This window comes from Coloeus monedula (genome assembly GCF_965178545.1).
Source record: "Coloeus monedula genome assembly, chromosome: 13".
Taxonomy (NCBI): Eukaryota; Metazoa; Chordata; class Aves; order Passeriformes; family Corvidae; genus Coloeus; species Coloeus monedula.
Genome location: NC_138793.1, coordinates 6484755 through 6555980, shown reverse-complemented (window position 1 = coordinate 6555980; position 71226 = coordinate 6484755). Strand labels below are relative to the sequence as shown.

The window sequence follows — 71226 nt, the reverse complement described above, 5'->3', positions numbered from 1 at the left end:
ACATAACACTTTGTGTTGCTTTCTATTTTGAAATCAGAAAGCTTAAAAAAACCCACATAAAAAAAAAAGAATTTTTAACTAATAATACACCATCTGCCAGTGAAAACCTAGCTTGATTCTGTCACATCTACAACCAAACCAGGTTAATAACCAGCAACACAGATGGTTTCTTTATACAAATATGTACATCTCCCCATAGTGACTCTTTCAGCTGCTTCCCAAACTGCTGGCACTGCCTTACCTCGTTTCCTAGGCAATGGCTGAGCCTCACACTCAGCCTGGACATTATGCAGCTGGAATGGATTTCAGAAGATGCCATCCCCCGCCTTTGGCTGTTTCCAACACCAACAAGGGATGCAGTGGTGGACAGCCATGTCTCTACCAAAGAATAGCAACAGATGGATATTAAAATATTCTCGTGCAGCTGCTCTTTTCCCCTCAGATGATCAAATCTGCTGAAGGGTGCTTTTAACTTGCCCAAATCTCCACATAAGGCTACAGACCAAATATCATGGTGACCTCGATATGACAGCATAGGGCTGCACTCAGAGCACTAAAGGTACAATTTGCTCTTTCTGCAGCATTCAGCAATATAAACCGTTATAAACCACTGAAACACACACAACAAAATCTTTGTGGGTGCTATGCTCATTCTCCCTCAGTAGTTAAGTATCAGGGTGTCCACCATCAGGAGTGGTCATTTCCTAACTCTCTTATGTCCAAACTCACGAGTTGAGCACTTGAGCTCATTTCTGTTCTTCCATTGCCAGCAGTGAAATGTGTTTCAGACCAGCCTGCAAACCTATTGCTACCACTTGGAAACAGGTACCTGCCACCTTCCAAGGAGCTCCAAGAGCATCAAACCTGTTAAATAAAGATACAAACAGAATTCAATTCATTTCTTCTGGTTCTACTTCAGTCATCTGAAAATCTCTAGGAGTTAAATTTATTGTAATGACTAAGGGCATGCTCCTCTGTGGCATAAAGCTTCCCAGGAGCTCAGCAGCAGTGGGGTTTGACATAAGCTAGGACTGGTGTGTACAGAATTCTGAACTACTTGGACTCAAGTTCTGTTGGCATCCATATGACAGATGCCTCTTTTATACCACAGTGAAGGCTAAAAGAGTGTAGTTCTAATTGGTTTATAATTTCTAAGGGTATAATAAAAAGCATTTCAAAGATTATCACGGGAGAGCAGAGGATGAGAATAATATGATCTAAACTCCATCCACATCTATTACACCGATACAAGTGATAAAAATCAATTCACTATCTACGTTTGGGCCCAAGTTTATGAATACCTGTAAAATGGGGGTCATGCTATTGATGTCAGAAACCACTGAAACATGTAACAGTCTGTTTAAATACTAAATACTATTAGAAATGAACTGGAACCCCCATTTTTCCTATGGCCTGCTTTACAATTGTCAGCTCTGTTCATTCTGGGTTTGAACAGCTGAGCATAGGATGCCAACTCCATCCCACTGGATCATTCAATCATCTGCCACTGCTAGCAGCGTGTTGTTTTGGAAAGACTGATTTTAATTAGTGAAATAACCAGAAAATTGCAAATAAAAGTAACTGGATTCATAAAAATAGTACTTCTAAAGGGATATAGTTTTTAAAATCTTTTAAAAGTTGCACTGTGTGTAATCTGCCAATGAATCTGAAACCTCACTGATTTCAGGCTTGGCATTATGAAACTCTGACAAGGTTAGGAGTGCCCACTTACCATTCATTTCCACCTCAATTTCACATCACTGAAAAAGTGTTATCAAATGCTGAGAACAGTGCCCTGCACTGCACTGAATTTATCAAAGGAAAACGGTACCTGCAGCAGTAAATTAATCAAATGCATACAACAGCAACTTCTGAGTTTAAAGCTTTACCATTTAAACCTTAACTTCTAGAAACCTCACCACACACACACAGATAGATCTTTGTTTTTATAGGCAAAAAAAAGAACTTGTCAGAGCAGTTTCACTGGTCTTTACATAAAAAGAAGGCACACCTGCACATTTTTCTACCTACAAACTTGTCTTCTGAGTGCCTTGAAACCAAATGTGAACAACTGGCTGGGACATTCAGCACCATGGCATTTGGTGCTTACAGCAATAATGCAGCTGACACATCACCCCACCCCTGCACCCCAGCACTGCTGCTGCCAACTGCTGGGTGCCCAGTACAGGCCTGGCTGAGTTCTTAAAGAGTTCATTTAATTTAAAGCAACACACAGACCACTATGATGCTTCTTATGAATATTTTAATGAAAACTGAGGACCAGCTGTTCAGACTCAGTCAAGAAACCAATGCTGAAATGACAACCATAATCCTGGGGCTAATATAAAACTGGCAGATTCAGCTCCTCATTTTTCAAAAGAGTATTCTTGCCACACCCTCCCATTCTAGGGCACAGGAACTTGGTGAAATCTGAATTGAAATTGTTCACAGTTTGTTTTCCTTTTACTTGAAATCTTGTTTAGGTATTTGCTTCACTTCTTACATAAAAAGACAACTCAAGAATTACAATAAAAATGTGATAAACAATAAAGTAAGGACTGAGTCCTTTGAGTTCACAGTAGAGCAATGTACTTTCTTATAAAACTTTCCTTCGCAGAGCTGAAACAGACAATAGGTAAAATTCTTCAAAGTGCCACAGCTACTTTGGCACCTTACATGTAATTCATAGGGAAAAAAAATTAAAGCACTTAAACAAACAGAATTAAGTCTCCCACATAAAACAAAATGACTTTGAAAATATTCACAAGTGACATAATTCCCTTCAACGATTTGAATTAGTGCCAGTGCAGAGCAATCCAAAATTACATAGCAAGTGAGTATCAGGATAATGCAGTAATCTAATACTATCCTTACAAATCCACACAAAGCAAAAATAATAAAAATTTTTAAAATCCCAAACACCAAAACCCAAAAAATACTTAGATCAGCCTATATTTATGATAAGTACTGATAACTAGTAATTGTTGCGTTGAAGATTAACAACTATCGGAGTAAAATTCATTCCAGCGTAAAAAGCCTGCTCTGTAGAGGATTATTCTCCATACTTTACTTGTGCTTTTAGCTCCCTGGAAAGGTAATTGGTCAGCACTCCTACCACCATCTCCTTGAGAGCAGGATTTGCCATTACAAGAGCAATCAGCTGAGCAGCATCAGTCCAGTGTAAGTTCTTGATAACAGCCATGGCTTCATCATAGAGTTTCTGCCGCTCAGAAGCAGGCAATTCCATTAAAATCTGAGGGACTGGCTTGAAGTCTCCAGACGTTATCCATCCAAGAAGTCCACCCACTACTCCTCCTAGGAAAGACAGTGAGTCATTAGTCTTTACCAGTTAATGTTAAAAGCCTGAAATTCTATCCACAGCCTTCATCAACACCTTGATTATAAATCAACATAGAGTTGTATATGTGTCTACTTTAACTAGATTTATACACAATATTCAAAGCACAAAAAAGGAATTTTAAAGCTTTTTACATCCACAGCAATCATAAAGAAACCCTTTATACAATCAACACAGCTTCAAGTTAGAAACCAGAAACAAAACCCTCCCAGGGATACTCTCTTAGGATAATCTCTAGTAATAAATAAAACCTTGCCCAAGGGAAACCCCAGACCAACAACCGCCTTATCAGTGTTGTTAACACATAATCTCTTACTATATACTCCCAGACTGATCAAAGCTTTCTGCTTCTTTAAGAGTCACAGATTGCAGCCTCCTACACACATGAAGCCCACCCCATGCTCTCATCTACCAAATCCAGCCCCCACCCACTGCAGGTGGACAAAACATGCTCAGGTAAGTAGAAGGTCCCAGGTTATCAGGATAACAGCAGAGGGATGGATCATCTAGAGTTGATGTGACTGTGGCTGCTGAGAAACCAGCCCAGCAGCCCTACAAGGGCTCCATCAGCAGTCTGACTGCACCACAGCAGTTCACAGGACTGACACCACTGTCCAGAGCACACACATCCTGCTGCAAGGAAGGAAGAACCCTCACAGTGGAAAGGTGACAGAACTGACCCTGCCACCAAAACTGCCACCCCCAGTGACTGTTCCTAAAAAGCCATTTATGCGCTCACAAGGATGCAGTTTTTCATTAGACAAAAATTCTTTATTTGCAGCTTTTACTCAGTTAGCAATTTTTCCCATGATGCCACAGAAATACTTGAAAGCCTACAATGGCTGAATTCATCTTCAAGGGACTTTTATGAGAACATCAATAACTGATTTAGGGGCACTTAATGCAAAAGCCACTAGAAGTATTGAGCTCCTCATCCATTGAGACAAGATTTGTTATAGGATCACACTTTTTCCCCCAAGCAACAAACCCACAGCCCACTCTTCTCAGAGCAGGCAGTCCTCAGGAAGCATGATGACTGCAAGCTTCTACAGCAATGCTGCACATGGAGGGTAACACATCCTCGTTCCTGATACAAAGCAGCAAGAGGGACAATCCCTGCCACCCAGTACCACACCTATCCAGGCTGTGTGTGCAAGTGCACTTGATTGTAAATGTCTCCCTAACTGTCCTAAACTTATTTGGCTTATTTACAATTCCAATTTTAAAAGTTAAATGAGGGGGTTATGATTTAGTTGCACTGTAATTGAGTCATGGCTTTTAGTTTAGTTAGTACTTATTACTCTTATTATATATGCTTATTATTGTATACTTTCAGTATAAAGTAATAGGTATACTTGTTCCAGTGCCTTCCTCACTGGCTGAAGAACATCAAGCTTGACTGGAAGACCCTATGAAAGCTTAAACAAACACTTAAAAAAGAAAATACATCCAGGAATAACTTCAGTATTTCTCCTAATCTTAGTCAAGAATGAGGCCAGTTACATTATTACCTTTACTTCAGATTTTAAGCTTACAAATTTCTTACAACAGCTTAGTTTCCCTTCTTTGTTCCTGGTAACTTCAGTCATATGTTTGTCAAAATAGTATTCTGGCTATTAATTAAGCTTTGTACCTCTAATAGGAGTAAATACACAGCTTCACTTTGCATTTTCTGTTATCACTCCTCACAAATTGTTTGCTCGTTTTTGTAACTCAACCTGATGGAGGCATGCTGCAATTCACTCCAGAATCAGTGAGCCTGTTGAAATTCCTGCAACTGCTCACAGGACATGCAACTGCTCAACATTCAAGGGCCAGGACCCCCATGACTTCTGTGACAAGGCAGCATGCAAACTAGACAACTCTTAATTCCAGAGTTACAGAGCAGAGACAATTCTTTACTATTAGACTTTGGCTTTCCTGTAACCTTCTGTAACAAGAAGAAAAGCTAAGTGACAAGGAATAATGAATCCTAGAGGAAAAAAAGTAAGTTTGTCAAGACACAGAACATTTAAAATACAGAAATAAGCATCATTTTTAGTAAGACCATTTGGAAAATGATCCTGCCCTATGCTGAGGCTGACTAAGAATACTTATTCACCCTCACCCCCAATGCAGCAGGCAATCTCAACACTGAATGTCCCTTTCCTTCAACCCCCACCTCCTACACAGACTCCCTCATTTTTTCACTCAGGGATTTAACCACCCTCTTGTTCCTAAAGCAAAGCACACTCACCTGCAGCGATTCCAGGTGGGCCTGCCAGGAGCCCCCCCAAAAAGGCTGATGCGCCCGTCAGCAGTGCTCCCCGACCAGAATGTGTGACAGCAGCTTTCATGCCCTTCGCACTGGCGATACGGACGAGCAGCTTCATCACATCATCAACACGGATGGGCATCTCGGCGAGTCCAAACCCTGGAAAAGATGCCTTATATTATTTTTTGATCACTGCACCACAGACTAAACCTAGCTGGTAAATGAACTTTAAGGGAAAGAAATGCCTAGTGCTCAAGGACAAACACAGCAAACAGTATCTACTTTCTGTTTCAATTCTTGGAAAACTACCCCTATTAGCCAACTGCCAAAGGTTACTGAAACTGCCAGTGAGATCTCAGAGTAGACCAGAAAAAAAAAGTGTTTATGACAAATTCAGAGGTTCTACAGTATCTAATTCTTCAGTACATTGCTTTTGGCCTGTGCAATTCCCATGTGTGTTCAGCATCACACATAGCTCCGGGAAAAAGACAGGGCTTCACCCTACCACAACTAGCAGATTATAATTGACAAATCTGTCAAGTATCTTCTCATTCTCCTAATTTTTACCACAAATCAATTATTTTTGCATATCGGTTCATCTCCCTGTTTTGTTACATGCTTAAATGCTTCCATGCTGATTTCTGAAGGCAGGAGGCTGGCTGTAGCAATCAAGAACTGCCTGAGCAAGTGCTGGAGGAGAGAGCTGGTACAGGGACTAAATGGGGTGCTCTGCAGTCAGGCCATCAGAAATGCAGCGGTGGATGTATAAGGCAGTCGGGACTCAGAGCAGAGATATCAGATGAATCTCATGTAGGAGGAAGCAGAGACACAGGACCCCAGCTTGTAAAATGCTGTCACATGTCCTCAGCAAGGGATAGAGACCTGTCCCTGAGAACAATCCCTCTGAGACCAAAACTTCTCCACCTCATTCCCTTGCTGCTGCTGCTCATTAAGTAAATACTTCCAACTATGCACACCAACTGAGAAAAGGGCTTCCAGGGATAAGTAAAGAAAAAAAAAGTATTCAATAGGATTAAAAATAAAATCACATATACACAAATTTCAAATTTCTTGTTGTACATGTAATGCCAGCACTACAGAACAGATGAACATTTGGTTTTCAGCCCCTAGAAAACCTCTTATCCCAGTGTGTGTGCAATACTTTCTCAGCCCAAGCCAACCTGTCTTCAAGTCCTTCCTGAACAGATCTCCTCAGTGCAAAGTGAAAGTGGAGTGGTATCACACCATTTTTCATATTAAAAATTAACTACTGCAACAGGGAAACTTTTCTTTTGCATTAAAATGGCTGACTGCAAATCATCCATGTCACTGCAGGAGCCAAGCACTGCTGACACTGAACAAAAGTCTGGGGTTTGGGAAGGGACCACATATGCTCCATAGCTGCAAAGAGGCACAGTAGGAAATTCATCAAACAGTTGATTTCTCTCACTACTTCATTCATCTTTGTGCCAGTCTAAAGAAAACATCCAAGTTCATCATTTTACCACCGTTGCTTTCGGGTTTTTGGCAGGCTGATGACACAGCAGTGGCTCAGAATGGCAGCGCGTGCTGGTTAGCGACAGCAGGAGCGACACACTCCGCTTCCAGAGTTACGTTTTATCTCATTCAACAGGACTCAAGCTCCAAGTAATGAACAAATGGCTGCTCTGTCTGTCCTAGAGCAGTAGGGAACCCCCCCCTCCCAAAATATACAACTAGTACAGCTCCCGCTGCCAGGCCTGGCAATGATGGAAAATGAGACACTTGTTTGTTTTTACCTTTCTAACAAAACGTGAGCAGCTTTCCACTCAGAGTGACAGTCCTGAGCAGTCTGAAGTGCTGCAGGATTCACTCCCTCCTCTCAGACACTGATTTGTGTTTGTCCTTCACCCCCTTGGCATGTCCTCGGACGAACCCAATGTGCTGAAATCGATTTACATCTCCTCTCTGGGCTAAATTCAGTGAATGTCTCACACGAAGCTCTCCAGTATGAAGGCTCTGCAGCATGGGTGGGACAACACAAGTTGGAGAGCTGACAACACATGGCTCTCACTGTCCTCGTGGTGACCTGGTACTGCAAACAGTGCAAAAGTGACGAGATACCACGGGTTTCTCTGGATAAATAAAATCCTCTTTTGTAACTAGCTTCAAACTGCAGTTGACTTAAATTTGAAAGATAACCAGGGCATAATGAAAGTAGTAATCACAGTGTGGTCTGGTGGCATACAAATTTGTGGCACACAAATTTTTAACTGCTTATAAACCAGCCTCAAGGTAAAGCAGAAACATACTGGAACTCAAGAAACTGTAACTAGTTTTTCCAAACTAAATTATTGACCATTTCACTCCCCTCACAACTTCCCCAAAGGAAATTTCCACTCTCGAAATTAACATTTATTTGGGCATTTTTGGCTTTTCTGAACAAGGTTCTTGGCATAGCAAAGCGGTTCCTGCTTAGTTCTGGATGCGAGCATCACACTCGAAATTCTCAAAGACTTTACAAGGAGCACTCATTTTCTCTAAACTGTTAAAAGTTTTTTATGATCTCTTGTCATATTCACCGTATTTTAAGACCTGCAGAGAACATTAGTGAACACAGTACCTGAGGCACAGCACATACAAGGGGTTTTTTTAAACTGCACATACAGAGCACTAGCGAGAGCCACTGAAACATAAACCATGTCCTAATATGTAATGTCCTACATGTAAAGTAATCCCAGATTCCTACATTCAGCACATAGAATTAGGCATTCCTTGAAAAAATTGATGTTCCAATGAAGAATCAAGATGATCAATCACGCAATTTTCAGTGAGCAGGTATTTATTGAACCACACACCACAGGCCATTAAAGGATATTGTGACAATACACCAACAAGTTACAGCACAGACACCACTAAAGTGTTTAACCTGCTACTAGGATAAGCAGCCCCCACCAAAAAAACAACTAAATAACAGTCAGCAGCCAGCCAGCTCGCTCAGGAAATCAAACAAAAGGCTTATAAAGCTCTGCAGCTGCAAACCTCTAATACCCCACAGACTGGTAAGGTCTGGAAGAAGTCAACTGCAAGAATGTGGTGCACAAAGTTGCATCTGACACCAACCTACAGATCAGAATCACAAGCAAGCGTAGTAGGAAATAGGCATGCTGCAAAATGCCAGTGGTGCTACAAATGAGCAAGGATCCTACCCCAGAATAACAGAGAAGGAACTGTAAACTTTGTGTGTTAGAAGTACAATCACATGATAGCCAAAAGCATTTATAAACTCTGATAGTGTAACTGACAAGTAACTTAAAGTGCAATTTGATTCTAGCACCAAATTGTTCCCTACTGAATTCACCCAGACATTAGGAAACACCAGGATTGTAAAATACTGGATTTGGTCTAATGAAGGGATAGAAATGTCAGCATCCATAAAACTGTGTGCAGCTTTCAGAGCTGCTGAGTCCCCACACCTCCTACTGACTTCACATGGTACCAAGAATCTTCAGCACTGCAAGAAAAAAACCAAAACCAAGAGTTCCAGAACATGAAGTCACTGAGAAACCAACCTTTGCTGTGTAACTTTTTTGTTCTATTGCAGTTCAGTGGCTGCTTTCCTTGTGTCTTTGTGGTCTCCCCAAATACTCATCCGAAGTCTTAGATTCTGTACTTCAGTTGATGCTCCCTCTCTCACCCCAAGGACAGGGGAATAAAGTGAGCAATGCTCCTGCTCTCCCTATCCAAAGGGAATGGTAACATCATGTTACAACATCTCAACTTTGAACCTAAAACCAGCAGGTTTTCTTAAGAAGAAAAATGCCATAGAAAGAATTAAAACAACAACATCGTACCCAACTCACTGAAAGTCCTGCTAATATAAATAACTGAAGAGAGTCCCCAGATAACTCTATGGCATGAACCTCGTTTCAGCTCTTTCCAGTTTAATATTCCCATCTCATCGCCCTACTTCCCCCTTCACCAAATGATGGCTTCAGACAAGCAAAAGCCATTCTATCTCTGGGCTCACTATCCCACTTATAGAAAAATGAGCCTCTCCCCAAATAGTCACACAGGACATTCTCACCAGCACACAGCCTGGCCCACTGCTCCTTACAGCTTCTCACTGAGGTAAATGAGTGAACCTCTCTGCCATGTGCATGTACATAGCACGAAAAACCACCAACACCACACATTCCAAACCCCCCAGGCAGTGAAGATATAGAGCTAAGTCCTCTTACCTGGAGCTGTCTGTATCATGGTGGACACCATAGGGTGATGAACAAGAATGTGAGGTGACAATTTCTTCTGTCCCAACTGTACAGCAACAGCTCTGTACGTACTGCAACCTTTTATAAGAAATATGAGAACACCACTGGAGCAAACCCAAGCACAAGGTACTGAGCAACTGAGACAGACTAAAGAACATGACTTTACAAACAAAGTGTGCAAAAAGATGTCACCTGATTGATTACACAGGCCAGAACTCCATCAATTATTTCAATAACAGCTGGACAGACAGGGACTCAAGATATTCCCATCTGCAAAGAAGGACTATCTCATCACCGGTCCATACACATCCTCTAAGCACAAGCAGCATCTGGCTCCTAAATAATCCCTTTCTGAAAATCCTACCTTTAGAGCCTGGTCTAGTACTTGAAACCTGCAAAGCAGGTGGTCTGTCTGATATAAATCATGACTGGCATCAGCAGCCAGTAAATGTACCAGTTTTGAACCTGCTCTGCACTTGTAATTTTCATTTACTTTCCTAACAAAGGGTTTACTCCTGCTTGGTGGCATAAAGGTTAAAATACGCTTACTGCCATTATCACCTCAGCATTTGGCACTCTTCTTTCCTAACCATGAGGATTCACTGTACCTACAAGTATTTACTGTAATAATATGTTACTGACTACATATTTACTCAGATTTCTTTTAGTTTCAATTATATCAGGAGATGGTAAGAAACTCTTGTATTTGCTACACAATCTGAGTTCAATTGAAATGCAGAAAACAGCACTTTAATATTGTTTTGTAAGAACTGAGACTGTAATAGCATTGCTCTTCTGTGTATTTATCAAAGCATGTAATATAATCAAAGCACTTAATTCATTTATTTAACACAAGAGGTAACAAATTTACTCATTAGATGAGCAAACTCCTTCTAGGAACCTAGAAACTGATTTTACAAGGCTCTTGGATGCCTAAAAATGCAGGTAAATATTCAGTGGGAGTGATTAATTCCACTGAGATAAAAGGAAATTTGGCACCTAACGTGTCTAGGCACTTAGGATACCCAGCTTACCTGGTCTGCTAAATTACAAAGTATCTCTGAAAGAATGGCTGTAACTCCTTCTACCCTTGAATTTTTATAGGCCTACTCATTGTCCTTCTAATTATAAAACAGGAGTGATTTTTTTTTTCCCCATTTCCTAGCCAGTTTCTCCCTCTTGAAGGCTGTACTCAAAAAAGTTACAGGTCACTTTCATCAGCCAGCTGATACTGAAGCCAATAACCAGACATTCATTTAAGAAAAAGAGCTGACACTCGGAAACACAAATAGCAGAGCTGTTCCCCTGTAGAGGTACTTAGTGCAGCACACTGCAGTGGTATCTCCAAAATCTGAACTAAGCCTGAAAATTAAAGATGTTTTCCCTGACTCATTGCAAAAACATAAGACTTCATCTCATTAAAATTAATCAACATGTTCTGAATGTTTTAAAATTTATTAAAAATGTTATGACTAAAATAGGCTGAGCATAAAATGTAATTATAAATCCTTTCAAATAGCCCAAATTTAATTACACTATAGCTATTTCTTTATTTATTTCCCTGCCAATTTCAGGTTTACTATTGCGGAAGCATCGCTCCAGCAACAATGTGACTTGCAGAAATGAGGAATGAGACGTTCATTCAAAACCCACCCAGACGCGTTCCTGTGTCACCTGCTCGCGGTGACCCTGCCTGGGCAGGAGGGTTGGGCTGGATGATCTCCAGAGCTCCCTTCCCACCCTAATGCCTCTGGGATTCCGTGCAGCTAGAGGGGGGTTCAGTGGGGCCTGAAGGCCTTCAGGGCCATTAGCGCCGCACCCGAACGATGGCCCCAGGTCCGGGGCCGGCCGCAGGCGCTGGGGCGGCTCCCGGCGCTCCCTCCCCGCGGCAGCGCGGCCCTCATAGACAGAGCCAGCGCCGCGCTCCGCAGCGCCCTTCCTTCCCTCCTTCCTTCCCTCCTTCCTTCCCCTCTTCCCCCGCCTACCTCCTCCACGAGAGCCCGGCTCGCCGCCGGCCGGGCAGGAAAGAGCTGTGGCGCCGGAGGAGGGGCGGCCCGTGGAGCGCCCGGCCCGCCCTCAGCTCTGCCGGCCGCGGAGCGGTGGGCCTGGGCAGCCGCGCCCGCACTCTCCGCTGCGGCCTCGGGCCCTCCGCGCCTGCTCCGCCGCCTGCTGCCGCCACCGCCTCCGCCCGGCCCCGCGCCCGGCCCGCTCCTGGCGCCCGGAGCGTGGCTGGGAACGGCCTCTGTGGCGGGCCCAGAGCAGGCACCGAGGTGGTCGGAACGATGGAGCGCCTCTCCTGTGAGGAAAGGCTGGGAGAATTGAGATTGTTCAGCCTGAAGAAGAGAAGCTTTGGGGTGACCTAGCTGTGGCTTTCCTGCACATGAAGGGAACTTAAGAGGAAAGACTGTTTACCGGAGCATGTAGTGACAGGACAAGGGGGAATGGTTCACACTTGAGAGAGAGTACGTTTAGATTAAGTATTAGTGTCAGTAAAATTAATTCACGATGTCAGAGGTTTACGTCCAAAAAGGAAACAGAGGAATTCTGTAACTTAATTCTAATAAAGAGAGAGGCCATGGGGCATGTCACTTGGGGTCTCTCAAATTGCTAAAGGATGCAGCCTCCTTTTTATCCTAATTTCCTGGCCGCATTTCCCTCTCTTTCCCCACTGGCTGAGGTACTTAAGAGGTACAGACTTCCCAAATTACTTAATACAGACTCTCTTCTAATGTGTACCCCTGTTCTTTTTCTCTAAGTCCAGGAATTTAGCATGGCCTTGGGTGAGCAATAGTCTGTGTCAGTTAGTGGAATTTCTCTGGAATTGATGGTTCCTCCCGTTGCTTCTTTGACCTATCAGTATCTGGCTTTATCTACCAGCAGGCCCACAGTTTGTAAAGACACCTCCTCGTTCCTTTCATTAGGAAAAAGTTTTTTGATTGTGGTGAGGCATTGGAATAGGGAAGGACAGGCATCGTGGCTGCCCTATCCCTGGAAGTGTTCAAGGCCAGGTTGGACAGGGCTTGGAGCAACCTGGGATAGTGGAAGGTGTCCCTGCCTGTTGCAGGGGGTTGGAACAAGAGGTTCCTCAAGGTCTCCTTCTAAGCCAAACCATTCTATGATGCTATGGTTTTAGGAACGTGGTTGTGGAACAGCACATCCCAATCCCATCTGAGCTAGGATAAAGGAGGAGGAAAGGGGCCGCCTGCCACAGAACCATGTTAGGACATGCCTCGGCCTACTCTGAGAATTTAATCTCAGAATATTTTTGCATTCTTGTCATCCAGGTTTGTTTCAGTCACCAGCTCAGTAAAATGCAGTGTGCTAGTCTGATAGAGCACCAGGAGCAATCAAACGAGCATTAAAACAGCTGTGTCACATATGGCTCCTGAAATATCACACTGCTTCATAATACCAGTACAGTCTTGGAAAAGTTACTGCCACATGTTAAAAACGCTACCATTTCCTCAAGAATGGTTTAATAACAGAGGGTTTTGGCTTTGTAAACTAAGCCTTTATTATGATTTCATTTCTGATTTAAGATAAGCCATCTCCCCTCAGTCCCTTGTTCAGAAGATGAAAATGCAGGATAAGAAACTGAAGGAGAAATATAACTCACAATTTTTGTCCCTTTCCTGTGGCTGCACTGGGGACTTCTTAACCTCCCCATGCTTTATATGATCACATAAAATAACTCTCTGTGTAACAACTCAAAATGTTACAGGTCTACTGATGCTCTTGATTTTTATGACTTGAATGTAAAACACAAATGTAATTCCTAAAATGAGCAAAGAACCTAAATGCCATGTACATTTTAAAAAGTAACACCCCAAATTCCAGCTGCAAGCAGCTTTCCAAGGGGCAAAATTAAATGCAATGAAGTCTGCCAACCATCAAAAGAGGGAATTTTTATCACTATGCCAAACTGAATCATTACTTCACTACTCCAGTTAAAAATACACATGGGTTACTAGGGCTACATCAATAGGTATTCATCAGGTCTGCTTTTTAGTATGGTAGAAATTACTAAAATCAAAATGTAAGAAAACTGTGCAGGGTGTATCCTTTAATGCTGTACCTGCTCTTGCAGTCGCACTACACTCTTTAACTCAGCTGCAGTCAACAGGAATCTGGTTCTTGCATCAGCTGGGTAAAAGATTCGATTGTGTCCGTGGTTCCCAGCCAGTATCCGGCGGAATACGCCTGTTCCTCTCCCGGGTGAGCACTCACCGATGCTCGCGTATCAGCACAGCTCTCACTCGGTGGGTTTGGGCAGGATCCCGACGCTGTTTCGGGACCCCCGCGATGGGTTTTTCTCGCACCCAGGTCCCGCTGCCCGGCGGCTCCATCTGGCGGCAGCCGCGCCTCGGCAGAGCCCGCACCTCCTCTCATGGATGTGAGGAAAACCCGCACCTCCGCACCTGCACCTCGGGAAAAGCCTCCTGAACACAAGCAGGGACAGCTTTGCTCCGGGTACAGACATTCATGTGTTTTTTCATTCTAGGAGCTGGTGGACTGAGAGCAGTTCAAGGCAGTCTGCAAATCCGATCCTGTCAATAATCTCACTGTATTCTCTCTATATTTAGGGACTGGAGCATCTGAGGAAAGGCTGAGGGAGCTGGGCTTGCTCAGCCTCAAGAAGAGATGACTGAGAGGGGACCTCATCCTTGTCTGTCAGTGTCCAAAGGGAGGTGTCAGAGCGGGGACCAGGCTCTGCTCCGTGGAGCCCAGCAGTGGGACAAGAGGCCATAGGCAGGAACTGATGCCCAGGAAGTTCCACCTGAACAACAGGAAGGATTTATTTGCTGTGCAGTGACCAAGCACTGAACAGGCTGTCCAGAGAGGGTGTGGAGTCTCCCTGACTGTGGATATTCCAGAACTTCTGGACACAATCCTGTGCCATGAGCTCTGGGATGACCCTGCTTAAGCAGGGAGGTGGGGCCAGAAGACCCACTGTGTTCCCTTCCAACCTGACCCATTCTGTGATTCCATATTCACTGCAGTGAGCTGGGCTCTTAATAAATACTAGATGTCATTGCTCTTCCCCCATCCCCTTTTATCAGCATTGATTCACTATTTCATTTCCTGTATCAGGATGTTTTACATATTTTTCCTCTTCAGGTTATGAGGAACTCCATGCTTTTAAAAATCAAGATAAAAACTACATTCTCTTTTAGCCCCCCCAAAACCTCATTATCTGTCAAAAGCAGGCATCAGAAATCAACCACAGCAGTGGTGCACTCGCATTCTGGTCTTGATGAGCCACTTGGCAGATTTCTGTCAAGTGCTTCCCTAACATGCAGCAGAACCCAAAATGACTGCAAGCCCCTTCAGTCTGTCCTCAGCCCCATGTTTTCACAGCTTTTGACATACTAAGAGATAGGCCAAGGGGGCACCATGAATGATTTCAGCTGCAGATGGGCTGTTGCTACCAAAACAATGATTCATTCTGGCTTTCAGCCTGTCCTTTACTGCATCTTGAGAGAATGCTCATCAGAAGTGAGCTCATTCTAGAGAAACTGTTCAGAAACACCTGATCCAATTATCTGAAATACCTATTACCTTCACAGGAAACCATGACAGATTTTTCTTTTTTTTTAAGATTAGACACTTAATCTTGTTGCACAGAAAAAAAGTTGTTTCTCTACATTTTATTCTGTGCTAGAGATTCCTGGAGAAAACACGAGAATTAGGCAACTGTATGTGACAGAATTAGTTTCATGATGTCATTTAGCTGCATCTTTTTTTTTTTCCTTAAAAATCTTTAAATTTATCATCACAATGGCAGGACAAAAATCCATTCCAAACCTGAGGCATGCTTGAAGTAATATTGACCTATTTGTTTAACTTTGCAAAGCACCTAAAAATATTCTCAAGGTTTCTCTTTTGTGCCACTGCACTGCTTGGATATGGGTGAGGATGGTTTAATTTACAGTGTTAGATCAAAGCAAAGAGAAAAGAGGAAAGATGAAGAAATCTCATGTGTTCTCCAGAACATGTGGTGGGAGTGGTCCACAAAGAAAGGGGATGGAAGATGTAACAAAGCAAGTTTCTAATCACATCCCAGTTTAGGAGGGTATAAGATTCCTGTTGTTTTCCCCTGAAGTCTGGAAAATCCTGTGCTGCAGGGATGAAAAGCTGCTTTGCTTATCTCTGTCTAATATCTCAGGCTCCACACAACTTCCGTCTCTCCCTTGGTACTGTAATACCCCGGGTATGTGTGCTCTTACAGGGTCACAGCAATCACAGCAGCTGTTCTGGAAGAGTCTGCCACTTCTGCTTCATAATACAGTGATCATTTGAACCTTCCATTCTTGACAACACAACAGTTTTGTAACTTCTGAGCTCCTCATATTATATCAGGTTGCCAGGAGAATGGGGAGCCTTCACAAGATCAAACAAGGCACAACTATACCAAAAAAGAAAATGAATATGAAAGTAATGCTACAGCATTTAAATCCTTAAACAGAGCTACTCAGTAAGGGAAATCTTGCAACTGCAAAATGGCTTTTTAAAAGGAACAAGAAAAGGCAACATTTCTAAAAGCAGGAGCGTTACTCCAGTTGTCATCTATTAACACTCTTTACCTCTGAGCTGGAAGGTGTAAATAATACAGTAGGAATGACCAAATGACTGCAGGAAGATGCAATAGCAGGTTACTGAGATCCACTACAAGCAAAGCATATGCTTGATGGCAAATCTTTTCCCCATTTCCTACATTAGATATTCATCGGGGTCTGACTTCTAATTGAATGCAAATAAAGAATAACAGGTTTTTGCATATGAAGTGAAGCTATAGAACATCTGCCTCTTCACAGCCTTCCAATGTACCTTATGTGATATTAAGCAAAGAAGAGGTTTTCCTCATCAGCTTGTAAGAAACAGTGAATTTGAAGAACAGTGTGGCAGAATTAAATCATTCTACTGCTGCTGTAAAAGGTGTCTCTTTGATCTCCCCTTGTACTCCTAGGTGATAAAATGCCAAGTTGGGCAAAATCAGTTTCAATGCCAAAAAGATGGACTACTAGTGCAGAAGGTCACAAAACACTATTAATTGCCTTTTATCATCTCAGTCTTGAAAGATGATCCAAAAATACAGGCTGGTGCTTTGGAACAGAGCTAGCTAGCACTATCCAAGCAAGCTGCTAAAGGTACTTTAGGCACGATCATACCTGCAAATGGAATAACCTATCTCCTGCTCTTTTAGCCTCTTTTACAGTAGTCATTTATGCTTGTTTTTTACTTCCTCAGCAATCTAATTCACTAATTGTGTTTACTGGTACAGAGTAGTCATTTTGTGACCTTTTCAGAAAAAACCCACAGCAATCTGAATGTAAAAGTCAGTGTCCTGAAATTAGCTAACATGTTTATATGTTATAGCATGGACGAACACTGATGTGGAAATAAAAACCTGGGTAAAAAATAGCTACACAAAATACCTGCAGGATTCCCAGAGAGGAGCAAAAACCCCCCCCATTTCCTACAGCCACTCTTTTGCAGAATGCATCTAAAATAGTGCATCTGAGGTTTTGTCAAAACTCCAATTAAAGGGCATACATAAAGTAGACAAATGTCAAAATCAGATCTAAAATGCATATTGCAAATTCAGTTAAGGAACAAAACATTTGAGTATTTGAAGGTGCCTAGAACAACATCAGTGATAAATTTCCATACTTGGTACTATTCAGTGGTGTGCAAGATGTGTCCTGGTGCTTCTGGAGTCTGAGAATACTAAGGGTTCAGCTGTGTGTAATTCTGGCCCCCAACACACATTACTTTTGGAGACACACAGTAAATGCAAAGAAGCTGATTTCAGTCCCATGAGAGCCAAGGGCCCTTGGCTGACTGCACTTCCAACCTTACACCCAACTCCACAGGTGCTGAATGAGAGCCCCAGTTTCACAAAGGAACACAGAATAATTCTCTCCAGCATTCCTGGAGATGAGTTCTGATAATGTGGCAGGCAGGAGGGGAACTTGCAGTCAGCTGGGTAGTAGAGTGGAAGAGGCCAGCTTGTACAGATTACATTACCTGATTTTCTTTTCTCATGTGCTAAGTTGGAGGCAAAAAGATGAAAAGGCGAGTTTGAATCATTCTCTACAATGATGGACCAGATTTGAAGCTTCAGAAGTAACTGCAAATACTCAAACAAGTTAAAATGGGATTTTCAAACTTACACAGTTAAGCACATTTTAATACTGTCTCTTGGGTCACCTCTCAGTATCACTTGCAACCACAAAGGTGTCACCCTTTGGGATCACATAATGCCTATGTAGCTGCCACAGGGTTCTCTGAAGAACTAAGCTAAATGAAGAGTAGGGCAGTGTTTAGGTAACATTTATATTGTCCTTTAACACGAGCTAGACTTTGGAAATAAAATGAACTGGAAACTCTTTGCAAACTACAAAGGGACCTTTTGCTGGCTGTCTGCAGCCCTCATCTTGGGAACCACTGCCTTAAAGATGTCACAAATGACTGTGTCAGGAGTAAAATGATGTGCATGCAAAACCAGTAATGGGCATGAACAGCTAATGCTGAATGGCTGTACCGACCACAGTGTGCATACACACAATCACAGGAGGCAAGTGCCGCTGGAGGAGAGGGCACTGTCCAGGCAGATGACTGAATGTTACAAAGGGAAAGAACTGGGCAGCCCTTTCTCTGAGGTAAGTTACAGAAGATTCTTTATTCTTCCCTAAGCAGACAAGCATTAAGTTCTCAAAGTCTGTTGGAAAGACTCACAGCAGGATGTGCCAATTCAGTCAATACCATGGAACAATAAAAGGCCAAGACTTTGCTGCAGTTAGAATGAACAACTGTCCAAAATTTCTGTCAAACAGTAGCTGTGTCTCTTTGCTAGCATTTGAGATGTGTGTAAAATGTTAAGGATACATCCACAGCCATCATCATTACTCTCTTTTTTCAGCCAATATTCCCATCATACCTCAGAGGTGACGAAAGGAAATACTGAGTCCAAACCTGAGACCAGAGTGTCATGAAAGCAAGAAATTACGCAATCTATTGAAGAGATTTTCTTCAGAAAGATCACAGGTCTTATGCTTTAGTCATGGCCCGTTCCTTTGCCAGCAGGTTCACTGTGAGCTGAGTGATTTCTTTCACGTAAGCTGCTCACGATGACTACAAAAACCTCCAGGATTACAGTGCACAAACAATGGGAGAAAAGCTGCTTCAAATAATACACCCAGACAATGGAGTTGCCATTATGGTAGCAATGCAAAATATAGACAGGGATTTAAATGAAACAGGTGATATCTGTATACTTTGGAGGGCTCACATGTGCCAAATTTGGCAGCATGAGTGTTCATACTGCTTGTTGCTCCACCTATTGAACAATGAGGCTAAACCCCATATGTGCAGGAGTTGGTAGAGCACAAGCAATTTTGCTAATCATGCTGCATGCAAAAGCAAAAAGACAAAGGAAACTAGTAATGCTTAGACTAGCATTGGGGAAATAATTAAGCATGAATGAAATATTGTATGTGGATTTGAAATGAATGTTCTTGGAAACAATTGTGCTGTTTCAGTTGTGCTGCTTTCCCCCCTAAGTTTCACAAAGTAATTTGCATGTCATTTAAATAAATACCATAAATTATTGCAAACTTTTTGTTTTTATTTACATAAAACAAAATACTCATTTCCATTATTGTTTGGATTACCTGACAAGAGTGAAATGCAGAGGTCTGAGAGGAAACTTGTCTCTCCCTTAAGTATTACAGATTTCTCATGCATGAGAGAACCAGAAAGCAAGATCCTATCTTCAGCTTTGCCTTACATAGGCAAGGAATGCTCTGTATATGACACAGATACGGGATCAGATCTTCCAGTTGAGCCAAGCTGCAGTTCACTGGTTTCACTTTCTTTCAGTGTTATCCACACATCACCAATTTGATTTCACCTCTGATAAATATTTGCCTTCCTTCTTGACTATTTAATTACACTTCTTTGTCAGATTCCTTCTCAAACCTGCTTTCTCCTCTCACCCCATCATGGGGTCAACACCAGCCAGTTCAGAACTCTTGACAGTCTGTGTGCTTAGACAAATCAAATGACTGAAATATGGAAATCCAGGAAAAACTGAGTAGACGATAGCCTAAAAAGTTAGGAAGGTGCACACAGCTCTGCAGGATCATATGGAGCCTGATGGCAGTCAAAACTAAATACAGCTACCACCACCTGAAAAACCACAAGGCCTAACATTCTGCAAAAGGAGGAATTTAATACATAGCATAAATTTGAATATTCTGGCTATAAGAGAGTAAATGATGATTCGTGCTTCTGACCTATGAAATCTGCCTGCAGGTTTCTTCCACAATGCTTGTATTTATATCTTGTTGCTCTTTCCAGTCTAAATGGGAACACAACAGATATTCCTCACTCTTCTTACATAACCTTGGGCTGCTTTTCCCCATGTTGTTAAATATGTCAAACATTATAGATTGCAAGCCAGATGAACTCATTATACAGATGTTCTTTTCACAGAGGAGTAGCCTGTAGTCTCAATTTCTAAGGCTCTTTTTTGCTTTATAAACCCACTTCCCATCTTGGATACAAAGGCATTTAGGCATTTACTTTCCTGGACTTTGCTTATTGGAGTCCTAAGATGTGTTTCACCACAAAGGAAATAAAATTGAGTGGGTGTAACTTCATGATTTCCAGATATCACTAGGGTGTGCTGTAGATCATGAAATTTCAGTAAAGCACCATTAACAGGGAAAAATCTAGCTGCTATAATAAATATTTTAAATTAATTACAAACAGAGAAGCAGCTCTACACTGACTTGAATTCCTCTTAAATCAACATGCACACTCAAGAGACAATGTAACAACGATTTAAAATATTTTTGTACACAGGCTTGGTCAGCACTCCAGCAGAAAACTAGAGTCAGGCAGATAATCACACCCTGAACTGCACATAGGTAACTAGAATTCAATCATGCAGTCTTGTGGGAATTCAAAATATGGGACTAGAACCAATATCCATAACAAACCAGGTAACAAGCAATAACATTGTGGAAAACTTGCTCTGGAAAAAAGAAAAAAGAAAAAAGAGTCTATATAAGTCACCAAAACTCACAAAGGTTAAGGCCTGGGGGTGCAGAGTGAGGGGATTAATTGCATTTATACAAATTAATTAATATAAACAATGGTACTGAAATTTCCAATGAGGGTAACAGTAGGACTGAACCAAATTCATCACAGGAGACTGCACCTCTCAGGCATCAGCTCTTAGGGGGGGCTCAAGGGGGCCCAGACACCAAAAGGGGGTCGCAGCCTTGGGAGGAAGGAAAGCATCAGCTCCCAGCTCTGGGCTTCTACCCACTTCCAGCCCCTACAGCAGCTGGGAATCCTTGCTACAAACTACACCCAGCAGCTGCTCAGCACCTGGGAGGAAGCACCTTCCCACTCTTGCATGTCTAAACCTCAGCCTAGGAAAGAAACACCCTGGCTCCCCATCCTTCAGCACCCACCAGCTCCCAGTATAGTAATGGAGTGGTGGTGGGATCATGAACCCAGCACAGTGAGGATGCTGAATCAGAAGAGTTTTTAAGCACAGTTAACTTCAAGCATATATTTATGCTTGAAACCCCAGAGACTCAGATGCAAATTTAAAAAGAAGCACCTATTGAAACACAAACAAAAGCTTTACTGCTGAGGCCTCAACTGTCAAGACATATCCAGAATGCCACAGGCAGTGGTAACAGCAAACAGAATTATCAAGTGATGCTTCCAAGCTCCATGAACTGAGCTTGGTAGTCTTACACCATGAACCACATATTCATTATTATAACAAATTGTATTACTATTTGTAGCATCTAGGGAACCCCAATCAGGGCTCTATTGTGTGACAGACTGTACAAGCACAGAAAAATAGGATGGCTTTTATAATGAGTACATCACAAGCCCCACTACCATAATTAACATTGATTAGCATCGATGCAAACAGCATGGGAAGACAAAGATTGAGCCAGTTTGGAAGCTGAGGTACTCTCTCATCCTTTAAGGTGGCTCCTTTGGTTCCCAACTGCAGAACAGAGGGGAGGCTGTTTCAGTGGGGAAGGCTGCAGTCCCCAGCGCTCCCAGGAGCACATTCTAGGACATGGGATTCAAAGAGGCATCTCTGTCACTTACGAATCCAGTTTCTATCACAGGCAACCACACGGCAACACCACCACCAATTCTGATAAACAAGGACAGTTGCCAGCCTCTTATTTATTCCATGGAGCAGAAAAGAGCCCAAAAAGCCAAATCCACTTAAAACAAAATCTCAAAAGAGTGACCTTAGTGGACATGGGATGTGTAGCTGCATGTAATAAACTTCCTGCAAAAAACCAGCCCTTACTAGATCCGTAACTAACATATGCATCTTCTCATCCCAGGTCCATGGCATTTTTCCAGATTTGCCTTAGGTACTAATGCAGTTTTTCTTTTCTAACTGTAGGAAAGAGTCAACAGCTCTGTAATGCCAGCAAAAAATGGATGGTGTGAAATTATAGGGTTGAATAGGTTGTGTTAATGAAATTATCTTCACTAACCAAACAAGATTCCAGACCCAAAACCTTCCTATGAACCCTCCTCTCCCCAAAAATGTTTCTGCACTTCTTTTACTGCATAAACTAATAAAATCCAGACACCTGGAATTTTACTCTCGCATTCAGCACCATGGAAAATACATCCACAGGAAATATATTCACACTAGAAATTTTGTTCAGTTCCCCATGCCATAACCTAACTTGTAGTCTGCTGTCTCTTCAGACTTACTGCTTGTTTCAAGAATCCTCATATGCATTAAACTGAACATGTATGTAAATATTTGCAGGACTAAACTGTAGCCACAATTTCAAATGCAATCAGGATATGTTTTGCTCAGTTGTAGTTAGGGTCCAGTGTTTTGCTATTTTTTTTCTGTTCTAGTGAAGTTTCTTAATTTGTTTTTCTTCTAAGTTACTTCCTACAATTTCACTCACAGGGAAATGAAACATAATTCTATAAAGCCTAAAAATAAACTCAGATCTGCTAAAAAATTCATCATTTCACTCCCAGGCTTCCACCAGCTGGGCTTGTCTGCTTTAGGTTTGACACCCCTGAGAGCTACAAGCATGACTTACAAAGATGAGCAAGTTTACATGAGAATGATGAAAAGATCAATTTTTTTTAATCTTTGCTTTGCCAAAATACCATCCGGGGCACTTATTACTTGAAGACATTTATTTTTGGCAATTTCTCACTCCCTTTTAATACCGTACTTATGTTATTTGCAAATTTGGAGAGGTAATATCCAAGTCCATATTCTGCTTTACGTGTACTTCTTTCAGGTTTGCTCATTACATTCGTTAAACTATTTAATTCTCAAGGATCTACTGGAGATACAGTGAAGACCCCCTGAACACCAGTTAAGAATAAACCTGTAATGAGAATAAATTACACACGCATATCAATTGCTACAAGTCCTGTAAGGAGTGAGACCTTTCTCCATAAACATCTGCTGCAAAATTAAATCTGATACATTAATAAAAGCCCTCCCCACCCAAACTCAACAATGGATGTGTAACAGTTACCCTATCAGTTAAAAGAATAAACCTTTTAAATAAATAAATTTGCACTTCACCAATTTATGTCACTGTGGTACTTAAGGCGAAACCTTTTAAAGGAATAGATTTACTGTGCACACAGATCTCCACTGGGTATGTGTAATTATGCAAAGGAAAGGCATTACTTTTAAAGTGGATGAATGGCTGATACTTTTTGATTTACTGCTAGAAACAGAAAAATGGTAATGGCATGAAATAAGCATTTGCAAAACCGTTTTGGCAGACGGAAAATGTTTGATTTACCTAGGGCATCTATCAGGTTCTATATTTTAGATCAAAGTAGATAAATGGAAAGGCAAATGGATATTTGGAAAAAAAATCTACTGCTTTTCTGTCAGCCCTGCAAGTAAGTTAAATGTTTGAATGAGGAAAAAGCCCAAGGCTCTTTGGATGGAAGGAAATCATGATTCATCACTGCTCTGGCAACTACAGCTTTCTGTATTTACCTGAAAAGGTGACATGGAAGTCATTGTCACTTCCTCATTCTCTGCTTGATTCTGAGAGGTGATTTTAAAAGCAGCTGGCAGAACTCAGCATTTTCACCCGACACTTGAAGTAGACAATACATACCCTGGGTCCTATTTTCATCTCAACCCCAAATGGTTTGCTCTCCTTTTCTCTCCTTTTCTGGTTTGAATTCCCATTGGTGAAGAAATTATGTTCTAGTTAAGACACACAGATGCAAAATCAAAACTTGCTGCCTTCCCAGATCCTTTTGAAATCTATGCCATAGGAAAGCACCCTGAAGGTAGGGTAAGGCTTACCACACAATTACCTCTAACAAGTCAGGAAGCTGAAGAACCTGAAAAATCAGCTTCTTCCTATAGCAGAATTCTCCCTAGAGATTGCCAGTAAAAAGCATGATTTCTGATTGTGTTATGATCCTGTTCTGAACTCTTCCTACACTGAAATGTGTCCCCAGGAGCTGTGCAGCAGAAGTGCTGTGTCCAACCCTCAAAGCACCAGCAGCCCAGTGGTACGTGCACTGCACAGATGGTCTGAACATGCAGAGTTAATCCAAAATGTTTGGGTCACATCCAATTTGTAGTGCTTGTGGAAATCCACAGGAGGGCACATGCACAGGGCTCCCAACCACATCAGGTTCAGTGTGAGTGTGCACACCACGTGCAGGGGCATTTCCAGGGAGGGTCAGGTTTGCTCTGCAGCACACAGTAGGAGCTTGTGTGCTGAGAAAGGGATGGGATTACTTGATACCTGGAAATCCTAACAAACACATAATCCGTGCACATAACCTCTTGACAAAATATCTGGTGTGGGAAGGACACGTCTGGAGAAATTCAGCATGTGTCCCTCTGCCTGATCCATCAGGAAATGATGGAGAGTAGGGTATGGCCTGCCTCTCCAGCTCTCTCCACAGCATTATGAACATGTGCAGCAAATCCATCAGCTACTTCTGCATGCATTTATTCTGTGAAAGGGCTGACCAGCTCTTGAAAGGCCAAAGAACAATCAAAACTCACATCTTTTACCTAGACAGGTAAAAAGCCAGCAGGGCTTATAATTACACAGGGAGTTGGCTGCTCTCTAGGATGCAAAACAAGCAGGTATCTGGTCCTGCTGACTTATACAGCCTCCATTTTTAACTTGGTAGCTTATCTTTGATCACGGAAATACTGGAACAGGTTACCCAGAGAGGCTCTGGAAACACCATCCTTACATTCAAAACCGGTCTGGACAAGATCTTGAGCAACCTGTTCTTGCTTACCATGCTTTGAGCTGGTGGGTCAGACTAGATGCTCCTTCCAATGTCTACTGGTCTCTAATTCTGTGGTGAAGAACTTTCCCTTCAGTTTCATAGATGCACATCCCTTCTAAAAAAGCAACTGATTGATCCCACCTCTGCCATAAGCCATGGTTATCACTGTCTATAGAGTTCAAAGACACTGTATTTGTGGAGCAGGCCAAATCTTCTGCAGTGATCAACCAAAAATGACCAAAAAATATGAAGTTTCACCAACAGGAGACCAAGATGGATGATGCTGGCCCTCTGCTGCATTCCAATACCTGTGACTGCTAAACAACCCTTATACAAAAGGCTTTACATGCACAGCTCCACAGATGAGCAGGAAGCCAACACATCTTCACACCAGGCTCAGCAGGCAGCACCCAGACCTTTTGTGCCCATATGCCCTTCAATCTCCCCTCCTCTCTCCCCAAGCTTATCTTTAGTTATGTCTCTCTGAAATAACAACCCCACCGTACAGACTTTCACATACATAAACTCCTAAAATCATGACTCATGACTGTAAGGCCACCAAAGGCAGGATGCTTGGACACCTCTAAGTCAAGGTACCCTGGTGAGCAGAAGATTTGTGCATATCCAGGGCTGGCTGAAAATTTTACACTTTGTCTGTAGAAAAAGCTCCCATGCAAGGAATAAAATAAGTGTTAAAATATTGAGCCAGAAGTAAGGCCAGACCATATTTCTCCTCCTGTAATAAATCAGCACTATATGTATATATTAAATCCAATCCCTTGATGTGTCCAGTTTCAGTAATAAAAACTTAGTGAGCAGGGCAAAAGTTATTGGGTGGAGATCAATATTCTTGCTTGTTGTCCTTGATTTGCAATAATGTGATGCCTTCTCCTTGACTGTAAGAGGTGCTTTTGTGATTTGGGAGCATAAAGAAATTCTGTACTTGACAGATTTATACAGTAGGAATACGCTAATGTCCTTTGACCCGCTTAAGAATAAATACGACCTACCAAATTGTCATTTTTATGGGTATTTACAACTGAGGCACTTTGTAAACCTTAGAACTAATATTTCCCAAAGGAAATCTGTGCTCTCGAATCTTGATAAATTATTGAAAAATACAAGCCACTACCAGCCCTACAAATTTTCTCTTCTATTTCTCCTATATTTGGTTACATAGGAGTTGTCAAAGGAGACTGGACCACTGATCTATTTCACCAGGTACGCTGCTGCAGCCATGGTTAATGATTCAGAGGAATCCTATAATATTTTTGGCTATTTGATCAAGGTAGTGAAAAAAAAAAAATTCCTAAAACTTGAAGGTGTTCAGTGCATGACCGAAATATTAGTTATAGGATTCTTTAAACCCTCAGTTACTGTTAGAAGAGTACTACAAACTGTAATTTCCACAGCCCAAATGCCACCAGCTGCATTGGCTCTCATAAATGCTTCAGCTGATAAACAAATAACACAAGGAGTAGAATAAGCCAGCCCATTCACCCAGATGCCAGTGCTCACAGCCTTGCGGGTGTAGTGCAGATATTCCTTAAATTCAGTAATTGTTGCTAACCAACATCCCTAGCTCCTTAACTCTGCAGGCCAAGGGACCAAAAGCCTTCATTTGATTGCTGCATTTCAGCTCCACTTCACCTCACCTCCCCACCCACTTGCCATACAAATTTTTTCCAACATATTTATACTGTCCCTTCCCACAAAGGCTTTCAGGAAAGACAAACTAACTTCCCACAAAGATGGGAACTAGTGAACTGAGGACCTCTGCCCTTCAGAATCCTCCTCTGAAGAGGAAGATGATAGCACATGACCATGTATCTATAGCTTAGGTCTTAAGGAAAGAGAAGTTTTTGACACAAAACTGATTATTAACAGTGTCATCCATACCAGAGTAGTTGAAAGCTATTTCCTTTTATCCTTATTTGCCATCTGAAAATTGGCAAAGAGTCAGCACTGCTCAGGACAGTATCTAAGATGAGACTTATTACCACAGGCCTGGTTCCTATGGTATATCACCGTGTCCTGCAGCCATAGGGAGGAGGAGGAGGAGGAGAAGATCCAGCAGGCAGGAATTGTGCAGCAATATTGATTTATTTAATTATTTTACTAACCTGTTATAGACTTTTTCTTCACAGTCTAATTGGACAAAGGACCAGCCACCCCTTGGGGGTGATTGGCCAAAATCCTAAAACATCCATTATCAAAATATTTTCTACTATACCATAAACAAGACTTTCCAAGGTTGCAGGTGCTTGGTTGTTTACATAACTCTGCTACCTCTTCTGTGAGAGAGAAAAGTCTCTCACGGACTTAGAAAAATAACAAGAAAATCCTCGCTAGCAGCATTTTTGTACCTACAGAGACTTACAGAAGCTTCTTGTTTCACCTCTTGGTTACATCCCTGCACAACAGTACAGAAGCTTTCAAAGACTTTGAACACATCAGATTTTGACTAAAGCATCATGACGTGGCACTCAGCTCTACTGTTACTCCATTTCTAAGGGCAGCTGCTTTTCTATTTTTCTTTGCGCATCTGTGGACAACAAAATCTTTTCTCTCTCACAAGAATGTCTTCATTAAGTCAGTTTCTGCCTTCAGCTTATTCTTGTGCATACTATAATCTGTGTATATGCACAAGAAAGGCTTGAGAAGCAGACTGAAAAAACAGGAAGCTGGAATAAACAATGAGGCAGGAACTGTGGGAAACTTAAGCATCTTTTCTTGCCCTTATTGTGCTGCCTTCCTTTTCATCTTTGTTTACTGCTGAATTTGGGATTCCTCCTACATTTGTATGAAACATGGTTTCAATCTTCTCTGGTTTGTGACCCCTTTCTGACAGCAGTATGACACAGCACACCTAACACAGTGACCAGGCACAAAATCAAACAATTCTGAGTTCAACTACTGTCCTGAACACTGGATTTCATATCATATTTGCCAAATCTAGATACGTAACTTTTTTATACACTTAACTTACATTTTTACACTTAATGTTGTTCACTAAGCAATAAAGAAGTCCTAAATACCCGCCAAGTCAGCAGCTCCTACTCCCTACACTAGATATTCCCTTTTCCTTTGCACAGGTAGTAGGACAGAGGGAGAAACTGCATTTTAATATACTAAAAACCCCAAGTAACCCACGCCCCAAACAGCATCTCTGTCCCATTCATCACTCATTTTTAAAGGAGGGACATCTTTTTAAAAAGAAATTATGAAACACTAACATTTGCTAGCTGACATTGAATTTACTTCATGAAACAATGGAAATTCTAGTGACAGGAAAGAGAGGAGTTAAACGTAGATACAGAGTAGTAGCTTCAGCCCAAATCAGCAAAATCCCTTTTTAACACCTTTAAAAATACCTATTTAAGATGATCAAATTTTTTAATCAAGATAATTACCCTCACACATCTTTTCCTACCCTTGAGTGTTTAACAAGAAACATCTTAGGCTCTCCTTAGCTCTACTACTTCTAAAGCTTCTAACTGTAAGCAAAGAAACATTATGTTGTGAATTACAATCCTTTTGCCTCATGTGAAAGGCTTTCTGTTTGCACTGCAGAAAGACCTTTTTCTACCTTAAATTATCTGTGCTTTTAAATATTAGGGTGAAAAGGCCTCTACTACTCTTGAGATTTCACTAGAAACCATCTGGCCTTTTAGTTTGGCTGCACCAGGAGAGGTTTAGGTTGGATATTAAGAAAAACATCTTCACTGCAAGGTGGTCAATTCTACTGCACACCATGGCATTTCAGCCCACAAAAACAGTATTTCAGCCCAGTTCTCCACCCTTCTGAAAAATACATCCTTTAGGTCACAGAGATGAGCACTGCAAATGCACAAGAAAAAAGCCACAGTCAGTTCTATTCCTAAACTCAACTTCCCAGCACAGCAAACACTAACTGGATGTCAGGACAAAGTAAGGAAGTAAGTGAAGGTTTAATTTAAGTCACCTTTGAAGGCTTCTTTTTGAAGATACATACATCTAAATCTGCTCTTGAACCAAAGAGCTTTGAATTCCAAGCCTGGATTTCTCTACAGGCAGCATTTCCCATACTGCCATAATTACCTTGCAAAGCCAGCTTTCACTTAAGAAAAAATGTCTCCCTAAGCACAAATACAGCAGAGACAATCTTGGAAAGACAAGCTAGGTGCAAATTCACAAAGTCTCAACTGAAGAGGCTGCAAACAACCTGAAACTACAGCAAACAAGCCCATTCACTTCTCCCAGGAGAGCCATGCAATGTAGCAACTTGTCATGGACTTCAAGATTCTGCTAGAGCCAAATATTTTGGTTTCATTTGCCCTTCCTGCTCTGCCAGGACCTGCCTGTGAGTTCTCACATTCCTCAGTCTCCCCACAGTGAGTGTGCTGGGATAGGTGTGGGAAACAAGAACTGGACTCCAACTTGTGATCAAGGAGTATGTGGAGTCAAAATAATGGATGAAAGTACAGCCTAGCAGTTGCCACAATGGCACTAAATAAAATCTTACAAGTTTATATATTTTCAGCACCAAAATAGCTAAAAACCCATTCGTCCTACAAAGTTCACATCAAAACACTTGTTTTGTGGATGGAATGAGAGTTTATGAAGATTTATACATTGCTTTAGACCACTGTTATTAGCACTCAATTTTATTTATCTATAATTTCACCAACTCCATCTTACTATGTATCTTTCCTGTTCTAAAGGTGATACTGAATCTTCATGTAAAATCACTTTTCTACACAAATGGACACTTACATTCTGTGCTGGTTCATAGGTTAACAGCAGGATCCACCTGTGAAGTTTGGGTGGGCAATTACCATTACATTTTCACAACCTACTGTTATTTTTCTTTCTGCTCAGCACAGAACAGACACAAGTAAGAACAGTAACTATGCAAGCACAAAACCTGAGAGAAAGAAGAGATCCAACAAGAAATGGAGGCCACTATCTGACATTTTAAAAGGGCAAATCGAAAGCAATCAACACCCAACAAAACGCTCAGTGTAAGATGAGGTGATAGCCTAGGATATACTTAGGGTGGTGTAATGAGGCTAACAAGTGCTGTGGTGTTTTAATGTAAATTAACACAAGAAAATCTCTTCACATATTTAAGTGATGCACTTCAAGTTAATTAATACATATTTAATAGAAGTCTTCTTGAACAGCTGTTATTTACTTCTGGAGTTTCTACACATTAGCACTGCCTGCTTTGTTCTGCTCTGAAGTTGTTCATGCTCCAAAGTACTTTAACAACTTGGGCTGTATAAAAATTGAACAGTCTTCCCAAAAGAGTCAGCCTTTCTGATAACTTAATATTTTCACGTTAAATATTCAAACACTTGCTGAACAAAAGGTCAAATTCTACTTACAGCATCTGTGTGAATCAGGCAAGCAGATGCTTAATGCTGCCAGACAAATACTTTTGGCACAAAGAATGATATAGAGCTGGTGATCAGTCACATTTTCAGGCTTGAAAATCAGCTTTCCTTTACTTCTGTTCCCTAAATTCTGCACTTACCTTTCATATGTAACAATACAGACCCAAGTTATGACCTGTTTCTTCCACAAGTGGTGGTGTTCCTTACACAGAGGTATGTTACATGAAATTCTGATAGTGAGAGTGCTGTCTGCAGTATTCATTGCATGTTATGAGTATTACACCAACTCATTGAGGCTTCTGTATTGCACAACTACTGTGTGTAACATTACTGCCTTTAGAGCTTGCATGCAGACCTGAAGAAGTTCCCACTTACCCCCTCCTTTTATTCAGATGAAAACCCATTTAAGTTTCAGGCACTTCTGAGTTTTTAGGATGTAAGTAGAAACTAATTCAAGAAACACACTGGCAACACAAAATTCTCACACAGTGTTGAATGCGACTTTTGACCAGAGGCATCAGTGTCTTTGAAAACAACTATCACCACTGAACAACCCTTATCAGTGTATTCATTGTAGTTTTCAGCTGACTATTTAAGATTTTTACTCTTGTGGCACTAGAGCACCAACTGGTCGTTGCTGCAGGTCAGCCTTTCAAGCTTACAGGTTTACTGAAACTAACTTCCAATGCTGGTAACAATTGTATTAGTGCACACCTGTTGGGACAACCTTCACTAAATCTTCTGTGCAATGCTGTATGGAAACAGACACAAAACCCTCCTAAATGCACAAAGATCAAATGTATGTACTGATTTAAGCACACCAGTATTACTGGTATCTAAGTGAATTTACCTTTTTTTAATTTAATATGGTGTTTTTCACAATACAGAGGACATAAGTAACATTAACTACTCAGGCTAAGAATTTTAAGACTAAACCAGATCATTGCTTTACCTGGCAAAAATGCTGTGTCTGTGCGGAAGACAAATTCTAAAAGCATCTTCATGATCCTTAAGTAATTCTGCACTGCCTCTACCAGCAGCCTGGAGTGAGAGCTGCAGATGCAAAGACTGATGAAGATGACCTCAATTCTCCCCTCCCCACCCCGAGTGTGGCTGGTACAAGATGGGTTAGGTTCCAGCCAGAATCCAGCTTACACCTGTAAGGCCACAGGGGTGCTCCTGCTGTCCTGGGTTGGGCCACAGGTGCTGGTTCTGAGGGAAGCACAGCCACACACAGATTTAAAGTACCTGTGTAAATGTGGACTTTGACAAAGCAGTGCCTGGCACAACAACCAGGCACCTGAAAGGATTTCTATGCACTGAAGCTGTGCCAGTGTATTTAGGAGAAAAAGGGAGAAAAGCCATGGCTGTCACAGGGTCTAAAGGACCTCTTTTCCAGCAGGTCAACACACCAAAGACATTTCATTGCTTTTGATGAGAGTCACATGGGAAGCAGACCAGTCCAGAAAAAAGAAACCACAGAAGACAATCTCATACTGTGACATTCTGGAATCACCATTACATTAACAAAACTAAGTATCTTGAAAATCTCTTTGTCCTTGGAAGGGGGATGATCTTTTGCTCAGAAAAGAATGGGTGCTCTGCCAGCTGCCACAAACCCCACGTTTGCATGCTTGCTTTAATATCCACAATTTACCTTTCATCAGCAGAAGCCTGATGTGTACATGTCAAGGAAAGAGAGAGCTCCCAGAGGACATCCCAGTTGCAAGGAATGAAAACACATGCCCACATTTTGTGCAGCCATGACATAACAGGTATTCCTTGGGTTCTTTTGTGATTCCTTAGAGCTAAACAATCAAATTCAAGGAGAATCTCTTACAACACACACAGTGAGACTGTAATTTAATTTTTCCTCTACACTTCACAAGAAAAATAAAAATCTGTGTTTACCTGTGGCTTTGGTAGAAAGGTTTCTATTGTAATTATATCTTGTGTATTCCAAGAAAGTTTTCTACATCACTAATACTAGTCTGGAGAGGTACAAAGCTGCAGGTGCTTGCTGAAAAATAATAAACCTTTATTAAAATTTCCAATTTTTGCAAAAGCATTTTGACTACATTCCAAATCTACTTAAAATGTAACTAAATATTTACATTTATTCTATAGTAAGTATTGTAAGTAAATCAATACTCCAGTTACCTTAAATTTTTGTGTGGTTTTACAAAAATGTAGCAGTTGTATAAATGCACAATTCTAATGAAAAAATAATGATCTTGAACTTTAAAAGAGCCCTTCATTTGGAGAGATGAAAGTGCTGTACATTCTTTCATTCATTATGTCTTACAGCCCCTGTGTGATGTAGGTGCTATTATCATCATTTTAGAGATGGGGAAACTGAAAGGCTAATTAACTTGTCCAATTTACAACACTTTTAGCTGTAAACTTAGGGCATCCTATTGTACTTAAAGGTAAAGCAGAACTCAGCTCACCTGTAATGAACATTTTCTAAAAATTCTTAAACTCCATAAGCTCTTTACTTATAGGAGAGAATATCTCACACAAGATTTCAGAGCTGGCTTTGCACTGATGGTAGCTGTGAGCATCACAGAAATGTGCTGCCTAGAAGCAAACATCACAGCACCAGGTTATTGCAAAGTGTCACCATGCTTCCCAGCTAGGTATGGACATGATGTGCATTTTTATTTGATGATATTTGCCCTTCAGCCACGCGTTTGTGCTTTAATTCCATAGAACGCACCACACCGCATTTCTACAAACACACACACACACAAACGGTGTTTGCTGACAAACTCATTCCCTCAGTTTACTTAAGTGTTCCATGAATTTCTTTACTCGGTCAGGATCAACAGCATTTGCCCAATATCCTTCTTTCTTGAAATAGGAACCGATTATAAGAGCATCTGCGTCCAAGTAATTCTTCACATTCTCCAGAGTCACTCCGGACCCAACCAGCACAGGAATCTTCACAGCATGCTTAACCTCTGAAGAGAAGAAAGCCAAAATCAGGGTTAATTCCCATCTTTGAAACTCTCTCCATAAAGACTCTAATTTGCCTGGTTTTTCAACAGAAGAAAGGTATTGAGAAATTTGTGATCATGGTGTTTATTACTTCTACTACAGAATGAAACAAGTTCTCTAGAAAAAAACACCTTTAGCTCTAAACAGCTATTAAGAAGAAAAAAAAAAAAATCTCACTTTTTGCATTCTGTTGTCTGGAATACTTTCTATATCTGCTTGTATGAAAGAGAGAAGGAATCATAGAGGCACCATTGACAGCTCAGCTAGTTTTCCAGAAAGCAAAAGCCAGAAAGAGAAGTGGTCTTTATCAGTACTAGAAATGACAATGGAACAAAAAAGCCACTTATTTTTCCTTTATACGCTGTTACTTAATGATCTGACCTTTTACCTGGTTTCAAGAGGAGAAACAGACAAAAACAAGGCTCGAAATACCACAAACAGAGCAGGGGTGGACTTCAGCCTGTGGGTCAGGCGGAACACTGTGAAATGTATGCGTTCTGACAGACCCAACTGTGCAGAAACTATGGTTCAGTTACCAGCATTCACATTTTTTAGAATAAACCCCAAAAGAGATGGTTATTTGAGAATAGGAAGGTTCCCCATAGATAAATGAAATGTTATTACAGTATATTCTGCAGAACTTGGGTCAGTACTAGCTTTGGGGGGAGGGAAAAAAAAAAAAAGCCAAGAATTATTAAAGCATCCTTCTCATCATTTTATGTCAAACTGACCATCCAAAGAGTGACTCATAGGACAGGATGCTTCATCCCTTAGAGGAATGTAGTGAGCCATTACTTCTGACCTTTAAAAACATATAAATTGGCTTAATTAGTGATAAGCTGATGGTAAGGTGGTTATAGCTTGAGGTAACTAGGGAAAGCACACATGCAACAAATAAAAGCCTGTTTCAAAACTGTTTAAATGAAGTTTCATCAGAAGCCTAACTTATTAATTATGCTTCAGGGAAGACTAATTATTTATCACCTTCCTACTTCACTGAAGAAAGGGGATCAATTAAAATGCTCTTGAATCTCTTTTTAGGTCACATGCTTTACCATTTTTCCATCTAGGAACAATAACTCCTTCTTAAAAAGATTTTAACACAAAAATAAAACCATTCAACACAGCCCTTCCTGAAAATGTCAAACAAATCAGATGGATCATGCATATATGATTAAAACTTTAGTTATTTCTATGCATATTTGATATTCTTAGTCATTCTGCTTACAGCAACAAAATAATTAATTTCTAGTTACTTATAGCCTTATTACTGATACCCTGTTCTAAAATACCAGAATTTTATGTATATAATATCTAGATGCTCTTAGGAATATCTTATCTGTTTTACATCAATACCAACACATGATTAAGGTGCATCTGACCACAGATTTGTGACAGTACTTGACTGAATCCCCAGAGGAATCAAGCTCCAAGTCAGTATTTGTTCTTACAAGTGTGTAAAGCACATTAGCAGGGAGTTGTTTCATAATTATTTCACATCAGCAGGAAAAACGAAGAGCCAAATAATTAAACAGAGCATGTTCATATGGGTCTGAGACAACAGCTCATCCCTACTGGGCAAAGGGAAAAACCCAGTGAAACCTGAGACTGATCTGAAACTCCAAAACACCCCAAAGCCTTCCAAAGTGGGAAGGTATCAAGTGCTGCTGCGATCCACACATGACACAAGGAGTGCACACATCTCCTGGGCTGCAGATTTATTCAGAATGACAATGTGAAGAATGGCAAAGGGAGTGCTCAGTGTGCAGTGAGATGTGTTACCTAATTAAGTATGCTACAGATGCTACTTTTAAGTCCTTTCCAAGCACATCAAGGCCTAAAGTTGATTAGTAGAAGGTGATTTGTCTATTGGCTGTGCTAATACAAATTCTAACCTGTAAAAGAAAATAAAGCAACAGCAGTGAGATGCGCTTTTGTATGGCAATGTTCAGTCACTGTCAAAATGTCTCTGAACACACACCTCTGCTTCAAATCTCTCAGTTTTCCAGGTGTTCTTTTTCTGACTTTTTTTTTTTTTGACACAGTGAGAGAAAGGAAGCAATTTTGTGATGTTACAGTAACAAGACTCTGAAGCTGACAGAGATTTCTCTGTTCCAGTAGACTGTAACTAGAGGGCACTGTGCTCTTTCTTGTGGCAGCACAGCTGCACACAGGTCTTTAATAAAACCCAGTGAAATCGTGCTTGGTTGCAAAGCACAATGAAAGCATTTGAACTATGGTATGCACAAGTTTCATGAAATAAAGGCCAAGTGCTCCTAGCTTGAAAACAGTGGTGAAGAGCAGTGTAAAAATAAGCACCACTGTGCCAATAACTTGCTCGACTACTCTTCTTTAGCAGCTTTTTCATTGCAGTGATCACTGTACCGTACACAACACTATGTTTATGGTAATACTCCACTAACACATTTTAGGTTTTAATTCAAGGGACTTTTTCTCTGTCATTAAATTTAGGGCTTAAACAGGAGATGTAAGTGATCAGTACTTTTTCTATCTCTGAGGGTACTGCAAAGGCAGGAGCCTCTATTTTGACCATCAAAAGATGAGAGAGTGAGTCAGTCTTGAAGCCCCTTTTATGAACAGTAATTAAGGAGGTGACAGTCACAGCCAGCTGTTGGATTTCATTATGTACCTGTTTTCCACTGGTTACTCAGCTGAGACACTTTGTTTTGTTCAAAGACATAACTGAGCGGTCATTATGCAAAGCTTTGGTCACTCAAAATACAAACTGAATGCAAAGCAGGTATTTCAGCAGTTATAGCCAAAGAAAAAACCTGATGGGTTCACACATCCCACCAAAGAACATTCCACAAGGCAGCAAACTGGAACTTCTATAACCTCTTAAATGAAAAGATGGTTTATTAATGAACTGCAATTCAAAATGCTCAGCTATAATTCTTGCTCCTTAACAACACGAAGCCTGATTTTTCAGACCTCATACTCCATCGACCTCTGGTGCCCTGGAGTGCCCAGGCAGCCCTGGAGCAGAGCCTGCCAGCCTAGAGAAGGCAGCAACACAAACTGCAAATGAAACCTGACTGAACACAGATCTCTGGCTTGACAGGGAAACACTTCCCACAGCCCATCACAAATCAATCAATTCTGCACAAAGACACAAAGGCAAAACCACTTCTGTATTACTGCACAACAAAGCTGAAAAAGAGACATGACAAAAATCTCATCTGTCTCTCGGCTCTGCTTTCAAAAGCTGCTTTGCAGTGTGATGAAAGGTGCCCAATTGTATCACCGTAATACGGCACTGCCAGGGCTGCATAAATTCCTGAAATGCAAAATCTCACTCACATCAACACCAACTTTGTAGACTGTAGATCTGATCCCTTTTAAGACTCTTCTGACATAGATATGCCTAATTTGTCATTTCCTTATACTATGGAATATTGATTTTTAAGTTGTTCTCTTAACTGTTTTAAGACATCTTTCTCATGAGAGGGCCTGCTAACATCCAAAATGCTGTGATCTAAGTACAATAAACCCATGATCTGCACACTCTTGCTTTCATAACACAAATGCAAATGCAGAATTAATGTGTACTTCATTACAACTGCCAACTCAGATTCATTTTGTTCTTTGGACCCAGAAAGAGAAAGAGACAGAGACTGACATGTTTGTTCACATGAAAGAAAAGCAGAAGCTCTGGTTCTGTCTGGTTGGGGTCCTGAGACAAAAAAAACCTCTGGGCCTACAGGTCAGGTTTAGCCCTTGATGCAGGAAATCAATGGAGGTTGCAAGTGCATACATGAAAGCAGAATTTAACCTAGGATTTTGCCCAAAGACATATCAAATTTTTTAAAAATTATTTAATCTGCATTAATAACAGTAGAGATATTAAGTACAAACAGGGATGGATCTCTAGATTACCAAAATTTTGAAGTCTCTAAAGCAGGCTTAGCTTCCAGTATCACTTGTTCCACGTATCATTTCTAATTTACTGTACCATAAGAGGCTCAGTGTTCACACCAAGCCATCGTTTTCTTTTTAACATTGGTGACTGAAGCATAGCAACTTATAATCTGTTTTTTAGCAAAAAGTTTAATATGTATGAAATAAGAACCACTTTGACAAGTTCAACATTCATTTTAAATGCTCTTAAGCATGTGTGATATACATAAAAACCCTGAAAACACTGAATGATTTCATGTTGTTTCAAAAGATGTTTGAGGTCCAGGTTATCTCTGGCAAGTAAAGTACGGTTTTCATGCTTATCTGCTAACTTAAGTGGAATACAATACAGTGCACTGGAACTTCAAAATATGCCAAGTTACAGCGTGTTAGATAAAGTAAAACCTAAAAATATACACATTCTGTTTTATGTAGTGAGACATTCAAATTCAAGCCATTGATCTAAATTAAAATTAGTGATGAAAATTAAATGTCCCCATGATAGAACTTTAATTCTAACATGGGAGCAATACAGTTTCATGAACACAGCCCAAACTTATGCCAGTATAAAAATATCAAGAATCACAGCACTTTTGCAAAGGTCAGAACTCATAGGTCAAATGAGTTTCTCTCGGTAAAAAGTCCACACTATTTAAAAATTATTTTGATATTAATATCTTCCTGTCTAGCAATGAACTTGTATTCTTGCTGAAAATCTTCCAAGCAGTACTTTCCCTGGTATTAATGTTTGGAATGTTGCCTTGTCAAAATGCCCCTCTTCTTGCAGGAATTCCATTTTCATTGTGAAAGATAAAAACACTGAACTCTTCAATGGAAAGATTTACGGTTAGTCAGTTAGTTTAATATGGTTAGTTTTAGTATAGTTAGTTTTCTAGTGCTGTAAAGTAGTTTTTTCTTATATTAGGGCTTTTTAGAGATGAAACAGTATTTTCTTTAAGCCTCAGCATCATTCAGTGTTATGAAAGCTTGGAATAATTGTAATTTTTGTCCTGCCAAACTGTTGTATAGAAATATATCACAGTCCATCTGAGTAACACCTCAAATATATTAGCTCTGATCAAATCAAACCCCATAGTGAGAGTTTCTTGCCTTTCATCCTTTTCCCCCTGCTCCCTGCTGCCCAGGCCGGTATCCCAGCCCTCACCTCGCAGCTGCTGCGGGTCCGCAGGGTGGCCGGTGGCCGTGCCGGTCAGCACCACGCCGTTGGCCAGGAAGAGCTGGGCAGCGGCCGCAGTCTGGGCCACGCTGACATCGGCCGTCAGGGCGTGAGCACTGCAGGAACACAGCAGGAACAGAGCCCGTCACACACGGTGGGACCACACCTCGCCTCCCCGCCCTCCTGCTGGCAGAACCCCCAGGGGCTGCTTTACCGTGTCCTGCCTACATTGGCAGGTACAATCGCAACCCCAGCGAGAGTTAAAGCCAGAACTGATGGGTTACTGCTCCGGGTCCCGTGTCTCCAGAGAGTGAGCGCTACGAGTGAACCACCAAGTGTCAATGGAGACAGCTGCTTACAAGTCGAGCACCTGTATTTCAGAAGTGTTGAGCACACAGAGCTCTCTGACTTCACGTGGGAGTTGTGGATGTGCCCTCATTCATAAATCAGATCGTTGCTTAGGACAGAATCAACAACCTCCACAAGTCCAACTAACAGGAAGTATAGTTAATACCTATGATGTAACCCCAGGAATCATCTTACACAGCAATTACAAACATCAATTACACCTGCATCCCAGCTGTTCAACAGCAGGCTTTGATGTATGGGTGACACACTGTCTGAAATCTATAGCAACAGCAGCTATTAATTTATGTGGTCCCAAGCTTGGAAAGAATTCCAGCCATTGCTGGTTGAACATCCAACACTGTTGTTTCTGTATTTAAACAGAAAACAACAGTATGGCCAACATGTTGCACTGCTGAGTGGTGATGGCACAAGAACAGTTTCTCCTCATTTAAAGAACAGGAGCATAGCAGCTCTCAGTGGCAGCTGCATTTTTCTACATTAAAAAGCTCAACCAACAAGTCCTCCAGCATTTCCTTCTGAGCTTATGCTTCTGCCTGAAATAAAAACCTCTTTTCCTTTCTTAAAAGGCAAACACTTTGAAAAATGGGAAGTATAATCCAAATATCAATTCATCAATTGTCAAGACTAAGAAAAAGAATGACGTGATGCAATTTCTTTTACAGAAAATCTAATGCAATGTATTTTTACTTACATGTATATATTTATATATATACATTAAAAAATCATCAGAAAGAAACAGTTCTGAAAGGACCTGAAAAGATTCATTTGACCACCACACCGCATTGTTTCCTTCCTCTTTTGAAATTTATTACCTGCTTATTACATATTTAAGATTTTCCAAACTTGATTATACTCATGATTGCTCACATACTACACACAAACATTTTAATTAGGTTATTTAGCATGTATAATACATAGGACTTGAGCAGTTTTTCTGGGGAAAAAGAAAACCCAAAGAACGACATGTAAATAGCTGAAAGTACCATGTGACAGGTAAGACAAAGTATCAGCAGAAAAAAAACTGGATTTATCTGTCATAAGTTCCTTCTGTTTGATAATCACAGAACATAACCCTTACACAGACAGCACTGATTTAAGTAGCAAGAATCAGTACTATTGGCAGGAAGGAGAAGAAAGAGAATAGCTTTTTAAAATGCCAAAATATTATCACTTGGATGCTTTTATATGGCAACTGCCTACATAGCTAAAAAAAACCCCTGGATGCCTAACTTTCGGAAACAAAACTTCTTTAAACATAATAGACATATACACGTATACAAAGTCTCAATACCAGATGCAAGGATTTTATAGCTGGCATTTTTAAAACCTGAAAATTAAACAACTACAAACTTCACAGATACAGCAACCTGCAACTTACAGCTGCAAATTTATTTTTAAATGTATCCCCTTTTAGCACTGCAAGTCCATGCTTAAATAATAAACTTCTTCCTATATGATTAACTGTCCTGAAAGAAAATTGGCATTAAAAAAAAAATCAGAAAATGGAGAAAAAGACAAGATCATGATTGCATTCATATTTACACAAAATTTTGTTTGTATTTACCTATGCTTCTTTTTAATATCAGCAAAAATCTGAATGTTCTCTGCTCCAATGTGTTTTCTGTATCGCAGCAGGTCACCTGCACAGGCATTTATAATCCCTTCATCAGCCACATGAGAAAACACAAACCCTTCAGCCCGGATAAAATCAAGACCTGAAAACAGTAAAAAGCAACATTTTAGCTAAAACTGAGAAATGGAGAAGAAAAACACTAAAACCAAATGAAAATCCACCTTCCCATTTGATCCCAACACAAATTGTTTCATGTGCTCTAGGACTAGCCAACCTCACTTTTCCACATAAATTTAAGTTTTGCATTCTTTATTTTTGCGCCATTCCCTCTGACTTCTTTCCATCTCACTGCTTTCAGCTCCCATCTCTCCCACTGACCCCACCAGCTTTCCCCCAGCCCCTGGTCCCCTTCTCTCTCTCAGCCCCTGGGTTTGTTCCTGTGTGGCTCAGAACAGGCAGCTGCACACCCTGCCCTGCCTCCTGCCATGATGTGCCAGAGGAACAGGTGGGTCAAAACACAGCTCCTTTATCCTAACAATGTGTTTTCTCTCTAAAAAGGTTCATTAACTCGCATCTCTTCCCTCTTTCCAGAAACTCTTTTGCTGTATTACTGCTTCTCTGACATCTATTTCCCAGTTAAATATGCCTCAAGTTTGCCATCAGGTCAAAAGCATCAAGGCTACGGACACAGAGGTACAGCACTGTCATCTTTCTTTAGGAAATTAGGCAAGAAAACACAGCCTGAAACATGTTATATGCAACCTGCATGACTCCTGTGTTTCCTTACACAGCACCACATCAACAAATTTCTTCTAGAGCTGTGCCAAAGGCTTAGGAAGAGTCAAACATTTTCCATTCTACTCCAACCATCAATTCTGCCATGCCTTAGTAGCACGGGTTCTACCATGCTCATTAAGTTTTCACACTAGGAAGGTTTTGTAGGATGGATACTGAAAAGGAAGATTATGAATTGTAATATTTCACATGAGCCATTCATTGACATTCAGGGACCCCCTCCACAGCCTTGAAATACCTGTTGTAAGACTGAAGCCTTGGACCACAGTGCAATAGGCCCACAGCTGTGAGGCACAAGATTGACATCTGACTCCCTTATTGCACTCCCCACTTCTTTCCTGTCTTTCATAGCCTTGAACCTGCCACTTAAAACCTGCCTCTTTTACACATCTGTGTAAAAGCTCTGCACAATCTTGTGCAGTTTTGCTGTTCTTCCAGTTTGCTTTGGAGATATCTTCCAAGCCCTTCTGAAGCTCTGCTACTGCTCCAGCTTTGGAGTCAGATGCACATTTAATTAGAGCTGACATCATACAAAGGAAAGCAATGCATGTGGAAACAGTCATCAAGACTGCAATCCCACCCACCAGAGAACTGATTAGGCAACAGAGGCATCACCTTAGCATGTTCCAACTATAAACATAAATGATCTTGAAAATTTATTTACCAAATGGCAAGGTGTCTGTTTTAAAATTTCAGTTTCATTCCAAAAGCCCTGAAGTTGCAGAAACAGAAGCTTATGCCTGAGAGAGAAGAGCCTGTATTGCTTAGCAACACAGACTCCAGCTAACAAGAAACATCACAGATGGATGCCAAATCAAATGCAAGCTGTCCTGTGCCTTGAGATTAGTGGGTGCAAAGCATGGAGTATTCTCAGGATCCAAAGACAAGAGTGTGCCATGAGTACCAATACAGGTGCTTGTAGACACTAGGTGATAAACACACTGCAAATAGCTAGACTGACATTTCTACATCAAGGAACAAAAGCTATAACTTCTATTTATATCACCCAAGCTTACAGTACAATTCACGGTTAAATAGGAATAATTATTTCTCTAATCATAAGACTATGGATAAGCCTAGAGACATGTTACAATTTCACAGCAAGGTTTAACTTGGGACAGAGCCTATTCATTGAGTAATTTCATTTATTGAAGTCATTGCTTGCACATTGTTTGTTGATGTTTGGTTTGTGTTTCCTTAGTTCAGTAATATAAGACTTCCTGCTAAACACTGGATTGTACTTAGCTTAACAAGGCTGAACTCCCTATCTGGGTTTTTGGAGGCCATGAAAATACAATTTTTAACCAAGTGTAATAGGTGCAGGCACCATATCATTACCCTTCTGTTTTATGAAGCCATAATCAGATTCTGCTAATGAATTCATTTTTATGCTCATAAAATTGTGAGAATGATACTACTGCTTGCGTTCACATTTGGGAAGCTGAAAAGTAATAGCTGTTGAATAGTTAATAGGCAGTCCCATTTCTGACTTATATGGGAACAACACATTTTGTAGTCTCACTGAAAAACAAGAGCAGGGAATTTCCAATGAAAACTAATAAACAGAACTTTTAGAGGAGCATTGACTTTGTCTGCTGTTGACACTGGAGGCATAGTGTGTCTGTGCTACAAAGATACTTTACTTCTCGGGACACTGTCTTGCAGCAGCTCCTCCCATGCTCAGCACAGACTGCAGACCCAGGAGCAGTGCTCCCAGCAGCATCCACAGCACTCCCTGCCTTGTTTCACAGCACCTGGGGGTGCTCCCAAGGCATGGGCACCCTACTGCAGTTCTCAGCTGAGCTGCCTCCCCTCACCACTGCATAAATAGGGTGGCAGTTAAAAAGGACAGCAAAACCCACAGCATACAACTCTGTCTAATTCTGTCTTACCCTAAACAGGATCACGGATGACAGCAAGTGAATTTCCACTCTGCTGGTGGGGGAGAGAAAGGAATGGGCTCACACAGGAAAGCTGTATTTACAAAAGACATGGAGAGATCTGGGATATCTCCTGATACGAAGCCTCATTTATCAGCTATCAACTGTGTCATTGTCACTGATGAAGACTAATTCAGAACTGGAATTTCAGTTACTTGATTCTTAAAGGAAAAAGGGCAGCTTCAAGTAGAGATGGCAGTTGGACAAGATGACTCTTTAAAGTCCCTTCCAACTGAATCATTTTTTTCTAAACTTATGAGATGAGAGAAGATAAACTTAAAAATTGAGCCCTGATTCATGATGAGTGACCCAGGCTCACCCAGGCACAGGACCCTACAGTCCTTGCTCAAGCTAGTTGAGCTCCTAGTCACAATGCAGACCTATTGACTTCCCTCCACCCTTTACAAAATAAAATCATTACCTTCTCCTGGAGACCAGCTATAAATTTCCTGTGTGGTTCTCTTCAGAACAGTTATTCTTACCAAAGACAGGGATTTCCACAGGGAAAATGAAATGATTGTACAGTAGGCAGAAGATGCTACATATGGGTTTTAGCTAAAGCACTTTAATCAAGTTATTTTTGTAGTGAAAGCTTACAGGACTTGCTTTATTAATAGCTGCCTGTTACAATTGTATTGACATTAAAGTCACTACTAAGTTGCTACAGAAAAACTATTCAAAGATTTGCTACCTACAAAGTAGTATCCACTTTATTATGGTTTTGCTTAAAGTGATTTTCTTTCTGCTTTCCTGTTCAGTGAACTTGAGAGAATCATTTTTAGAGAAGAGCAATGAAATGCATTAAACTCAGGCCCTTCCTGGTTGGTGTTCTCCAGTTACAGAGGAAATAGTGCAGAACAAGAGTAGAGCTGAGCAAAACCCAAGCCCTCCAGGAATTCTCCCCTTCATTAATAATTGCAAAGAAGAGAAATATGTTGTTCCCAGTCTATATCCCTTAGTTAGTGATGATTTTTGCTCCTGAAAGGATTGCTTTTAAAAATAGGGTATGTGCTATTTTCCCAAATACCTATGTACCTCAAGTGTCCCACATGCAGCAACCTCTAAAAACTAAAACTGGATTCTGTTACCATTTTTATTTGAGGTTTTCATATAGGTTCCAATGCAGCAATAAAAATTAAGCTGTCTCAATTTGTCAAGTGGCTAGATACTTTGAAAATGGCAACATCTGATTTTAAAGCTCACAAAACAAATCTCAGTTGAAAACACATCTATTAACAAGAATTTAAAGCTTTTACAACATATTCAGCATAACTAAAACTGCCACTGCAGATCAGTTAGCCTACAGGATTTTACCTGAAGTATGGCTTCCAGTTAACACCAGCATCTCCTGCCTGGTTCTATAAAATTTGTACATGCAAAAATGTGCAGCCTTGCCACTTACCATGATGACAGTCAATGTGGGCAAAAACATGCATTAACCCTCAATTTATGAATTTAGGAAGTACAGGCTTTCCATATGAAGCCAGCTTTCATCTTTACATCGTGGAGGGCTACATATGGAAAACTAAAATTGCTTCAGCAAACAGTAGGAAGCTTAGCAAGTCCAGAATTCATGCAATAAAGATAGATTAATTTATATTTAATTCCCCCAAATGCAATTTAATTTTAAGTACTTTGGCTATCTATACACTCAATTTTTGTCATTATATAAAAAGCTTCATTCTACTCATTCATTAAAAAAGACAATGAAAACTTAGTTTTAATGGATAACAGCAGCAGCAACAACGTATAATTAGATGCTGAACAGGATGCTTAACCACCATGGGTTATGTTGATCCTCACATATAATATAACTGAAGTAAATAAGAGTTACACCAAAGGTGGCTTTTAGACATGAGCAGATTTAAACTAATCATTATATTTAGACAGGTTTCACCTAGAAAGCTCTGGCAGCAGCCTTGGGACTTTTAGCAGCCTCCAACTGAAGCAGTGCACAAGTACCATCTATTCTAATTAAGCAGGCATCTTTCTCAAAATCTAACTGCTGCTTTTTCAGGGTACAGTCAGCTTTTCATGCTATGTCAGCACAAGGAACAGTCTGCAGAAAGGCCACAGCAACAGCAGGAATAAGTGAGGAGCCCTTCCCATTACCTGCAGCCAGAGCAATGGCTATTGCCTGCTGGTTGGCAGCACACAGCACCTGGACACCCAGCGGGACACGGGGACAGCTCTGTCTGATGGCAGCACCGAGCACTGCCATGGCTGCGGTCACCTCCGGGCCTGGGCACACCGTGTACGGCACGTCGTGCATGTTCTCCACTATCAACCCATCCTGGGGAAAGAAGGATAAAAAAATATCATTGCACTGGGCAAGAGGGAGCTTAAAAACATGGCTAGTTTACCATTAGGCTATTATGCATTAAGACACACAAGTGTAAAGGTTTTCCTTCAAAGGAAGGATTATCTACAGAAAATTGTGTTGATGCATTTGATGCACACAAGCACTTATAAAAGTGCTTTCATCAACAGCATGGTATTTGCAGGGAAATCGTGAAGAGAAATAAATGTGATTTTAATTATACATTCATCAATTTGGGTTCCTTTGATCCATCCTAAAATGTGAACTATAGGCAAATGAGTTAAATCTTATACCTCATTAAAAATAGCGTAAAGTCAAACTTCAGTTATCCAAGGGGAATACAGGATATTGAGTATGTTCAGATAACAGAGGGCTCTGAGATAATCAGGGCAATTTTCAATTCAATTAATGTCAGAAAATAAGTGTTATTTTGGATAAATAAAGGAATTTTTTGTTTGACTATTATTGTGCCAAATGCCATAATATTAACTATTGATATTTTTCCCATTCCATATGCAGAATCACTGGAAGGAAGATATTGCCATTTATTATCTATTACACCTCTCCATCCACATGGACATGGATGGAGATTATCATCACAATGGAGTGATGATAAAATACTCTGCTGATACAATTTGTACATTACCTGATACCATGTACTTTTCCAATAATTGTAGAGGAAATACCAAAAAGTTTTCAAAAACTGCAGACCATATATAATTTTGTCATGGATTAATAACAAGAGTAAAAGTAGAGCCTTGAAACATATTCCATGCCTGATATTTTGCATTTGCAGTGAGAAGATGAAAAGAAACCAGATATTTCTCACCAGCTTAATTCTAAAAATGCAAAAAGTTTAATAGACAAACTAATTGTATATATAGCAAATAAATTCTTCTCTCTCTGTGTTTTATCACACATCTTAATCCTTTAAAATGAGAGCTTTACCTTTCACAGATACTGTAACTGAACAAGAATAGCAGGAACATTTTTTGGGAAAAAGTACAACTAGAGATTCAACAAAGCAGATTGGTTATCAATAACAGAGAATCAGGAAGGGGAAACAAAAAAAGGTTTCCTTTTTAAAAATCTTTTATATGTAACACTTCTCTAATCTTTGCTGTAGTGTGGAAGCCCTTCTGGCAGCAAAAGATAAGACAGTGTACGAAATGTAGTCAGCATTTAATGGCTGAATTACAGGCTAAGGCACAGGCATCATAAATGAGCACCCAACACACAGGGTGGGGTAAAGTGAGAAGGAAATAATCCAGTGGAGCAACATGGTCAGTCCAAGCACACAACCTGCAAACATTCAGTGCACCAGGGCACAGCTGCCTTTCTCAAATTACTTACAGCTGAGTACTTAAATACACAAAACACCTGCTACCTAAAAAACAAAGGGACACAACCTGTTAATGGAAAAGGTGACCTGATATGATGACACTCCACATCGGACCTCTGCACTGTGTGGGGCCATTCAACAACATATTTAACTGCATAATTCCAGTCCAGGAAAACCTGAATTAGGCAAAGGAAAACCAGGTATGACAACCAACCAAAACATCTGCGCTTGACTTTGTTTCTGTGTCCAATTCAAGATTAACACCCACACTTCTGTACCTGTGATGGGAGGTAGTCATACGACAAAGATGGCAACCTGTCCTAAGAAAACCCACAGCATTTTCGGAAATGGGCAGGGGAAAAAAAAACAATCACTAATTTTTAGTCATTTTTTCCAGCATGAGGTCAGGACTGTTCCAACAAACCTGAACAGACCAAATGGTCTTGTATCTGAGGCACAGCTACAGAATCCTCTGTGGTACCAACAGAAAGAGAAACTCTGTAACCTCTTGCTCTCTACACACATAAACGTATTAGGTCAGTCTAAGCACGAATACAAAGTTGGTCAGTAGCTGCATGTGGCAAAAGGACTAATGTAGAACTATACTTTAACAAAGCAAATTAAAAAAAAAAAATGCAATGAACCATCAAAACCAGGTAATTCCTTGAGGCCAAAAAGCCTGGAAGCCCTTGGCTCGGAAATACACTACTTGGCAGACCTCAGCAAAATCTTGGTATCAGGGAAGCTCCAAACTTATCATAAAAGCCAGGAACCAGGATCTGAATTCCCATGCTTGCAGGCAGTCAAAAATCAACCTCAACAGGAAGAAAGGCAACTGGGAATGGGGCTTCAGATGCTCAGCTCCTAAAGAGCCATGCTAGTAGCCAAAAAAAAAGCAACAGAATGGGCTAGCAGAATTCCACAGTGAAACTGAGCTTTTCTCAACTTGCTACTACTTTGACAGTTCAGGATTTGCATAAAGCAAATCATTCCATTAGATACATTAATGAATTAATTCATTTAATAAATTATAAAAACCACTAGCCATAATACTACGCATAAAAAGTGTCTGATTGAATTCCAGTTCAAAATGCAGGCATATGGGAGGATTGCAACAGTTCTCTCTCCTACTTTAAATTTACTATATTCACTTTCCAGCATACTGCTTCTTCTTATGGCCTCAAGGTCCACAGTTACAGTGAATATTTTTAGTAGAACTTTAATAATGTGTTGTTCTTTTGGTACCATCCGACTGTTCTTTTGCATATTATGCTTTGTTTAATTAGAAAAAGAACAACATATGTTCTGCAATACAGAAAGCTGAATTACAGATGCATTAAGGCAAAGCTTTCTTTCATATTTTATATGAAAATATAACACCACAGATTTCTATGTTTACTGAATTGATATGTATATGAAACAAACTTCAGTACTAGCAGACAACTAATTAAAATGGGGAAAGAAAACAGTTATGCTAAATTAAAGTTCTTGGAGCCTAAGCTTATAGTTTAGAAGTCTATGGAAGCAGCTTCTGCATTATATCCTCCAAAGCAGAATTTATGTAGACAGTATGAGATAAAACTCTCCTTCTGTGTTCCTTTTCCATTGAATATTAAGATAATTTAAGTGTTACTTATATATAAGTCCTATTATATGTAATTTTCAAACAATATATTTCCTTCTTACTTTGAATGACTTCTGAAGAGCTACACATGTGAAGTGCCCTTTGTATCACAGTTAGCTACTGAAAAATAGGTCATTTAAATAGCTCTCTAACTATACAGAAAAATTATTTCCTTAGATGTATTCCACTTACAGAAGTAACCTCTTAAAACACTTCAGCCGCACACACATCACAGCGGAGAAGCCTCAAAAATAGCAATAACACTATAAACCACAACTGATGTAACAGTTGCACAAGTTTTAACTCAGCATATACCTAACATAACTTTTTCCCAGGGCAATTTTAACCCCAGTGTTTCTCCCCAGAGAAAAGCTTTATCTCCAAACATGCACCCCAGTATGAACCTCTGCAAGCTTATCAACTCTACTCCTTCCTCCAGAAAAGAAGAAAGACTTGCCCCATCCCTATTATTATATAGGGTGCTCAGGTGTGCACCAAGCCAATTACAGCATTTACCCCCACCCCACTCATGTGCCCTTTATAAAGGAAATCAGGTGCCTTTGCAGAGTATTTAATTGCTGCTTGTAAGCACAGCTCTTAGCAATTTCTTTAAAAACTCACCTCCAGAGCAGGAGATCACTACCTTAATAGAAGTAAGCTGCTATCTCATGTTCTCCTGCTCATGCTATAAGAGGTAGCTGTGGGCAGGTCTGTCTGCTATTTTATTTTCCTGTCACACAGCTGAGATTTGAAATGTTAACTTCTATAATCCAAGTGAAAGCTACCTACCTGTTTCTATGCAGAAATAACTACTTTATTCTGTCTCCACTGTTATTAAATTCTAAGTGCTGTGAATTCCAGTTATCACTGTAGTTATAAGAGCAATAGGCTTAACACTCACTTATTCTTTAAAAACATCGATGTCAAACATACACTAGCAACCGTTTGTAATGTCAGCTACTCCAGCAGCTACAGTTAGGAACAGTAACTAACAGTCAAGTAGGAACTCGTGCTCTAGTTTCTAGCTACAAAACAAATGGCATCCAGGCTGAATGGAATGAATAAAAGTTAACCTGAATATATATATTTTGCCTCTTTCTTAAAGAAAAGCAGGTACAAATTGGAGGGATTATAATGCCTCATACCCCGCTGTTTATAAAATCTTGTCTAGGGAATTTCATTGTTTAGCAACACACAAACACAAATCATATACATTTTGAGCACAGATGGCTTCCTAACTGAGCACTCACTTGTTTTCATTACTGTGCTCTAATATCACAAATCTTTCCTATTTATTATGTGAAGCTGAGAATGTGCCAGACAAGTCACCTTACTCTGAATATACCAGGATTTACTTCCAAGTGCAACACAGATGGAGTGAGCAAGACCATATACTTTATTTTTAAATGTTAACACCAATTCAAGCAATTTGAAACAATATATAAACATCTAAATAGCAGCAAATGGTTATGCATCTTCTCAAGGGCTACTGGAGGCAGCATTTGGGAACACTGTCAGCACAAACATCCATGGGAAAAAAACCCCTTTTTCTAGCTCTTCTTCCACAAGAAAAATGGACAGCTTAACAGTTCCTTTGGAATACTGAGCAAGAAACCCAAATATATTCCCATTCCAGAAGCTGGATAGTTTGGCAGAGTGGTGATCTCTGTGTAAAAGCTGGGAAGCTCCTGAAGCATCTATCATGAAAACTTGCATTTCTCTTAAAATACCACAAAAAACTAAAGAATTGAATTGCAGAAAGTGTTAGGCAACCCTATTGTTATTTATGGAGGCTCTCCTGATTATCTCTGAGACTTATGGCCTTAATAAAGGATTTGTTTGCTATATTGCCCTAACACTGTTCTGTACAGTCCTTTAGAATGAGGACTGGAGTGGAAGCATATTGATGTTCTTGTGACTTCTACAGGAAAATTGACTAATTATAAACATAAGCCCTGAATTTGTCCAGATGTGTAGAGAAATTACTGCATTCACCTCATCTGTCTACCTGACAGGTAGGTTTAAAGATATATTCAAGTTCAGAGACTGCAATGCATTGCAGAAAAGGTAAACCAGTTAGACTTGGAACTGCAGAATTTAGTACAACTGCTGAAAAGACAAAGTATAAAAGCCAAATTAAAACTTCGTGTTAGTACTCATTTTAAGGCTTGTCTCAAAGCTGCTCTAGTCTCGTGCATGCCAGCAGTGAAAGCAACTGCTTCTGTACCTTCCCTCACCTTTGGGAATATTTGGTGTCTTCCCCCTGCTGCTGAAGGTTTCAGCATGTAATCATTAGGTAAGGAAAGGGGCAAACAGGCACTGGAATGTGGAACAATGAATTTATGAGTTATAGATTACTTGTGCAAGCACTTCCTCTGGCACAGGAAGACAGAGAATAGTATTTGCCACTCTTCTCATGTAGATGGAATCCCATTATACCTCATGGTGACTCTGTAATAACAAAATACAAAGGCACAGTACAAAATGCAGAGCTATTGCACACCTGCTTTCAACAGGCATGAAAAGGAAGAAAACTTCCTCATTCTGTTCAACTTGCACTTAGAGACTATTCTAACTGGGAGGACATCTCACACGTGTTCATCTGGTTCACAGGCAGTGAAGCCCACCAGGCTAACATCATTTTACCCCAGTACTGTTTATCCTTTCAATGATTCTATTCTCAGCATTCATTCCTAATTTAGCCTTATCAGTACTCTGCCCATAACCTACCTTGCATGACTTGTCTTGCATTTTGACTTTGGTCTTCTATTCTTTAAATGAAGCTCTTGTATTCAATTTTGTTCTGTCTGTAAAGTATCATTCTAATTTATAGATTTAAAATGTTGCAACTGGCTTGTTAATAAAGTTTTTTCTGAAAACAGCAGCTCAGAGCAGTGACTGCTTGTTCACTGAAGACATTTTCAAATCTTGGACATTAGTACACCACCAAAAAGTGTTCTTAATGCTGTGGGCAGGTCAAAGAAAAAGCACATCAACACTCCAAGACAAGGTGTAATGAAATGTTTAAAACATATCTGACCTTTCAAAAGGACATACACCCTGTTAAAATCTACTGACCTATGAAAATTACTACACCACTTCAGGTCCAACAGCAATTCTGTCAGCAGTCTCTTCTTGCCCCTGGCTGAGACTGGCCTTTTGGGCCTGCTCTTCTGGACGTGCAAAGCAGGCATGTTTGCTACCAGGAGCCTGGAGAGAGGCTTAGCGAGGGCAGAAAAGGGCCTAAGCCTTTTTTTTTTTTTTTTAGATCCTGAATTACCTGTGCTGTTTTGTTACAAACACAGCTGTGGGGTGATCCTGCACCCTCCAGGTTCCTGACGTATGCATGCAGTGTATCAGCTGTGCACATGGCACTCCTCCATGACCTCAGGAAACCAGAGTCTTGTACAGAGCTAAAAATACAGTTGCTTGTCAGACTGGATTGATGAAGCATTCTACAGCCAGAGACCTTGAATGCCAGCAACAGCCCATGTTTCAGGCCATGGTTTGTTTTTTTTTTTTTAACTCCTTAAATTGACTTGATTAATCCAACTCAAACAACTTGAATTGTACAATTTTAATCTAAGTTTTTTCAATTGTTTTGGGTGCAGGTGATACTTATCTTAGAGGGTTTTTTTGTAATCTAGAAGGCCTAGCTCCTATGTTGAAATAAAAGACATGGATTTAAGCATCTCCCTAAACGGTGCAGTTTAAGATGCTTTTGAAGAATTATAGACTCAGTTTAAAATTCTGGCTATGCAGAAGTGGCTTTGTGTAGTGGCCATCATGGGAAGAAGGAAACCAAAACTTACAACTCCAGCATCCTTGTAAGTTTCTGCCTCTTGACAAGCTTGATCAATGATCTGGGACAATGGAAGAGAACTTCTTGGTGTCCCTGCAAGAATAATGCTGCTTACCCCAGGGCATGCACAAACCAAACCCACGGACAGTAACAGCTTTGGGCAGGACATCCATGGGGACTGGCATACTGAAACAGGGACATATAGGGCAAACTTGCTCAAAGGCTGTTCTATCTCCTTGTGACATGCCTTAGTTACATCTCATTCCTTAGCTGAACATGGCAGAGCTGCTGTAACCATTCAGCTCCTAAATCCAATTCACAAACTTGAGGAATGGCTGCTATAATGCCCTGTTGCACTAGGTCTGCTCTTAGCTTGCTATTCATGTACTTATAATTTATCCTGCATTAGTGATGCTCCAGACAATACAACATATGGGCAAGACCAACCCCTAGGTCAGCATAGAATACCTATGCTAAACAACAGGGAGTTTTAAACCAGTTAAAGCTATTCTTCATCTGCAAGGTTGATTGTAACTGATCTTCATGCCAAAAAAAGACACACATATGGATTTTGCTGGAGTTCAGTGAATTTCCCTTAAGAACAAAGTCTTTTCTGATGCTTCAGCTCATAAGGTCAGGCAGTGGGAGTCTGAAATGGGGACTGTGCTGAGCCCTGTCAGCTTTGTTAGCTGGCCTGATTTCACAGCACAGGGAGAGCTGGCCATATTGCCTGGGGGCTGCTTCTGGGAAAACGTGGGGCACCCTGAGCATCAGCCTGTCAGGGGTAAGGTGGGCTGCCGTAATCAGCTCTGCTCACCCTGAGCCCCTGCAAAGGCAGACGAGGAGGCCAGGCTGGAGCAGATCCTGCCTGTTGTCCGAGCTTCTCAGCGCCTCTAGGGGCACGAGGGAGCTCTCTCCAAATTGCATCCTCTCACAGCGCTCACTTGTGCAATTCCCTAACCCTTGTTTCTTGAAACACCGAGCTCACCAACCCCAAACCCTTGTTTTCTCAGCCCAGGTCCCTATGTGGATCTGCTTCTCGCCTTTTTTCCCTCTAAAACGGGGAGCGCCCAAACTTATGGCGCTTCATGAGGGGCCCGTCGTTGCGGTGAAGGGACAGGTTTCCAGGGGGGCCGCAGCCGGGCCAAGGGGTGATGTCGGCGACCCAGACCTGGTCCGGGTCCGGGTCCTGGTTCTGGTCCGGCTCCGGCTGCGGGTCCCGCCGGCCGTGCCGCCTGCCCGCCGCTTACCTGGCAGCGCTCCCACGTGCACCATCCCGACGACCGCCGCTTTCAGCCGCCCGAACAGCCCGGGCCGCTGCATGGCCTGCGGGGAGGGAAGGAAGGCGTGAGCAGAGCAGGGCCGGGCAGGCCATGGCGGCGGCCCCGCCTCCTGCCCTGGACCGGGACTGGGACCGCGCCGGGGACCAGAGCTGGGACCGAGTCCAGGACAGGAGACCCAGACCCTCAGCTCGGCGCGGTTCAGTTCGGGCTCGGCTCGGCTGGACTCACCCCGGGGCAGTCCCACGTGCGACAGCCGCTCCCGCCGCTCCCGCCGCTTCCGCGTCCGGGCCCCGCCCCGCAGGCCCCGCCCCGCAGGCCCCGCCCCGCAGGCCCCGCCCCGCAGGCCCCGCCCCGCAGGCCCCGCCCCGCAGGCCCCGCCCCGCAGGCCCCGCCCCGCAGGCCCCGCTCCCGCGGAATCCCGCAGGCCCCGCCCCGCAGGCCCCGCCCCGCAGGCCCCGCTCCCGCGGAATCCCGCAGGCCCCGCCCCGGCCCCGCCCCTACCGCGCGCGGGACTCCGCGCCGCTCCCGCTCCCGCGCCCCGCCCCGGCCCGCGCGCGGGGCCACGTGCGCGGTGGGGAGGCGGCCCCGCGCCGCCGCCGCGCGTTTAAATGTCCCGCCGGGAGCGGCCCGCGCCGCGCGCAGGGACGGGAGCGGCCGCGCCGCGCGGTAGCAGGCGCCCGGCGGAGCCCGCCCGCGTCCCGCCCTGCCCCGCTGGCCTGGCACACGCCGACCACGCGCTCCCGGCCGGCAAGGGCTGGCGCGGCGGTGAGTGAACGGTAGCGCGGGCGGGCAGGTGGCCGCGGGGTGGGGGGAGCTGGCGGGGCCGTTCACGGCTGCCCTTTCCGCGCCTCTGGGGGGAGGGGGGGGGGTTGTGGCCCGGGCCCGCTCGGCCGTGCCCCGCGCGGCGCTCGGCTCGCCCGCTGGCCATGGCGGGCGCTGTGCGCCGGGAGAGGTGAGTGCGCCGGGCCCGCCCTGCGCGGGGCCCTGCAGGCCGAGCACCCCCGGGAGACTCCCGCGGCCGGCGCTCGCTCAGCTTCCCCTCTCTCGGCAGCGACTGCGCGGAGGAGAAGCGTCCCGCCAAAGAGGACGTGGATGCGGAGTACGCCATGCGAGCCCGCAAGAGGAAAGCTGATGTGGCCACGGTGAGTGCGGGCCCGGCCCGGTGCCCGCGGGCCAGCACCCCCCCCCCCCCCCCGCCGCCGGGCTGGGCCCCCGTGCCCTCGCCGCCTTTTGTTGGGGGTGCGGGGCTGCGCTCCTGAGGGACTAGGCGCGTGTCACAGCAGCCAACAGCTGCTTGTCCCACGGTTTGAACTCTCGAAATTATATGTTGCTTTTCGTAGTTCTTACAGGATCCTGATGAAGAAATTGCCAAAATGGACAGTACTAGAAAAAAGCAGCCTGAAAAACCGGTAATTGAATTGGCTTTTTATGTCAATCTTGTAATCTTACTTAACCTTGCTCTTATTTTGCAGTACCTCATTATTAATGTGAATGTGGTGAAACAGGTATGCTGCTGCCACGCCACATGCCAGTCGCAGTGGGCAAGGGGGGCTGTTGGCCCTGGTTGGTGATGGAGTGTGCAAAGCAATTCAGTTCAGCTTAGTTTTGGAGCCTCTGCAAGTCGCAAGGCCTGTGTTGGTCTGAACCATTATGTTAATGCTGAAGTATATTCAGGTGTCCTGGAGTTGCAAGGGTGCACCTGCCAAGCCTTTAGACCTACTCTGCATTGACTTCTCTAGACATTTGCAAAAGTATAGTCATGTGCTTATGTACCTTGTACATGTGCTCTTGTAGCCTGCTGGCTAAAGCATAAGACACTTATACATGCAGACAGAATCATCTCTTGAGGTGGTTCACTTGGCAGTCATGTCTCTAGCTCTCTATCCTCTGGGAAAGAGGAAAGCTTCCCCTTCCAACATCAACTCCATTCCCATTGACAAAGGGTAGTTATCAGACAGACTTAGTAAGGGCATCCTGATTAGAACTTGGAAGTGTATGCTAGCTGCTAATGGCATAGTAACATAGGCTTTGTTTCTCTGCAGAACAAAGGAATAATTTTTGTAAAGTTGCTCTAACTGTGAAAATCAGTCCTGCAGTGGAAGTTGATAGTGACCATTGCCAGTTTTCTTAGCAAGACAGTTAGAATGAGCTGCATTACAAAGTCAAGACTGGTTTTAGTGGTGTCTTCTAGTTCCCTGTGTGTGCTTTCCATGTTCTTGAGAAAGGAGATGCTTTTGGTATTTCTGTTGGATGCCGTGTTGGTGTGTGATATTGAAAGTATGATGCTTTTGTACCTTGAGATGCCCACTGTAAATAAAACAGAGTTCTGGAATAGGTTAATTCCTCTCCTTTTTTGCCCTGAACACACACACACACACCTGCTCAGTCACTGTCACTATGACTTCAGCCTGTCACTGTACACGCAGGGTGATGCTGAAGTTGCAGGAGTCATGGTCAGGGCGTGCAGCCTGTCCTCATTTGGTAGGCAAGGCTGTGCATAATGTGGCACATCTAACCCGAAGTGGCAGCTGGAAGTTCTAAGACTGAAGTGCTACCATAACAGATGGGCATCATTGTTTGGAATGGCCTCCGCTTGTTGCAACTGCGTACACTAGTTATCAGTCAACATATTAAGCAGGGCTCAAATGGTGAGCATTTAATGAGGGGATCTTTCCTTCCCTTCTGTCTTTCTTTTGCACAGTATATTAAACTAATTTCTCACTTCTGACAAGGAAGAGTTGCCTGTCCTTCACTGCAGCTTTCTCCTTCAGCAGAAGATTCATTCTGTTTAAACTGAGCAAGGCCTTCTTGTGCATGTTTATTGCATAATAACAAGGTACTGTTACAAAGTCTCAACAGGGACCCAATTCTACTGTCTTCCAGAAAGACAGTGGAAGGAAACTTGAAATATCTTTTGCATATGTTGACCTTCAATTTTGAAAACAGATAAAGACTTCCAATTTTGTCTTCTTGTTTGTGCTCTTGACCTGGTAGCCATTCAGTGTTACTTCAGGAGTGACAGGTAAACTAAAACTTAGATAATTTAGGCAGTAGTCATTACTTGGGAATTTTTCAAGTTAATCATAGGATGCTGGTGGAATTTGACCCTTTCATTCTATAAACAATAAAATACTGTGCCTATGTATCTTTCCCTACATAGAGAATGTATTTTTGTTGTGACAAAGTAGCCAGATTGTTCCAGATCTGGTTAAAAAAGCTAACATTTGGCTGCACAGCAGCAGCTCTTCAGTCTATGGTGTGACACAAGCTATTCTCTGATATAAATTGCCATGGACCACTAATGAGAATATGTTTACGGTTCCAGCAGCAGTATAGCAGGCTGGAATGATAGCCAGGGTGACAGTTACTCTGTGGAGACACGACAATTCTAAAATGCAAGCAGCTATAAATCCACTGCAGCCTATACCACATGACTTCTACATTAAATAAATTGTTTACTGACACTAGTTTATCCACAAGGCAAAATATCATAGTCACATCCCACTTTATGACATCTTCATAGTCAATTCATTAGTTTGCTTCTGTGGAACATAAGGCCCCAGTTCTTAATTAGGATGCCGTTACCCTTTATGTGATGAAAGGGTGGCTATATCATCAGGTCTGTGACAGCAGAATATTGCATAAATTCTGTGTTTGATTTTGGAGAACTGGCACTGCTGTAATTCTGCTAGCAATTGTCATACTAATTCTGGCTGCTTTCTGTGGATGAATACACTTCCAAGGCTCTGTGTGAAAAAAAAAAATTAATCTAACTAGATTAGAATAATCTGTGCAATTGTGATACAAATTGCATGGTGACCTCCATATAAAGTGGAGAACTGAATCTAGAAGTTAGTTTCTTTAGATAAAACTCTAATATTTTCACATGTAAAGGTGGAGTAAACTCTCAGGAAGTAGTTTTGATCAGTTCTTCACTAGACATTTTCCAGAATCTGATTTAGCATTGTCAAAGCCTTCCACCTAAGTGTTCTGAAAATATCCTCCGAAAAGTTTCTTTGACTAATCTAGATTGACTTTTGAAGATTCAATTAAAAAAAAAAAACAAAACAAACAAAGCCCACAAAAAAAGAAGTGTAAACTATACCCAGTTTGAGAACCTGACTTGGCCATAATCTGGGTCAGACTCTTGTTTGAAAGAAGTAGAAGCTCCTGTGCTATCCCAAGAGGATTGGAACAACTTAATGTGAGTGGCTCTTCTATCTCCTATTTATTAAATCTGGAATTCCCTTCTGATGGCAAAGAAAAATTCAATACTTCGAAGTAATGCGTCGTATGAGTGAAAAATGGCTAGAATTATAGGTCTCACTATTTCTGATGGGCAAACTAAGGCTGTTGTCTCTGTTGAATTGATACCAGTGTCTCTGGTACAATGTGCTGCTTTTAGGGTGACAAACAGACCTGTTCCCCTGCCATTGATTTCCATGCTGAAAATCCTCTGATGTTGCTGTTTGAATGCAGTTGTGTCATTCTCTTCCTCTCCTGCTGCATTCCTTGCCCTGGGTCTGTAGAAGCTCATTCTGGTGGCTCCTAGCTCACACTGAGGTGCACAAGTGTCTCAGCTTGTATTTTTAGGTGTTTCTTCTTCACTGAAGGCCCTGCCTGGCCTGTAACCAATAACCCCAGTGGTCACTACCTACTCTGTTTTGTGTCTGGCCTATATCCTGAAGGATGTTCAGAAAGATGAATTTCTATGAATATTTGATGTATCAGTGAATGGTGACATGCTGCAGGAAACTGAGGCCTGGTTATGTTTGAGCTTTAAAAAGACCCCACCTCTGAACTCCTGGGTTTTCTCTGTTTGGAGCTGTATGGACTTGAGTGCTCTAATGGATTTATCACCTGTGTTCTGCCCTCTTGGTACCCCTTCTCCTAATGAGCCTTCTCATGTGCTTGGTTCAGTTTCTCCAGTCTGTGTCTTGTTCTAAGGTCTGAGATAGAGATCTGCACCTGATTAGTTGTTTCTGTATCTGGAATATTACTGTGAGTGTCACCAGGCTTTCTTGCTGGGCTCCATATAGACTTGAAGAGCCGTTCTCCCTGCTGATTTTTTGCTTGCATGCTGTGTCAGCTCCTGTTTGTCTCAGAAGTAAGCCCAGGACTGTAGTATTTCCTCTGTTAGGCTGCACAGATTCTGGGTAACATCTGTTGCTTTCTGACAGGTCTCTGCTTTTGGATTGGCCCTGTGCAAGCCCAAAGGAAGTTCTTCATGGTTTCCTCATACCCTCCCCACCTTAAACTGTTTATTTTTTCAGTGGTGGCTCCTATTTTCTTGCAGTTACAGTGTGAGGTAATGCAGTTTCTTGATAGTGTTTCTTACTTTTGATTGAGTGTCTTGCTAAATCTGTTTCAAAGACTCAAGAGCCTGACTGATATGTTCATTCCCTCAACCAAAAATCTATGCTGGTTATGGTGCTCCCTCCCCAGTAAGCTGCTTTCTTTTGAGGCTCTGCACCTTAGTTTCCTTCTTGTCTCTAGCTAAGCTATATACTTGTGGTGTTGCTCACATCTTTTCCCCAGTGTCTTGTTAAGTGACATTATGTCAAAAACTGTTTTCCCTTTTTCTCAAAACACCTAAGAGGCTCTTGACCTTTGATTTCTATTTCCTTATAGAAAATTTAGGGTGGTGAAATATCTTTAGTAATTGTTGCATGTGGTGTGTGAGGTGTCTGCTTTGTTTGAGAATTTTGTGAGTAAGTCTCTGGTCCTTCAGAAGCTGCTGGTGTAGTAGGCACCTTTAAATAGATATTATATCATCTACTGCTTTTCTGTTTGCTGATTAACTGATAAGACAGCACTTCTCAAAAGGCTGTTGGCAGCTGGGCTTGCTGTGCAGTTTGGAGAACAAAGTGTGACTAAAGTCTAGTTTTGAGGGAGGACAAAAATTAACTTCAGCAATGCTGATGTGACATTTTCATTCAAACTTTCAGTTTGTAAGGAGTCTGTCATTTTTAATATAAAGATACTATTCCCTCTTTTTGCCTCCTCCCCACTCAAATTAAACCCTGGTATGGCTGGGTATGTAGCTATGCTATATTTGCATGTAGAACTCCCAAGAAGAAAAGAGACTGATCTGTGTGTCAGTAACTCAAAGTGCAAAGCAGTCTTAGCTGTGAGAGAACTGTGACATGTGGTTTTTGTTTCATCAAGTCAGTGGTTTCTGTTTCTGAAACTGGTGCAGGAGGGAGCCATTTTGCTGGAAAGTGATGTAGGAAAGATGGCAAAAATCAGCTGTGGAAGCTTTTTTCAAGAGGCAAAGTTTCACAGGGTTTTACTTGATAGTGCATAATGATTCCTCTGAACTTGTTCTTAATTTTTTTATCACATTAAAAATCATATTAGGGAGTTCTCTCCTTTTAGTGGTGCAGAATTGATCAATTTGCAGCAGGATGGCTGACTTCACTGTTGAGCAGAAATGCCAAATTTTAATTTACTTAAGCATGATGGCACAGTGCTGGCTTTGTATTCTACTGCAAATCAAGTAGCATTTTCCTGGGGAACTGTGTGAAATGTACAAGATTCTGTTTAAGAGTTAGATGGTAGAAGAGTAAACCTAGACTTAAGTTCTGGTCCAAATAAAAGTTGAATGGATGTGACAGGTGAAGTTTTGCATATTGAATGTTTGCAGAGCATGACAGAATTCTTCATATGAAATTATCAGCTTGATGGTTTAGTAGCAATTGCTTAACTTGTACTTGCTGTATTCTGAAAATTGGGTCATATATGCTTTGGGTTTTTATCTTAACTCTGCTAAATGAATGAGTGCAAAATTCTACAAACTATTTTGCTGTGTTTGTTTTCTGAGATGCTTTGCATGAAAGCATGGTTTCAGGCATATTATCTACATATTCCTTACCAGAAATCCTGACCTCATATTTGGGTCTTTGAGTTCCATCTGCTTGTTATTTACCTGAGGGCAAGTGTATTTTCAGTAAAAACAAAATGCATTGTGAGAATAGGAGATTCTGGTTTGGATATCCTTCCATGAAACAGTTATGGTCCTTCAAAAGGAGAGCAGGGTGAATGTTCTTCATCTTTAGTTCCAAATTTTCTCTGTTGTGCAGATAAGCAATACCCCCTCTACTCAGCACAGGTGAGGCCACATCTGTAGTGTTCTGTCCAGTTCTGGGCTCCACAGTCAAAAAAGACTTGAGCATACAAGAAAGTCCAGAAAGGTCCATTAAGATAATTCAGGAACCAGAGCATCTTTCCTATAAGGAAAGGCTGAGGAAGCTGGGGCTGTTTAGCCTGAAGAAAAGGAGGTCTGTGGAGATTTGTATAAATTGTTTATAAATATTTGAAGGGAAGATGTAAAGAAGATGGAGCCAAGCTCTTCTTTGTGTGATAGGACAAGAGATGGATGCAAACTGAAGCACAAGAGGTTCACTCTGAATATCATGGAACTCTTTTTACTGTGAGGGTAGCCAAGCATGGTACAAGTTGCCCAGAGTAGTTGTGGAGTCTCCATCCTTGGGGATACTCAAAAGCCTTCTGGAGGTGGTCCTGGGTAACTGGCTCTTGGTGGCCCTGTGTGAGCAGGGAGGTTGCCAAAATGACCTAGAGGTGCCTTCCAGTCTCTACCATTCTGTGTTTCTGTGCAGTTTAAAGAGGTAAGACACTGGCAAGTTATGATTAAAAAGTTATGATTATTTTCTTTGTACAACTGAAATGATTACTTAAAAATGCAGAGTGTAAAATCTCCTGTTTGGTTTAATAGGTGTCCTGGAACAACATTCATGAGAATGCCCACATGCTGATTCCTACTCCGGATAAAGATGATGATCCCGTTTGTGTCGATTACTCGCACTGTATCTGCCCGAGCATTGTTCCTGCCAGAGCTACCTCACTGCCAGCTCTAGGGTAAGTGTGCTGGGCTGCTGCTGCTCTGCTTTCCTCTTGTCTCATGATCCAAGACTAAACACTGATGTCTCTTAGCTGGGCAAGCAGGGATGACGTATGGAAAAACATGATAAACAAAGAAGAGATTTACATGAGGGATAAATTCTACATGCAAAGGCACCCTCAGCTGCAGCCTAAAATGAGAACCATCCTTCTAGACTGGCTAATGGAGGTGAGCTTTTCTGTGCTTGTGAGTGTTTCAAGTGTGCTTTTGTTGAAGTGCACTAATAACTGTCATGAGTGCACTTCAGGAGCATGTTTAGCTCCAGATACTTGTCTTCATCTTAAATTGTGTCAGTGAATGGCATCAAACTTAAAGAATATATGATGTATTGAGCTAATGATTTGCAAACTGATAATATATTCTGTTATTCATTTAGACTGATCATGGATAATAATCAATTTGTCCCTAAAACACTATAAGCTTTTTAAGGTAGTGCTGTAAGCTTTTTAAGGTCACACTGCAGACAAAGGCTGAACAAATAATTGCAAGTCACTGTAAGAAGGGAGGTGTGGTAGCTTAGAGATCAGATCCATCTCACAGCCTTTTTATCTGTTTTTGTCATGCAGAATGTGCTACAGCTCCTCTTGTGTCTGAGTCTTTTTTGCTGTTTGAATGACTTGGTGGCATAATATCTTAATTTTAAAATACTTGTGAGAATTTTCTCTGAGGTGTTGGAATGACGCATCTTTGCACAAAATGAGGAACTGATGTTCTGACATTGTTGGAACACGTGCTTGCATTTCCTAAAAGGGTTTTCATTCTGATTTGGTCTTTTTTTCTTGGAAGTTACTGTAATGACAGTCATCTTGTGTCAAAGGAAACTGTTTAACTCATGCTCTTAGTTAACATGTTACTTCACAATAGCAGTGAAATAGAAAGCTGATACAAATTTTGTCTATCTAATGCTTTTTTTTAATACATGTCTTTAACACTGTCCATGACCTTTGTAATCTCTTGTTGTCTTTCCAGGTTTGTGAAGCCTACAAACTTCATAGAGAAACTTTTTATTTAGCACAAGATTTCTTTGATCGCTTTATGGCAACACAACAGGATGTTGTAAAAACACTATTGCAGCTTATTGGTGTCACTTCTCTGTTCATAGCAGCAAAGCTTGAGGTAAGTGTCTCCAGCTTCACTTACACATTAAAAGGTGAATGGTCACAGAGCATGCTTATTGTATGCTGGATGCATTGTGGAAAGCTTTGTGGAATTAGTTGCTATGATTTTTTTCAGCTGGGAGACAGAAAAAAAGATCCTTTTTTTTTCCCTTTTCAACATTCCTGGTTTTTTATAAGTGGGTAAACTTATACTGTGATGTTAGCTAGCTTTCTCATGAGAGAATTCAGTGCTAGAATAAATCTAAAGTTTTAATTGCAATTGCTAAATGAGTTTTTGGCTGGCTGCTGTATCCAGAGACCACTTGTTGCAATTTCATTGCCACAGAGTACCTACTGCATGATAGTCTGAGCTGTTATTTACTGGAACAATTTGAATGACTAAAATACAGTGTTTTTTAAGTTCTTCATAGTTTTAAAGAGCTTCTATTCAATCTGTTCTTAAGCAAGAGATAAAGGCCTTTTCTTCAGGGTGTTTTAAAAAAATCTTGATGTCAGTTATGGTACGGTCACAGTGGTGCTGTAGTCAAACAATGTAGGTTTCTATTGATCCATCCCAAGTGAAAGGTGAAGGCTATGATGAACAAGAAGTGTGTGTCTATTAAAGGCAGAGAACACCAGGGTTTAGAAAGGGGGTGTAGTTCCTTATCCCACCTCCCCTTTCTGTTTTGAAAGGCTGAAGCAGTGGTTGTTCTGTTTATTTCTCTTTTTTTTTTATGTTAAAGTAACACATGAAACTAGTTGCAACCTATTCCACAGATTAAATACTTGATCTCCTATCTTTCAGGAAATTTATCCACCAAAGTTGCACCAGTTTGCCTATGTTACAGATGGAGCCTGTACAGAGGATGAAATCATCACTATGGAATTGATCATTATGAAGGTAACATTTAAAAGTGGAATTAGGTTTTAAAAACATATAGTATCATCAGAGCAAAAGCAGAGCTCCTCAGTTAATCTTAGGTGCTAAGAGGCACAATTTCTCTTACTAATTAGAAAGCAGTGTTTTCTCTAGGTAACAAGAGATCCAAAGCATCCACCTGGATGTGTGTATTAACAAAATTATTTGTTCCCTGACTGTGTCAGCAGGAAGAGCTACAGGAGAGTATCTGATTTGCATGTTTCAAAGATGCCTTAATCAACTGGGATTAGAGCTTCTGATTCTTAAGACATCTTGCACAGTTTAAGTTAGGAACTTAAATTGGCACTGAAGTCTTCTCTATATCTGTTCTTTCAGGCTCTTAATTGGAACTTAAATCCACTGACAGTTGTATCGTGGCTAAACACTTACTTGCAAGTTGCATATTTAAATGAGCTTTATGAGGTAATGCTACCACAATATCCACAGCAGATATTTGTACAAATAGCAGAGGTAAGTCTGATTTCCTTCAAATGCTGTTTCACATGGAAAAGTGTTTTTATATCAGGCTTATTAAACATCTGTTGTCTTGTAGCTCTTGGATCTCTGTGGGCTGGATATTGGCTGCTTGGAATATACCTATGGAATACTTGCAGCTTCTGCTTTTTATCACTTCTCTTCATCTGAGTTGATGGAGAAAGTTTCAGGTATTGGCATTTATAAACTTAAGTGTTGTGTGTTGACAAATGTTACGTCTTCTTTCAGGCAGATCAGCATGTGTCTTGTGTTCCAGGTTACAAATTTTGTGAGATAGAGAAATGTGTGAAATGGATGGTCCCATTTGCCATGGCGCTAAGGGAAGTAGGAAGCTCCAAACTCAAACACTTTAGCGGGATAGCTCCTGAAGATTTGCACAATATACAGACACACATAAACAGCTTTGATTTACTGGTATGTATGAGCAGAATGAAGACAAAAACCTGTCTGTAAAATCGCTGAAGTCTTGTTCCTTTGGTTAGAACATAGTCAACTTAAGTGAAGCATTAACAGATCGAGACCGAGTGTATTTAGATGATAAAAAGCATAAGATTGTACTCCAGATCCAAAATTCTTGAGACAAAGACTTGTCTTGGGACTGACTTTTTCAGTATTTAGTTTAAAAAGGTGATTGTGCCTTCAGCCTCTCATCTCAAACAGCATATAATTACCCTGGAAATCAGAAGTGTTTTTTTACCCTCTGGGATACTTCAAATACCATGTATTAGACCTTTCTCTCTAGGAAATACCAGTAATACAGTCTTGTCTGATCAACAGAAAAATAAAGATTGATCCCTTGAGACTGATCTTGTGGGACTTTTATGTGACAGTGGTCATTGACAAGCACTGGAGCAAGAGTGGTTTTCAGTGAGAAACTTGTAGAGGATCAAAATCTTGTTCAACAAATTGTGGTTTAAGCTATCTGGGTTATTTTTTCTATTTAGGTTACTGAATTGTAGATAGATGTTAAAGCTCTTCCTATACAGTTGTTGCTGAATTTTCTTGAAGGTACGAGAGTGTTTGTCTCTTATGAATTAATGCTGATCATCAGAGTCCAAAAACTAACACTGATCTCCTGGAGTTGCACTACAAGATAACTACAAGTACTGTGTGATTTATCAGTTACTGTTAGGAGAGTTAGATATGGAAATGCATTTCCAGATTAACAATCTATCAGATTATAAACCACTGAATTTTATTGATCTGTTGCATAGACACACCAAAGTAAAGATGCCTTTTTCTTTTTTTCATGTGCTTTCAGGACAGAGCTCAAGCAAAACAAGCCATATTGGCTGAGCAAAATAGGACTTCACCTTTCCCCACTGGTGTCCTTACACCACCACAAAGTCGTAAGAAACTGTCTCCTAGACTGCAATCAATATGACTTTAGAAACTGTTGATGGACAATTTTGCTGAAGTGCCTGTTCTGCTGGTTTTAGCTCCTGCTCCATTACAGAAATGCTGCCAGTGAAGTTCATAAGCTTTCATGGAATCTGAAAAGGAAACTTTACTTTCATGTGACAGAAATTTTTCTATTTGAAATAGTTTTATTGAATGTTAAAATATTTTAAAGAAATGGATCAAGTACACCAGCCACTTGAAAGAACACCGAAGTGTGCTCCAGATGCTGCTACGGAGGGTGATGCTTGATCAACTGTTCAGAAAAAGGGCTTGAAGTTTAGATCAGTTACTGTTCCTGTTTGTCCTTTGGGGAATCTGCAGATTTCTGTGCCTCGTTGACAAATGGGCAAAAAGTGCTGTGGAAGACAACATTTCAAGCCTTTTTTTTGAATGGTTGGCTTACAACTTGATGCCTTTTAAAAAAACTATTGTAAAAGCTGCTATGTCTCTGTGTATTCATTTTTAATAAAAATATGCTGTCTAAGACAGCTGGTTTTATGTATATTTCTATATTTCTTTTAACTATGATCAATTAAGATTTTTTCAGACTGTGACCATTAATAAGTGTGGGAGTTGGGGATGAATAGTTGTAGTATTATTGCTTTATTTATTTACTACTATTGGCTTATCCACTGAAACTTCTTTATTTGGATACTAAGGTAAAATTGTCATGTTGGGCTACTTGGATTTCCTCTAGCCAGGTACAGGTGGCTAGGGAGGGGATAATAAGCATGACAAGTATATGGGGAATCCTCCTATAACACTCTATAATGATCAGCTTACTGGGAAATTCTTGAATCAGCTTGTCTGGATTGTTACCCTTAGGTGATGGTTAGTGAGAGATGGAAAAGTAGGAAAAGTCTTACCTCTTCTTAAATCATTTAAACATTGGGATTTTGGCACAGTATTTGACAAATAATGATGTGTGCAGAGCTAAATTCTGGAGAGGTATGTGCCTTTTTACAGGAAAGTCTGTGACCTTTGCAATGTCTGAACATCTCAGAGGTCCTAGTAGGACATTTTCTGGAAACTCATGGTTCTGGAGAAGAGGGGAACATGGAGATAAATGTTTGCTTATTTTTTGCGTGCTTTTTGGTGCTTGCTTTGAAGGACTGTTCAATAACACTGAAAACATTTGTTAGACTACCAGGGTTCATTGTGTCCTGTTGCAGATAACTTAAATGCTACAACATTTAATATTTCAGGAAGCTGCTATTCTGTTGTTGGTTAGGTTTTTTAACAATAGTTCTGGGCAAGGCTGCCTTTTACTATTTTTTTTAAGTTATTCTGCCTTTTTCTCTTCCCTGACCCAGTATTTGGATAAATGTTAAAGCTTTAATGTAATAAAAATGCCTATGCTAATCAATGGTAAGCAAGTTCTTTGGTGCTGCTGGCTTTTTTTCCTTGCAATGAATGGTTATAAGTTCTGTGTTAACAAAACAAGTGTAAATGTGAGCTGAACACATTTGCTGGTGCCTGTTCAGAGAGGTTTTAATTTCTCAGAGAATTGCATGTCCTAGACAAAGGGGATGTATTATTTGCTGATTATTGAAGGATTTGCCAAGATACGTTTTGATGCTTTGTCCCAGAATTTAGAACACAAAATGGGGGTGGATGAGGGAAACTAATCCTCCTGAAAGGTAGTCTCTAGGTTTAATTCCTAAATCACCAGGCAAGCTTCAGTACTAGTCCTTTTGGTGTTTGTTTTCAGATCTAAGTCTCTTTCAGATGTTTCACCAAAAAAAAACCCCACAATTACATTTTTAAATTTTTAACTGGCCTCTTAAAAACGGGGATTGCACTTAACTGCGGTGAATACCTATGCAGAAGTGAATGTAGGCGTTCCATGTGTTTTCTGGGCTGTGTGGGAAACCAGGATCTGAGATGGATATACCTATGAATGAAACTTGTTCAGACAACAGGCGTCCCTCCAAATTTGATCTCTGGTTCAGGTGGAAATCCTGTTAATTTTACAATTGTTTCTTTTCTGAAAGGTCAACCTCCTTTATTCTGATGGAAAGCAGTCTGTTCAGAGCATGGAGATCGTGGCTTTGCAGCTCCCCAGGTAGGAATGCAGTCATGTCCCAGAGATGCAGCACTGCCCAGCTGGAGCAACTTACCTTGAGAGCTATTTTCTTACTTTCTCATCTTTTATCTCATGTTTTATAAGATCCTGTTTCTGGTTGTCTGTTGCAATATGTGGGTACTGTGTCTGGTGCTGCCTTTCTAGGGTAGCTTGAAAAAATTTGCATTGATTGCCACAAGCTGAAAAAAAACTTCTTTAGGGAGCACCAGTGCAGGTAATTTTAAGGAAGATTAGTTGTCCCTGTTAGAAGAAAAACAAGGAAAAAAATCCACCTCCAAGAGGGAGTTTCCTGCCTGTTTCTTTGCTTGTGGATTCTATTCTCCTAAATTCTGATCCTGGTGGGGGGAAGCAGGGGGGCAGTCCTGCCTGGCTAGGTAAGAGAAAAAGGTTTGGTGTGTTTGGGCTGAAGCTTGTGTGACAAAGGTAAGATAATACCAAATCTTGTGTTTCTGCAGGCTGTCTCTGACTCCAGATGTGTTACCCCAAGAGGTGGGGAGAGGCTCCAGGGGTGAACAGTCCCAGGGCAATGTAGGAGAGACAGCACTGGGCAACCCTGAGAAAGCAATTTAGCTCTGCAGTGCTGCACACTCCTCAACTGGAAACTCTCTCTCTTTAATAGCTCCAGACCAGCATAAAGCATGCTGCAAAGTAAATTGAATTTGCAGTAACCCAGGTGGTATGTGATTATCTTCTCCTCCTGAAAGGTTTGTCATAACAATGCATCAAACCCTCACCTTGGTCTGAAAGCTGGGGGCATCAGAGAAACTGAACAACAGAAATGAATCCAGTGCTAATTTTGCATTACTGCTACTATAAAATTGGAAGTTGGGGGTAGCTGTGGGTGTATTGAAGGCAATAGCCCCGAATGAGTGAGTGAGGCTGCAGTTGTGAGCTGGGGTGGGGAGGAACAGTGCTGGTGAGCAGAAAGGATGGAGGCATGGCAGTCACCACTGAGTCAGCCAGATGCTCAGCTGTCAGGAATGCTGTAGGTACCTACAGAAATAGTTATTGGTATAAATAGTTCACAGAAATAGTTCTGTCTAGCTTGCCTGCCCTAAAGAAGGGGGGTGGTCTCTCTGGTTCTGTCTGTTTCTAGGTCTCAGGTCAGCATCTCCTCTTGGTTCTCAGGAATTACAACACGAGGGGTTTATTACATCCCTACTTGCACGAGGTGGAGGCAAGAGGCAGCCCTCATGGCCTGGCTCAAGGTTCTCTCTACTCCTAGGTGCTGTTTCCTGCCCACACAGTACAGCAGCAGCAGACTGAATCCAGGGGGCTGGGTGGGTGGGACACTTCCTTTGGCCAGGCTGCCAGGTCAGACCTCACTGCCAGTGTACGAGGTTTACAGCAGCATCCCCTCTTAGGGGGAAGTGTCAGGAACCTGAACTTTAGCTTGGGAGTTGCCAAATGCTACAATGGGCTTTTTCCCAGACTTTTTTGGGAGTAACAGCTGCAAGGCAAAGCCTTATGGAACAGTTGGGGGGTCAGTGTGCAGTGCAGCAGGGGACTGGCGAGTGCGCAGGTTGACACTGGATGCACCCGCTTCACCTCGCTTGTTGGCATGAACCTTCTGTTCTGGGAAATGCTGTCTCTAGGTATTTATCAACATGCATTTAAAGCATCAGATTACTCATACCCTCATCTTCCAAAATCCTCCTCCACAACCCGCTTCCCTCAAGAAAAGGGAGACACTGGCATATGCTGTGAAATAATACAGGTTAATTTTGTCTAGCCTTGAATTTGTTGGGGATTAAGAACAGCTCTGCCTTGCTGGCACGGCCAGTGTCAGCTTGACCTGGGCTCCTGCAGTCTCTGTTCAGGTTTGGCATTTAAATAAGGGATGTAGCTCTGTCGTGTGCTGCCTGTGGCAGGAAGCAGCAGGGCTCTTCCTCTTCTTGTCCTCCTGCCCTCCCCCTAGCCGTGGGGTGGCCAGTCAAGGTGGAGTAATGGAGAGGTTTGGGGGGTTTATTCTGGGGGTTTCTTGTCTGTGAGATGGCAGGAGATAATAAGTATGTAAAAATGTGACAAGACTTTAACATCCATTTCTTGTTGTTGTAGCAGTTTGTGAAACTTGGCTTGAGTTGATGAACAGTAAGTATTTTGATAATGATCCTGTGCTCTTTCAGCCACACTATCTGCAAACCAGCTTTAAAGTACATGTTTCCCCCAAGTTTTGAGTAGTCCATTATTGCCACAACTTATACGTAATCCAACATTTAACTAAGACTGCGGAATATTGCAATGCTATATGAGCTATCTCCTTTCAGTCTCTTGAAATAATAAGTTTATGCTAAGCACAAAGGGTAGGTTTGTATATGAAGCTTTTTAAATTTCTGTTTAAGGTGAATTTCACATTATAAAAGAAAGGAAGTATTCTCTGTAGGCTGAATAAAACCAGGGATTTCAGAACTCTGCAGACTGGCATGTTTGAGGGCAAATTAAATCAGATGGCTATCAAGGAAGGAAGGAAAACCTTTCTGATCCCAGGGGCTTTGGTCCTACAGAAGCTGGCAATTCAGGGGAACAGACTGTCTACTGGAACTGCAAATCTGCTTGAAAACTGGGTTTGTTTTACCAAGCCAGACATATTCTCAGGTAACTCATACAGCAAGAAAGCAAATATGTTTTTATAATGCACTGCTTTTTGATGTTTCCAGCATGATGGCAATAATATTCAAGGAGGAAAAGTATGAAATCCAAAATGTTTGCCTCAGGATATGTGTTTGCATGGGATATGGGGAAAAATAATGTGCGGAGCTTCTCCTACCTGGTGTCTGTTCTGTCAGATATGCCACAGCCCCTGCTCCTGGGATGGAGGAGAGCAGGTGCCTTACAAGACCTGTCTCTGAGAGGAAAAGATTTCCTTTATCAGCATGTGCTCCTGTGCTCTGTTAGGAGTCTCAAATGTTAACTTCTGCCTTGGCTAAAGAAGTAAGGCTTTGGTTGCTTTCTTAAATTCCCATGAGCATTAGAAAGAGGCAAGTTACTTTGTTTATGAACAGTGTTTGTGCAGGGGAAATGCTTCTGTAAATCTAAATGCACTTAATGTCTTTCTGGCAATATTACAGTTGGTCACTCTTCATCTAAAAATCAGTATTTGCCCACATATGTTACACATTTATACTATAAAGGCAACATCAAAGGATCAAATGTTTGTGTTTCTCCCAATCTGTATACAGTAGCATTCCTTGAAAATGAACTGATAATGGGTTTAATCAAGAACTAAACAATTTTCCTGACAGAGAAAAGCAACAAGCTTGAACATTTTCTGGAAAATCACGCAGTTAACAGCCACCCCACAAACATGATTTTCCTGGTGCTAAAAGCATAGCTTGGTATATTTTCTTCCTTTGGAGGCAGATTCTTTTATTTTCAGTAGGGTCAGGAGCCGAAAGTAACTTATGTATAGATGTGAGTTTCCAGAAAGAAGCTGTTGATGACACAAGGATGTGAAATCCTCTAAAGCTGACAGGGTGAGACTGGCTGGTCTGCGTGAGCGGGGAGCAGACACTGCTCTGGATTGAGGATTGCTGCTTTCTTCTTAAATATGGGTAGAAGAGGCCTCACATACAATTAAAAATAAGTGGCTTGGCTGGAAAG

The 71226-nt window shown here is 41.4% G+C and overlaps 3 protein-coding genes across 8 annotated transcripts; 1 reads left to right on the top strand and 2 right to left on the bottom strand.

Annotated features, from left to right (window-relative positions):
* Positions 1 to 2246: 2246 nt before the first annotated feature.
* LOC309577634 (protein C19orf12 homolog) lies at positions 2247 to 11988 on the bottom strand. Of its 2 annotated transcripts, XM_082289781.1 has the most exons (5): positions 11848 to 11988; positions 9833 to 9940; positions 9164 to 9330; positions 5595 to 5771; positions 2247 to 3315 (listed from the first exon to the last, which is right to left on the bottom strand). In XM_082289781.1, exons 4-5 carry the CDS (start codon positions 5752 to 5754, stop codon positions 3053 to 3055), a joined length of 423 nt encoding a protein of 140 aa, XP_082145907.1. In that variant the 5' UTR covers positions 5755 to 5771; positions 9164 to 9330; positions 9833 to 9940; positions 11848 to 11988; the 3' UTR covers positions 2247 to 3052. The 2 variants fall into 2 exon arrangements, with proteins under 2 accessions (XP_082145907.1, XP_082145906.1); XM_082289780.1 differs by lacking the exon at positions 9164 to 9330.
* Positions 11989 to 32499: 20511 nt separating this feature from the next.
* Positions 32500 to 54000, bottom strand: LOC309577745 (uncharacterized protein F13E9.13, mitochondrial-like). Of its 4 annotated transcripts, XM_082289961.1 has the most exons (7): positions 53936 to 53991; positions 53675 to 53750; positions 52435 to 52517; positions 45449 to 45629; positions 40593 to 40743; positions 38648 to 38775; positions 32500 to 33527 (listed from the first exon to the last, which is right to left on the bottom strand). In XM_082289961.1, the coding sequence occupies exons 2-7, from the start codon at positions 53745 to 53747 to the stop codon at positions 33337 to 33339; spliced, it is 807 nt and encodes a 268-aa protein (XP_082146087.1). In that variant the 5' UTR covers positions 53748 to 53750; positions 53936 to 53991; the 3' UTR covers positions 32500 to 33336. The 4 variants fall into 4 exon arrangements, with proteins under 4 accessions (XP_082146087.1, XP_082146090.1, XP_082146089.1 ...); XM_082289964.1 differs by lacking the exon at positions 52435 to 52517 and having other exon boundaries at positions 53936 to 54000; XM_082289963.1 differs by lacking the exons at positions 53675 to 53750; positions 53936 to 53991 and adding an exon at positions 51353 to 51587.
* Positions 54001 to 54262: 262 nt separating this feature from the next.
* On the top strand, positions 54263 to 66747 carry CCNE1 (cyclin E1). Of its 2 annotated transcripts, none has more exons than XM_082289862.1 (11): positions 54263 to 54472; positions 54759 to 54849; positions 55048 to 55116; positions 61443 to 61585; positions 61661 to 61796; positions 62598 to 62744; positions 63531 to 63626; positions 63981 to 64115; positions 64198 to 64309; positions 64396 to 64553; positions 65401 to 66747. In XM_082289862.1, the coding sequence occupies exons 2-11, from the start codon at positions 54814 to 54816 to the stop codon at positions 65521 to 65523; spliced, it is 1155 nt and encodes a 384-aa protein (XP_082145988.1). In that variant the 5' UTR covers positions 54263 to 54472; positions 54759 to 54813; the 3' UTR covers positions 65524 to 66747. The 2 variants fall into 2 exon arrangements, with proteins under 2 accessions (XP_082145988.1, XP_082145989.1); XM_082289863.1 differs by lacking the exon at positions 54263 to 54472 and adding an exon at positions 58888 to 59015 and having other exon boundaries at positions 54797 to 54849.
* The last annotated feature ends 4479 nt before the right edge of the window (positions 66748 to 71226 follow it).

Coding starts and splice junctions, on each gene's coding strand:
- LOC309577634 (XM_082289780.1), bottom strand. CDS start 9,863: ATGGTGTCCACCATGATACAGACAGCTCCAG. Junction 5,772..9,832: donor CATGATACAGACAGCTCCAG/GTAAGAGGACTT, acceptor CATCTTTTCCAG/GGTTTGGACTCGCCGAGATG. Junction 3,316..5,594: donor CCCACCTGGAATCGCTGCAG/GTGAGTGTGCTT, acceptor TGTCTTTCCTAG/GAGGAGTAGTGGGTGGACTT.
- LOC309577745 (XM_082289961.1), bottom strand. CDS start 53,747: ATGCAGCGGCCCGGGCTGTTCGGGCGGCTGAAAGCGGCGGTCGTCGGG. Junction 52,518..53,674: donor GCACGTGGGAGCGCTGCCAG/GTAAGCGGCGGG, acceptor TTATTCTTGCAG/GGACACCAAGAAGTTCTCTT. Junction 33,528..38,647: donor GGACCCGCAGCAGCTGCGAG/GTGAGGGCTGGG, acceptor TCTTCTCTTCAG/AGGTTAAGCATGCTGTGAAG.
- CCNE1 (XM_082289862.1), top strand. CDS start 54,814: ATGCGAGCCCGCAAGAGGAAAGCTGATGTGGCCACG. Junction 64,116..64,197: donor TATTTGTACAAATAGCAGAG/GTAAGTCTGATT, acceptor GTTGTCTTGTAG/CTCTTGGATCTCTGTGGGCT. Junction 64,310..64,395: donor GTTGATGGAGAAAGTTTCAG/GTATTGGCATTT, acceptor CTTGTGTTCCAG/GTTACAAATTTTGTGAGATA.